Below are 70554 nucleotides of genomic sequence, written 5' to 3'. Positions count from 1 at the left end.
GGACCGATGATCCAGGACCACAGCCACGACTCAAGATCCAGCGCTCGCGATCCAGGACACAGGACCGCAGGATCATCCATGACTCCGGATCCCAGCGTATATAGACACCAAGAAAGAAAGACATTTAGGGAAGCTGGGTTAATCGGAACATGAGAGTACACAGGTATGGACAGAGAGAAGGAAGAAGTAAGATGTCCCCCGACAAACTAAGCCTATATCAGCAAAACTAGGGGCTGAATCTAATCAGCCCTAACTATAAGCTTTATCAAAAAGGAAGGTCTTAAGCGCACTCTTAAAAACGGATAGGGTGTCTGCCGCCCGAACACAAACTGGAAGCTGATTCCACAAATGTGGAGCTTGATAAGAAAAGGCTCTGGCTCCCATTGTACTTTTAGAGATTCTAGGAACAACCAACAACCCTGCATTCTTGGAACGCAATGCCCTAGTAGGACAGTAGGGTATAATGAGTTCTTTAAGGTAAGATGGCGCCTGCCCATTAAGGGCTTTGTAGGCGAGAAGAAACATTTTAAATTATATCCTGTGTTCTGTAGGGAGCCAGTGTAAGGCAGCCAGAACAGGAGTAATGTGGTCCCTTTTCCTAACTCTGGTTAGTACACGAGCCGCAGCATTTTGAATCAGCTGAAGCGACTTGACTGACTTCTTGGTACTCCCTGATAATAAAGAGTTACAATAATCCAGCCTAGAAGTAACAAATGCATGGACTAGTTTCTCTGCATCGTTTTGAGGCAAGATATGCCTGATGTTTGCAATGTTACGTAGATGGAAGTAGGCGGTCCTTGAAATAGATTTTATGTGGGCGTTAAAGGATAAATTCTGATCAAATATAACACCAAGATTCCTTACAGTCTCACTGGAGGCCAAATTAATGCCATCCATAGTTAGTATATCTTTAGATCATTTGTTTCGTAGATTCTTCGGGCCAAGTACAATAACTTCAGTTTTGGTCGTGTTTAACATCAAAAAGTTTAAGGTCATCCACGTTTTTAAGTCCTTAAGGCAGTCTTGAATTTTATTTAGATGATTAATTTCATCAGGCTTGATTGATAAATATAGTTGAGTATCATCCGCATAACAATGAAAGTTTACAGAATGATTCCTTATAATATTGCCTAACGGAAGCATATATAATGTGAACAAAATAGGTCCGAGCACTGATCCCTGTGGCACTCCATGGCTAACTTTGGTTTGCGTGGAAGATTCATTGTTAACACGTACAAACTGAGAGCGTTCAGATAGATAGGACCTAAACCAGCCTAAAGCAGTTCCCTGTATGCCAACTAAGTGCTCTAGTCTTTGCAATAGGATATCATGGTCGATAGTATCAAATGCAACACTGAGATCGAGCAAAACAAGAATAGAGACAAATCCCTTGTCTGAGGCTATTAGAATGTCATTTGTGACTTTAACCAGAGCTGTCTCTGTGCTATGATGTGTTTTAAAGCCAGACTGAAAATCTTCAAATAAATCATTGTTTTTTAAGTAATCACACAACTGTTTTACGACCGCTTTCTCAAGAATTTTTGAGAGGAACGGAAGATTAGAAATAGGTCTATAGTTGGCTAAAACCTCTGGATCGAGGTTGTGCTTTTTAAGAAGCGGTTTTATCACTGCTACTTTGAATGATTGTGGAACATAGCCTGATAATAAAGACATATTCATAATATTTAATAAAGAAGTGCTAATTAATGGAAAAACTTCCTTCAACAGCTTAGTTGGAATTGGGTCTAACATGCACGTTGATGGTTTAGAAGAGAGAATCATTGAATGTAATTGTTCAAGGTTTATGGCTGAAAAGCATTCTAGTTTACTATCTAGTGTAATATTAGAACTTACGTTTCCGGGAGCTGTTGATAACACTATACTGGTCAAAGGCAAGAGGTCATTAATTTTGTTTCTAAGAGTAACAATTGTATCGTTAAAAAAGCACATCAAATCATTACTACTGAGTGCTATGGGAATAGAAGGCTCAATCGAGCTGTGGCTCTCTGTCAGCCTGGCTACGGTGCTGAAAAGAAATCTTGCATTATTCTTATTCTCCTCTATTAATGAAGAGTAGTAGGCTGTTCTCGCTTTACGCAGTGCTTTCTTATATTCATTGAGAGTAATATGCCAAATTAACGGGACCCGTGGACCCGCGGTGGACCCGTTCAAATCCAGTTTTGGACAGTCTGCCGTGGTTCCATCCCATTTCAAGTGCTGTTCGAGAATCGGCGTAACCCTCGGAGCACACTCTCCAATCACAGAGCTTGAGGACCATCACGGGGGTTTGTCAAACAGAGCACATGGTGTAGTCCAAACGATAGCTGGGGATTCTGGGGTAGTGTAGTGTCTTCTGCCATCCTTTACTCAGAAAAAATATTTGTTTCTCCGAATCGAAGGGGAAAAATACAAAAGCATTCCACACAATTTAAGCCAATCAATGTTGTGTAATTAACAAGGATAGTCTGGTGTTTTTTAGTCGATGAGTAGTGCAGATATCACTGTAAAATCAATCGACAGTAAGAGGAATACTTACTTCCGGGTGTACAATTCTCCGTTATCCAATGGGAATGGACACTCACATTGCCTTTAAGGGCAGCCGACACAAACGAATGCCGTGCTTCCATGAGCGTCAAATCCCGCCGCAGATAGGAATACATTGCAATCAGTTGAAAGCTATTTGCGTCCCTTTATGACACTGAAGGAGCCTAGGAGCGTCACAACTGGACGCCACGGACACTGACCAAACGTCGCTCCTGGACGCTTAGGGAGTGAGAGTGTGTTGCTCATTCATAACATTATGTCTATGGTGCACTATTGAAATAACCGTAGATTGCTCAATTTTCAACCAATTTTCAAACGGTTTGGTTTGTTATAAACATCAAAGATGTAGTTATGATACTGCATACTTATAATTATAATCATGAACTTTTTTTTTCAACATGTCTTGTTGCCTCCTGTATCATAGCTATGCTAATAACGTTTATAAACCAAACCGTATTTAAATCAGTCAAGATTTCAGCGAGTTAAGAGTATTTTTGTGCAGATCACTCACCTTACAACAGCTGTAGCAGTAGTTGTTGACTGTGGCAAGATGGCCACCGGTGAGCTACGCTGGCGACTCCCTATTATACATCCATGGCGACTCCCCCTTGAGCCATCTAGTGTTTATATATATATCTATGTGTACTGCAGCCAAATTCACTTCCTGTTTGTTTAAGGGGTCTTTCTGCCCTCAGTCTGGTCGTCAGCAGTGAAACACATATCAGTCAGTTTATTGTTTGCCAAGTGTTTAAATTAAGGGACTGTGTAACAAAATGTTACATCTATCTGTTTATCAAATATTAAGATAATTATTACCCAACAGTCATTGTTTGATTAAACTCAGGAAATATAGCAATTGCAATACAAAGACAAAACTATACAAATCTCATCTGAATTTACATGACTATCTAATATACTAGCTTCCTGGAATCCTGGAAAAAAAGTGTAAACTCAAACAACAGTTGGTTTATTTATGTGATGCCACTGCAAACTTTCACACTTGGTAAACGTGTTTGCAGTGTGTCAGTTATTTGAAGATTGAGCACAGACTGTATAATTGACATGCCAGTTGCCATGACCTATATAAAACTGAATGAATGTTATTGCTATGCAGCCTGTATGGAGCTCATGTTGGATGTTGGCAAGTCCTTAAATAATCCTCTGTAGCCTGGGACTCCCGCTGACAGCTCGTCTTAGACTGATTTATGTAAATAAAAAAAAACAGAGCAAAAATCTCCTATTTGAATAGTAGCTTCAGTAACTTGCAGTCATTACAGTTATGTTACACAGTAACTTTCAGTCTTATTTCACTGAGGAGCACATCCTACCTGTCCGTGAAAAGATGGAGGAAGAAGCTGATCAATAAATATTTCACGAGTTTCATTACTGCATATTTATAGTGTGTCTGCTACTCAGTAAATCTGTCTGAGTCCGTGCTGTGAAACAATCTTTAACCCAAAAGCCACAAAGTTGAGCCATGCAGCGCAGGCGAGGCCGTCTCATCTAATTCAACCATCCTGCCAAATGAAGCCCACAGAGCCGTTACTGCCAGCCAAATGACAACAAGGGCAGAATCTTGTTTGCTCATCCACTGCTGTGTGAAGTTTGTCTTTGAAAGCATCAGGACACATATGTGCGACGGAAAAATACTCACTGCAGTGATGGAAATTAACTTGTAAATTCCAATGAATTTGAGATTGTATTTGTGATCTTGCTTTATACAGTCAGTTAGTTTTCTCCTCAGTAGTGATAAAAGTGTAGATTGAGAACTTTGTAAGCATTGAAAAGGTGAGAAAACAGTATTTAATGGGAAAAAGAAATCAAAAACTCCCACTATATATTAATAATAAAAAGGTTGTCTGAATTTAAGTATTTATACTAAATAAAAGACATTCAATACAAACGTACATATTGAAAACGCTGGTTTTAAAATGAAACAATATGGGGCAGATATTGCTCAGTTAATAGTGAAGGTCATTCAATAAATGAAACTTTGGTAGTTTGATACCAAGTTCCTAGTGCGAATAGGCCTTTAGCTTTAGGGGAAAGAAAAGTGAGTTGTTAAATCGATGTAATGTAAATTAAAAGTACATTTTAAATGCACAGCGACAAAGCTATCACTATCTTCGTGTGTGTTTGTTAAACTAATCGATAGAAAAACTAATTAAAATAGACTTCATAACACTTTCTCCTAGACTTTCATCATTATACTTTAGTTCGAGTTTGCCCTAAAATCGAATTGGCTATGTTATGTTATGTTATCTACAAATAAAAATCCAAATGTCCAATAAAAGTAATTTCCTTACTAAATGGCAGTATACAGATCATGTTATCATAATGTTATTTGATGTTTAAAAGTAATGACCACATGTTACTTGCAAGCAACTATGTATTTGTGCAAATGATGACTGCTGTCTCCCTTACAGAACAAGCAGTGTCAGCGCACCGCAAAGCCTTTTACCCTGCAGACCTATTGAACACAGAACAAGTTATATACATAGTTGGATGTTGTAAATGTACTTATTTACTTTATCAGTGTTTGCTAATAAGCAAGCAACTTGCTAGCTGTCCAGCATTGGCACAGCCTCAGTAAAGAGTGAGACGTGGCAGAATCAATATTGTGTGATTATATCTTCCTTTGGTTCTTCACGGTGAGGGTGGGTGGTTGGATAAAAGAGTCATTTAGATTAGATTTGATGATTAGATTATTTGTCTTTGTCACACATAATTCTGTTCAAATCCTGGCTCTTACCAAGAATCAGTGTTGATTTTCATGAACACAATATTTTTCAAAAACGTAACCACAAAAGTTGGCAGTTGAGAAAACAATCAAATGGTCAGGCACCTGTTTTGGAGAACTCTGATAAATTGTTGTTCTGACGATTGGGCTGCGAGATCTGAAAACACGTTTTTTATACATTGACAGTGAAAAACATACCTTTTTCCTAGGTCAATGTACCCAAATAAAAATATAGCATAAAGCTTGTTTCTGAATATATCAGTTAATTATTTGTTTTATTTCCAAAAGATCAGATTTTGTAATCCAAGAGCTGATCCTGCATTATCAAACTTTTCTATTGGCTATGTTTAGACACTTGGTTGAAGTTAGGCACAGGAGACTGGAAGCTGCAGGTGAACAGGATGTGAAGTCTGTAGGTTGTAAATAAAATGGCATGAGCTGTTTGAATATTAAAAAAATTTACACAATGAAAGGTCAGACTGGATCAAGGCCAAAATCGAAAAATAGCCGCTTGATATATATAATGAACATTTTGAATTGCAGGCTTGAGCAGAGGACCTACACACAAATATACAGTATACATACACAATTGCCTTTTGTGTTTGATCTGAAGAAAGATAATGAAAATGAAGGACGTTTGCGGCAATTTCTACAGAACCCAGAGCCATAATTGAAGGCACTTAATCATGGTCTGACTCACATAACGCAACAAATTAAAAGCTGCAGCAGGCTTTCTTTGTTCATTTCTGACTCGGATTGCTCTCAGTGGAAAGAGCAAACCTGGACTCCAGAGTGGAGGCAATTTCCTGCTCAAGTTTAGATTTTCTTCTGACTTTCTGAAGTTGGAAGAAAAAGATTTGTTATTAATACCTTAAGCTTTTGATTCAGACAAACAAACAAACAAACAAACACAATGGGCTCAGAAAATAAAGCTATCCCTGCCTTTTAGAGAGGGAAGTGAGTGACAGTGAGGGTTGGATCAAAATGAACTTCTATTATCCGCAATGTTTTAAGATTGATAATAACTTTTCTAAAATAGATCCACATCGTGAGTGTGTCTGTACAATAGGGTATTTTTATTCATGAAAAATGTTTTTTACCATTTTCAGAACACTAATGGTTTTTTAAATACATTTAGGGACTCTGGCACTTGATAAGTAACTCATTTCTAATTTATCCTTATTTGTTTTTTCATAATATAAGCCTGTGTTTTATTTTTAATCTGTTTGTATTTCAATAAAAAATAGGAAAGCACGTATTGTTTTGACATGCAACAGATGCAAGAGTGATGTTTGTTGTTAATATCCATTAAAAGTGGATTTGTTTTTCTGAATCTAATACTTCACCATAAAGCCAATTAGCTGTTTCATAGTCTTGAATTATTTCCACTGAATTCTGGAACACTTCAACAACGTATTTTAGTTTTAAGTTTTCTGACTTGTATTTATTCAAAATCAAGGTTGAGGAGGAACTCGGAGCTCAGGATCACAGTGGGTAATTAATATTCTGCCAATAACTTTAAATAGTTGATGTTAGAATATAGTGTGGTGACACAAAAAAAAGCCTTACACATAGGCCCTTGCAAGATAGTGTGTAAAAGACATTGTGCCATGGAGATATCTTTCTGTACATAGCAGTTGTACAGTTGACTACTCTTTAATTAAAGTAAGAAACACAATGTAGTCCTATCATTTAACATGCATGTTGGAAATGTTAATTTGAGCAAAATGAGAGAATAACTATAGGTCCATGTGTATGTAAGGTATGTTTGTCTGTGCACTCAAAAAGTGGCCACAATCCAAGATGAGAAGATGTGAATATTTGTATTTTATTTGTCTCTAGGTTTTGTAGTGTTCATGTGCTGAAAGGAAGGAATAATGGCTGGGAAATAACCACCCAGACCTAACCAGAAGCTTTCAATTTGCATAGTGATGATTATGTTTCCCAAACAATCTCAGGGTGCAGTGGTTCAACGTTTGACCTCCAACTTCCTTCAGGGCTTTAAAGACACACTGACTTCCTCGTAGTCAGAACCTTTCCATGCGACCTAATTTGGGCGACATCATTGGTCGCCACTCTCCCTCCTGATGTTTTCTGTCTGTGCGGTAAATATCTGTCTAATATCCAAGGAGCCATGAGAGCCCATGACCCCAATACCTCCACCAGGTCCCCAGCAGCCCAGCCTGCCACTGTGATGCTGCTTCAGCCATTATTTCCCATTAGTGCTTGACAGCAGGCCGTTTGTAGCTGTGAGACCCTGCAGAGAATCAGGTCAGCCACAGTGCCTCTGCCCTATTGTTGGCAGATGTGCTGCTCGACCTCGATGGACCCTTCGTGGGTCCACATAGTTGGCGGAGGTTATCTAAAAATAAGGACAAACAAGCTTGAAACCTACATTGGTCGTAAATAGGTTGCTCACTGAAAGCAAACACTTTGATTTCAGCTATTTCTATGTTAAACCAGAACATACTTGAGCATGTACACTTTATTTATTGAGCACTTTTCAAAATGTACTTTTGGGAGTGCTTTTTAACAGGGAAGTTGAGCTTTTGCCAAGGTGAAGACTTAGATTCTAAAGACTTAGATGGACCAATCTTGTGCAACGATAGTAAAGCAATTTATCTGTTGCTGTTACAGAGAAAATAAAACTTTGGAGTGTTTGTTTGTCCTTCAGTCAACAAGACAATCCAGCTCTAAGCTAAGAAAGGGAACATTGTGTTTGGGAACATGCCATAAAATAAAGTTATTCTACTCTGTATAATTGTTCTGTAGTTGTTGTAGCTAAAAGGGCACTTTTGAGAGAATTTAAATCTCAGATCTGTCCACGTGAAACTGTCACTGCGTCCAGTTTCTGTCTGGGCTGCATTTAAATACGCACCCCTCTGCGTTGATTGTGCGTGACGTGTAGAAACAGCTGGAGAAACCAGTTCTCAGCTGACAAAGCAGTTAAATAGCGGTCTCAAAAACTAGTTAATTCAGTGTACTCCTTTGACCTGGCTGCTACACCTCCTCGGACGCAGAAACCGCTGTAAGTAATAATCTTGTTTAATTAGACTTCTCTATTTCAGTTATTCTACTCTGTATAATTGTTCTGTAGTTGTTGTAGCTAAAAGGGCACTTTTGAGAGAATTTAAATCTCAGATCTGTCCACGTGAAACTGTCACTGCGTCCAGTTTCTGTCTGGGCTGCATTTAAATACGCACCCCTCTGCGTTGTCGCCCATCAGCTGTAGAGAGTTAACTAACTAGAGGGGCGTGGCACCTTAGCTGTGAGAACTCAGCAATCAGGCGTCCATTTAGGCAGCTGTTTCTTGAGCGTCAGACAGCCGAAGACTGCCAAAGACATTGGAGTCCTGCGGGAGTCACGAGGGTGGCAAAGAGGAGGCAAATCCTACTCTAATTTGAGCTAAGTATCACTGGTGTCTTATTCTTATTTTTCTTTTGTTTAGCTTTCTAGCCCCTCATGCTATAATCATGTGTATTTTCTCCATTCCTGTTCATGTGTCTTCTCGTAATTATCACTGGCCCCGTGTATCTCCTAATCGCTATAACCGGCCCGCTCTCGTCTATCCCACGTGCTCCACTGAGATCCAGCACCTAGTTTCAGGCGGCCTGTGGAACTGCCAGTCAGCTGTTCCTAAGGCTGACTTCATCTCTGGCTACGCCTCCCTGCAGTCTCTGGATTTCCTTGCTCTCACTGAGACGTGGATTACTCCATCCAACACATCCACCCCAGCAGCTCTCTCCACAGCATATTCCTTCTCCCATACACCCAGACCCACTGGCAGAGGAGGTGGCACTGGTCTCCTGCTCTCTCCCAAATGGAGCTTTTCCCTCTTCAAGCTACCTAACTTCACTCCTTCCACCTTTGAATTCCATGCCGTCACTGTGACCCATCCTATACAACTGACCATTGTTGTTCTCTACCGTCCACCAGGAGCCTTGGGGGACTTCTTGGATGAATTAGATCATCTCCTCTCACACATCCCTGAAACTGGCCCTCCCGCTGTACTTCTCGGAGACTTCAACCTCCAGACGGGGAAGATAGACGAACTAACATCTCTGTTAACCACCTTTGCTTTCTCACTGTCTCCGTCCCCACCGACTCATAAAGCTGGCAATGTCCTCGATCTCATATTCTCAAGGAACTGCACTACTTCTAACCTCTCTGTAAACCCGCTCCACACCTCCGATCACTTCTTCATTTCATTCTCTTTACCCCTTTCCAAACATAACAAACTAATCTCTTCTCATCCTGCACTTGTCCGCCGTAACCTTCGTTCCCTCTCCCCCTCTATCTTTGCCTCATCAGTGCTCTCAGCCCTCCCTTCCTCTGACTCGTTCCAACTCCTGCCTCCAAACTCTGCTGCAGAAACTCTCCTCTCTACTCTCTCATCCTCTCTGGACTCTCTCTGTCCTCTCACATCTCGGCAGGCTCGTCAGTCCCCTCCTGCTCCCTGGCTAAATGACGCACTGCGTGCTAATAGAACCGTCCTTAGGGCAGCAGAGCGGAAATGGTGGAAATCCAAACACCGTGACGACCTCCTAACCTATCAGGCTCTCCTCTCCTCTTTCTCTGCTTCCATCTCTCAGACAAAAAGCACTTTCTTTCAAGATAAGATCCAATCTTCCTATTCCAATCCTAAAAAACTATTTTCCATCTTCTCCTCCCTCCTGGACCCCCCCAAAGCCCCTTCCCCCTCCTCCCTTCTGTCAAGCGACTTTGTTAACCATTTTGAAAAAAAGGTTTACGACATTCGCTCTTCTTTTTCTGACTCACCCCTACTCACCGCCGGATCACCTGAGCCACCTTCAACCGGCACACTAACCTCCTTTTCCCCTCTCTCTCCAAGTGAGGTTCTTACCCTCATTACCTCTGCCCGCCCTACCACCTGTCCTCTGGACCCTATCCCTTCAAACCTCCTTCAGACATCGCTCCTGATATTCTACCGTTTCTCACCCATTTCATCAACACTTCTCTAACTTCTGGTCACTTTCCAAACAGTCTCAAGGAGGCGAGAGTAAACCCTCTCCTGAAGAAACCCACTCTCAACCCGTCTGATGTTATAAACTACAGGCCTGTCTCTCTCCTCCCGTTCCTGTCTAAAACACTTGAACGCGCTGTCTTTAAACAACTCTCCTGTTATCTCCATCAGAACAACCTTCTGGATCCGCACCAGTCTGGTTTCAAGGCAGGTCATTCCACAGAAACTGCTCTCATTGCTGTCACTGAGGAACTGCACACTGCTAAAGCAGCCTCCCTCTCCTCTGTCCTCATCCTGTTGGACCTGTCTGCTGCATTCGACACGGTGAATCATCAGATCCTCCTTCGGACTCTCCAAGAACTTGGAGTTTCAGGCTCTGCACTTTCCCTCCTCACCTCATACCTCAAAGACCGCACCTACAGGGTTACTTGGAGAGGGTCTGAGTCCGACCCTTGTCAATTAACTACAGGGGTCCCTCAGGGCTCTGTTCTTGGTCCTCTCCTCTTCTCCCTGTACACAAACTCGCTCGGATCTGTCATTAGCCCGCATGGTTTTTCATACCACTGCTACGCTGACGACACCCAATTAATTCTGTCCTTTCCCCGCTTAGAGACCCAGGTCGTCGCACGCATCTCTGCTTGTTTAGCTGACATCTCTCAGTGGATGTCCGCTCATCATCTCAAGCTCAACCTTGACAAAACTGAAGTGCTTTTCCTTCCGGGAAAAGATTGTCCCTCTCTTGACCTAACTATCAACATCGGCCCCTCTGTTGTTTCCCCGACTCAGACTGCAAGGAATCTGGGTGTTATCCTAGATAACAACCTGTCGTTTACTGCAAACATCGCTGCTACAACCCGCTGCTGCAGATACACGCTTTTCAACATCAGGAAGATACGCCCACAGCTGACCCAGAAATCGACGCAGGTTCTGGTCCAGGCTCTCGTCACCTCACGCCTAGACTACTGCAACTCCCTCCTGGCTGGTCTACCTGCATGTGCCATCCGACCTCTGCAGCTCATCCAGAATGCAGCGGCTCGTCTGGTCTTCAACCTTCCAACATTTTCCCACACCACGCCGCTCCTCCGCTCCCTCCACTGGCTTCCGGTAACTGCTAGAATCCACTTCAAGACACTGGTACTTGCGTACCATGCTGCGAATGGATCTGGCCCTTCCTACATCCAGGACATGGTTAAACCGTACACCCCAGCACGTGCACTACGCTCTGCATCAACCAAACGACTCGCTGCACCCTCGCTGCGAGGGGGACCCAAGTTCCCATCAGCAAAAACACGTGGGTTTGCTATCCTGGCTCCAAAATGGTGGAATGAGCTCCCCATTGAAATCAGGACCGCAGAAAGCTTACACACCTTCCGGCGCAGACTGAAAACTCATCTCTTTCGACTCCACTTCGAGCGATAGAATGACTAACAAAGAACTGCTAACAGAGCACTTATATACTAATAAAGGACTGGCTTAGCCAGTTGAGCAGCACTTGAAACGATTGGCTCTTTGAAACCTGATGTTCTTATATGATTCTGTTTTCCTCAAGGTTGTGTCTTCCTGGTCGAATGTACTTATTGTAAGTCGCTTTGGATAAAAGCGTCAGCTAAATGCAATGTAATGTAATGTAAATCACTAAAGTGAACGCACACTCATACGCACACACTGCCAGAACAGCCGAACTAATCACTATTGCAGGATCTACACTGTGTCCTCAGTATGAACAGTAATGACGAGCACTATTCTCATTGTGTCATTAATTTATCATCTCCTGTCCTTGGCTTTTCTCATTCCTTCAGGGTGATTGAAAATAAAATGTAATCAGCCACAGTTCTTTATGACCTAGGTTTATCAGCAATTTAAATTTAAATTCAAAATGTGAATGCACAGGTTGTATTCATTTATCTACAAGCCCCTGTCTTGCATTTAAACACACTCAAGTTGCAAATTAACAAACAAGTTGCTATAAATATGTCCTTCAAGCTACTTAATCTATTTTATATTATTCTTTATATTTACTCTAACACACACACACACACACACACACACACACACATCCATATGCACCTTCAGTCCTTTTTAGACTGGTACATTGGTTAACTTTGATGACAGAGACCACTAGAAATATCCTATCCCTAAAATCTTTCTCCCCCTTCTATTTGAATGTCTGCTTTGGCTCGGCATGATGAATGATCGCTCTGACAAATCAATTCTATTTAGATAAGCTTCCCTCCAGAGAGGACAGGAAAGGGAAGAAGGATGGATTTGTTGAGGTATTCAACACAGAGGCCCAAGGTTATTGTGGCTGCTCTCCAACCTGATGTTCAGGTAGGACAGACTGATAGCTGTTTTCTAAGAGATTAACCTCTGAGAAAGTATTGCGAGTACAGCAGCTGTGTACAGGATGAGCCAAATAAAGCATCAGTATATCATGTTCTAATAAGAGGGGTAGTGGTAGTGTGTTATTGCAGATACATGACACCTAAAGAAAAGTGATGTAAGTGTTGATTTCTTCCAGTGCACTTGCCCAAAAAAGCCATACACGTACATAAAGTGTTGGAGCAAGCAGTTGCCTAAGGGAAATATTTAGGGAAATAAATGTGTATTTTCAAGTTTGTGTGTATATAAATAAATAATGATGCTCTGGTATACATTGGACTGTGTATATTACAAATATTACACTGGCATTTTCTAGCTTTATCCCTTTTATGACATCTGTCAAACTAAGATGTACAACAGTTTAAGATTGTCTATCTATTTTCACTGTTTCAAACAAACAGGTCCCATAAATCTGGCCATTAAATCACTCTTCTGCTGTCTCTTTAACAAAGATATCGCACATTATGTGTAAAATGACCTTTCAGGAGCTTTTTGGGTGGTGAATGAGCCAATATTATTATAGCTGATGATTGTGAAAGTGAAGTTTTACCCAACATCCCCCCCCAGTGGGTTATTTGCAGTGTTACCTGAACGGGCATAAATAACCACCAGACTAACATTTGGATGTTTTTTATTGCATTTATTTAATGATTATTACTTATAGGAAACTGTTGCTTTGGATCCCTGCAAATGACCTTTTCAGCACCCATTTCACACATCTTTAAATGATTACACCTTCATATCAACAACAGTACATAAACAATTACAAGACACAACACACAAATTGTCCAAACTCTTGTTCCATCCACGTAACTGATATCCATGTGTTACTCCCGAGATACAGGAACACATCTGTGGAGCTGTGTCTCTAATTATGGCTAAAACATTGTTGTTTGTTATAAAACGTATCAACCACTTCTACAAGCACGTCATTTTTTTAAATGACTATTTTGTCTTTAACTTCCAAAGCATAAACAAGCTCATTATAAACATCTTCATAGTTTAATTTTACTGAAACAAATCTCAGTTTCTTGAGCCTTTGACCCCATGTAGAGGTACCGCTGTTATTGAAGACACATTTGTATGAGGAGACACCTTACCCAGTATATGAACAAACTGTGTTCTTATCATTACACATGGAAACTTCTTAAGAAAATGTCCAAAATGAGAAATGCAGAGGAAACGCTGCACCACCATCATCAAGAAAAAGAGTCCCTGACCATGCATTTATCAAAATATGATAGATTACACCTGCATGGTAATGTTTCAAACATTTTCCATTTCATTAGACATTGAAGCCGTGTAATCACTTGTAAATTCCAGTTCCTCTGCTGCCTTTGAAAGTGACTTGTTATTGAGGCATCATTTCTAAGTCTTCCACTTCTTACAGTGAGTGTCAGATGATTGACAGGAAGCAGTGACATGAAAACAATCAATACAATTAAATGACAATATTTTATTACAACTTTGTCCTGAAACATAAACAATGAAGCTATATATTGTCAAATTCTGAGCTATGTTGATGGAGTTTACAAGAATTAAGCATTTATTCTGAAACAGCTTTTTGGTTTCTGAAAGCAACATTTGACCTGTTGTACTCCCTTGACAATCACTGGTAAAGCATGTAGTATAATAATGTGGCAAATGACTAGTCACTAGTCAAATGTCATCCCTGCATGGAAATACTTTCATGCAGAAGGGAGGATGAACATGACTCAGCAGATATTTGGTTCGCCAAAGTTGTAGTCATATTGTACAAGATCCTTTGTAGTGAGGATGCCATCTCACAGAAAAGAAAGTGGAAAACCGACAGAAAAAAACGTTAGAGCTGTTCTTTTGCAAATCAACAAGCAGAACCAGACTCACTAAATCTTAATGATAACAAACCCCAATTTTCAACCCAATTTGCTCATGTTTCTTCTTTTTCAAATGTATTCTAAACCCTTGCATTTGGACAGCTAACACTTCCGAAGATGTGTTTTATTTCTGACCGATCTAAGATCTATGCCTATATGTTGCTCTCATAGGACACACTTGTTCGTGAGCCAGGCAAACTTAGGCCCATCTCAGCATCCTCATCAGAAACTGTGTGGATTGAAACTTTGACATCCAAGTCACCTTCAGTGTGGCCTCCACTTGACAGTAGTGCCTGGCAAACCTCCTCCTCTTCATGGCCTATATCTGGTCTGATCACAGACAACGATGTCTCACCCTGAGGCCCTTTGTTCCCCGTGTCCACGACCTCCTCTGAGAACGTGCGGCAGTTGAGGATGAGCGGCGGCAGAGGAACGCTTCGAGCCAGATCCTCCATGTGCCGAGCGAACTCCATGGTCTTGTACTGTGTAACCTTGGCGAGCTCAAGCGTCTTGGCGGAAGTGATGATGGGAATGTGCTTGGCGACCTCCAACGCCTTCTGCAGCTTCTCTGCGCCCTCGGTGCGGAAGAACTCGTTGATGGCTCTCTCGGTCTTCCTGAGGTGGCTGCTGACCATGCAAAGCCGTGCTATGTTGAGGGGCACGGTGATGGCGAAGGCCACCAGGCAGACGATGACGAAGTACAGGCCCAGGCCACTGCTGTTGTGGGCAACACGAATAGTTACGGTGTAGTTTTTAGTCTCGCCTGTCCAACTGGTGGTGACGCAGGTGTAGCGGCCACGATCATTGAAGGAGACCAGAGTGATGTTCAGAGCTCCATTCTCCTGAATCTGCCATTTTTCACCTGAAGGCGAAACACAAAAGAGTTTTTTTTTTGTACCAAAAACCTCTAAAACCGTGATTTGGAAAAAAATGTAAACTGATTTTAACAACCTTCACTGTAGTAACACAGCATCAAAAACATTTACATAGGTCAACAAACCCCATAAGGACTCATTTCTCAATATCATTTAAATAAGTACACCTGATTAAGAAAAAAGTGGTTCACAATACGATAATACATTATTGTCAGAGCAAGCTTTACATTGTTCTTGATTCAACATAACATTACAATGACAGAGCACAATATGTTCAAGAATCTTTAACATATATTTGACCGTGAATTGACTGCATTCAATTTAAGGATTGGCTGGTGCAAAGAAAAAGTGATTGAGTCTAACTTCATTAAATTGTGGGACCCTGTATCACCAATTTGATTTTAATCTGTATTGATTTGATTATAGATTTCAGAACATCAATGCTTCTCCAGTGTAGTGTCAAAGTGCACTAGCAAAGGATCTGATTATTTTTGTTTTACTTGCTTGTAAGCGCTTTGAACACCAGGAAAAGCGCTTTATAAATGTAATGTATTATTATTATCTAAGAGTGCTGTAAGTATGTTGTTGACATAGTAGGGTTTTTGACAAATCTCTGTTGTTTCAGAACAATGCACATGCACATTAAGGATGAGGCAGGCAGTAATGACAGATTTCAAGTCTTGATAAAAAACACAAGAAGATGGAGTGTATGTTTTTCTTTTTTTAAATATAAAAAACAACTATGGGTCTAAAGAACTCAATGTTCTTCATGAACTCTTTCTCAGCACAGCATTTCCTCCCCTCTCCTCAGTCCTTACCCAGCAGAGGTCCATTAGAGTTGAACCACTTGGTGTCATTGTAGCCTCCGGTCACATTACACTCTATCAGCGCGGTGGTTCCCTCATTTACCACAATGTCCCCGCTGGAGAGGATGACCAGACGCATGAGGGGCACCGGCACTAGCACCGGCACCGCCTCAGCTTCTGACCCATTCTGAGCTCCGTCTGCTGCCCAGCCACCGAAGAGCAGGACTGTGAGAAGCAGGTGAGACAGGTGGCGTCTCTGAGGTGGCAACATGTCGGAAAGAGTTAGAGCTTCAGCTCACATTTAGATGAGAAGAACCTGCAAAACAGGAAGACTCTACAGTTATGTTTCACGCAGCAACACAGGATTTTAAACACTTACTTTTTTGTGTCTTCATAAGAGTCATGTCCATATTAGAACAATCTTTATAGAATCCATCATTGACATTTCGTCTTTCTACAATTCAGTATTTTAACAGACATATGGATTTTTTTTCACAACATCTTCTTTAATGTAGGCCTATTCCTTTTTAGTGACAAATGTAAACCAAATATTAACATCTAGACGTTCAAGGCCAAAACGTTATGATATAAAAAGACAGACATTTTTTTCTTCTTCAATAATTGCCACTCATTTGTTGCCTTTGCTTTTTCCATCACAATTTTTAACTACAATCATATTTAGATATCTAATTTTATTTTTATTTTAAACTAAAAATAATTTGATTAAGATGATGTCTAGGGAGCACAGTCGTGTATAGGGTAGTGTGTATAGGGTGATAACATAGGAGACTTATCACTATTATATCATAACTCAGCGTAGTATTGCAGTACATAGGCCTACGGTACATTTATGCTTTGGTGTTATGTGAAAGGAATAGTAGAGTAAACAATCAGTTTATAATACAGTTATCAAGTAACAACAACAGTATCTCAAGCTCAGCTGGAATAATATGTGTGTATTTAGTGCATTTAACTGAAGTAAAAACCTACAGATAAAACGGAATCACCAAATTCACCAGAACCTAAACTGACAACATTCACAATGTTTCCCACCTGCTGCTCGGACAGCGATCAAACCAACTAATCCTCGAGCGACATAGACATCCAAAAAAATAACTGGAATATATTCCTTTTAGTTTTAAAGTATGTAACTCAGTTTTAACACGCAATTGTTTGAACAAAGCAGACACGAGCTGCCTGTCCGGTCCGTCTACTTCCTGCTTCAAGTAAGAGGGAGTGGGTGTGGCTAAAGTGTTGGCAATTCTCCCAAGATGCAGCAGGAGAAGGTGGGTGTAGGACTATGGTGTAGGATTGTTCTTATTATACATCCATGATTGTACCGGCTAGTGGAAAGATGACATGCTGAAGTACAGCATGTGTTATGATAACTACTAATAATTAATAATGATAACATGTTCATATAAGACTGTCATCCATTTATATTTTGTATTTTCCATCAAGTTAAACGTTTTGAGGATAGTGCAAATTGTTAGCATTTTTTCGAGAATAAATGAATATACAACTAATACACATACATGCCTTGTGTTTTAAAAGCTTTTTTCCTTACTCTAATTTTGTTGTGAAAAAATACCGTTCCGGAAGTACTGTTTTGATTTGACTGTATTTTACAGTACTTCTTGCATCAAGCTAATTTATGCGATGACCGGCATTACGGTTTGACTTTCTTCAAAATAAAATCGTGACACCTCCAACGCTTGGAAAATAAAATAATATGTTGAAGGAAAGAGACATTTGAGTAAATATCTCATGAATATCTCATGAAATAAAATAAAAAGAGGACATATTTGACATATTTTGATAGGAAGATGTCTTTCAATCTGTTTCGTTGGATGGAATCGCTTACAAGAATACTTACACGGACTCTTTGACCTCTGTTTTTAACCATCAACTTTTGTTTTGAAAAGTCAGCCGGAAGCTATTCTTCTCATTTGGTCTAACTGTCAGTTACTTGCCAGTAAAAACAAAATGTGACGTGGCTAATCCTTGTGGACAAAAAGAACGAGAAACCCTGAAGCAATAGCTGTTTACGGGAAAACTAAAAGGCGTTACAGGTGCAAACTGAAATATAAGAGGCAGACCTATCGTGCTGTTGATTTGGGGAAGGAAACGGTTAGCAGGCTGGGGTTAACTGCTAGCATCAAAACACTGACAGCAACAAGGTGAGTTGGTAGCTAAAAGTGAATCAATGTGTGTTGTATATCAATGTGTGTAGCTAAAGTGTATCGGTGTGTTGTTTTTCCACTAAAGTATATGTTTTAAACGTGCGCTTCTTCTAGTCATTCTGTCAGATAGACATTAAATGGACTGTACTTATATACATTACTTAACATAACATATTAGCATCTCAATGTAATGCATTAATAACAATTTAACTAATACAACCATAATATTGCTAATTGTCAAAGGAATATGTCACTGAATGTAAGCTTCATATTATACACATTATAACCTCGATTCTTATTCCTGATGTGTATTAGCATGCACAGAGATACTGTACTTACCACTTTATGTGGACACCTTTTGTTGTAGTTTGACTGAAATGAATCCCAGAATGGACTTTAAACTGACACTCTGCAGCTGCACAGATAACTGACTGCGTAGTTGACTGCTGGGTGTTGAGGACATGCATTCTGGAAAATGTATGTTATCACTGATTGAAGGAAAGTGGTTTCACAAAAACAGTGAATTATACTTTCTGTAAAGTAACAACTGGAATTAAGTTGTTTGATATAACAATTGAGACTGATTGGATATTTCCTTAAACATCAAATATTATGTTATAATTGTTATATTTTCACTTTAAAGGCATGTACTAAGACATTGAGATGTCAGACAGCGAAGCTCCAGCCGCTCCAGAGGTGTCTACAGAGGATGGCTCTCCTGCAGAAACCCCTGACAGATCCTCACCGACCACTCCTGATAACTCCACTGACGTTGCCCCGACGAGGAAAGCCAGGAGGAGACCAGAAATCCAACCAGTAGCTGACGTCAAGGAGAAGCCGAAAGTAGAGGAGCAGCCTGCAGAGGCACCGGTGAGATAATTATTGTTTATACTAGAAATACATGCTAATTGTATGAGAGCATATGCCATTAAAAAGACAAACATTTGGTGACATTTTCTGAGCCTGACGATTATGGTGAGGCTAAGCCACGTAAAATAAAACGATGTCTGGGACAGATACTTTTGGGTACTTAAGTATTCTAAAAGGAGAGGCTGATTTAAAACCATCTCAAGTCATCTTCTGGCTCTACATTGAGTATTATAAATGTGTTTTAAACAAGATGCTGTAGTGTTCTTTCACTAAAGCAAAACCACCAAAGATCACTTTTGCACTGAAGTAATTGATTTCTTACTCATTTGCAACTTTTCTCTCTGTCTTTTCTTTTTTACCTCCTCCTTTTGTTTTGCCCTTTCTTTCCCGTCTTCCTCTCTCTCAGACACCCAGTCAGTCCACGGTGTCTCAGGGTGGCTGGGGATACTGGGGCAGCTGGGGGAAAACCATATTAACTACAGCAACAGCTACTGTGGCCACTGTGGGTGAGTATAGACCACCATATACTGTACACAATGCTCATGGTGGTCCTTTCAGTTATCTACTCTGAGAACTACAGCCAGTAGTCTAATTATCACATGTTTAGGGTTTAAACTCACCACATTTCTGTTTTTAACCATTACATCTCTTCTGTCCATCCAGGCCAAGGCCTCACTCAGGTGATAGAGAAGGCTGAGACATCGCTGGGAATCCCCAGTCCCACCGAACTCTCAGCGCGAGTAGAGGAAGAGCAGAAGGAGCAAGGTGGGACTTTACTGTATGACAACACATCCCACCTTTTCTCCATATTGTCTTAGCCTTGTATAATGTGTGTTTTTTTTGCTCTTCCTGAAGCTGAATGCCGGGAAGTGCCGGGCGATGGCTCTGCGGTGGTGGAAAGTGCGTTTGGGATGCTATCTTCGCTCACTAGCGTCGTCCAGAGCACAGTAAGCAGGAATATCCACTGTTCTTGGACTCAGGAAGGAGACGTTTATATTTTTGCATCTGAAATGTCCAGTTTCATATGGTAGAGTTGAAATAGTAGTAACAGTTGTATACAGTACAAATAGAAGTAGGAATGGGGAAGGTAACAGTGTTTATGTGTCTTTATTTAATACCTAGTGTAACCATTGGAACACATGCATGCACATTATCTTGCATCAGTACATGCTTTGTCCCAAAACATACATTTTTGTTGTGGACTTTTGATATTGGACTCACAATACTCAACCATGGCATTCTTGTTTTATGTATGCACCACGACACCAAGTCAAATTCCTCGTACGTGTAAACCTACCTGGTAATAAACCTGCTTCTGATTCTGATTCTTCTGATAAGGATTGACCATGGCATCAGTGAAAATTGTAAGGGAAACTTCTGTGTAGCAATGCAGTGGGAGTCACCGACTCAGGAAAGAGACACGGGAAGAGCAGGAGCTTTGATGTCAAACACTGATGGTTTATTTGGAGCTTCGGCCGGAGAATTCACATCACAAGTCCAAGAGCCAGAGGTTCTGACTTCACGGTAGAGTTGCCACGTCAAATCTGAAGAACTCTACCCCAGACCCATGTATTTAGCTAGTTCAGAGAGCATCATCAACATGCTGCATAACAAGATAGAATCATACCTCTATCAGCTGACGCCAACAGGCAGGAACAGGGAGACAGAACACTGAGAGCACAGCAGCCAAGGTTACGGGTAACTGGGTCAAAGTTATGGGCCTTGGAAAATATTTCCCCAACAAAAATGATCTTAGATGGTGAATGGATGCTAAGAACATACAGCTTTTGGGAAATGATGATTTTTCTTTCATTTGTATTTCCTTCTCCTCTCAGGGGAAAACGATGATAACTGGCGGTCTGGATGCTCTGGAGTTCATCGGGAAGAAGACGATGGATGTGATAGCAGAAGGCGATCCTGGCTTCAAGAAGACCAAAGGGCTGATGAATAGGAACTCCACTCTGTCTCAGGTGGGCATACTGGGGTCAAACATGTACATTAGGAGGACAAACGCCTATAAAGACAGATAATATATCATGACATACCTCTTCATATCAGTTTATAATCAAAAGTGAGCTGAACCAAGATGTATCTAGCAAGAAGAAACTTGATTGACTGCTGGTTTGAAGAGAAAAGCACATTTTCATCCCATTTGTTAAAGTACTGTAACAATAAGGTAAAACTACTGTAAGACAAATATCCCAATGGATATAAATCCAATAAGAAGACATAAGATGTAAATAAAAACAAACTTAAAGTGGACCTATCATGCTATATTTGAATAATATATTGTAGGGCCATACCTATATAAAACATGTCTGTGAAGTTTTTTTTTCAAAATACCAAACAGATAGTGCATTTTAGCCATGCCTCATTTTGCTCTATTTGCTCTATTCCAGCCCTGTCTTCACAAGGGCTGATTCTGTGGCAAATGAGCTGCAGCTGACCACGCCCCCTTGCAAAGGAGGGTGGCGAGGCACGAGCGTCATCTTACCATGCTGTTACCATGCCACGGCAAACCCCCATTCCCCTGATAGGTGGAGAGTTGCCCATATAGGCGGAGCTCCTCGTTTCTGACGTCAGAACAATTTCAAATCTGCATCAGTCTGTATCAGATCCGTTGCAGCCCCGTTTTTAGAGATTTGGGTATGGAGGAAAAGAGAGGGTTGTGTTTTCTGACACTTGGTGAGTTCCCTGACACACCGGGGACACATACTCATGTATAAAAGACGTACAAAAGTGCATTTTGCATGATAGGTCCCCTTTAACTTAGGTATCTTTACAAAATAATCAGAATTCCAGAAATCAGTTTTATCAGCATTAATGTGAACCAAACTGAAATAAAGTTGCTGACTAACTCTAGTTGAACTCCTGATTGTATAGCGTGTAACATTTGTCCACTCTCTCTCAACTTCTCATCTCTCTCTGCATCGTAGGTGTTGAGGGAGGCGAAGGAGCGTGAGGAGCAGCAGACGGCAGAAACAGAGTCTTCAGATTCCGAGAAGAAGATGGTCGCTCACTACGGGATGCTGTTTGACGAATTTCAGGGTCTGTCACACCTCGAGGCACTGGAGATTCTGTCTCGAGAGAGCGAGTCTAAGGTACAATGAAACCTGCTGTGGCTGAAATTAATTCCTCCTGATAATACCCTCAAATGTGACTTTGTTTTTGTGTTTTTTTATGTGTGTGTCCTGTAGGTGAAGTCAGTGCTGACCACTCTCTCAGGAGATGAGCGTGTTCAGCTCAGAGCGGATCTGGAGCTCATCAAGGAGTCTTTCTCCCTGGTAGAGTTTGATGATGAGGAGGTGGACGAGAAGAAAGGTAAAATCCCTGTGAAATGCTAGCACTGCGACATTAATACAGCCCCAAACTTACCCGAATTTATGATACACTTGTATTGATTAATTGTAAATTTCTGATTCCAGATGAAGACGGCTCAGAGTTTGAGAGGGAGTTAACAGAGTCCTTGGAGGGTCTCAGTGTCACTGCCACAAAAGAGAAACTCAGCAAGGTACCAACCCACACTTTTCTGTGTTTTAGATTGTTCAGTTTGAGTTGAGAACATTATTTGTGAGGCTGATATTTTAGTCGTTTTGATGCAGCCCTATAAAAAAAACAGGCATATGTATCGGTATAGAAAATAATCATACATTACAGGTTCAAAAGTTATGTAGAGTTGGCAGTACAGGTGTTATTTTAGATTCTATTAGATTTTGCAGTTCTTGTTTTTATTAATAATAATATATTTTATTTATAAGCGCACTTTTCATTTGCGTAAACAAAACTCAAAGTGCTACAAAATTAAAAATTAAAAAGGGTGAAACAAAACAACAATACAAAAACAATTAAAACAACATAATAAAAGCTGTGACATTCATGCCCGCATGGCATAATGTGGGGGATTTAAAAATCTATTATTGTGGTAAACAATAAAGCAATCTGGGTTGGGGAAGTTACTCACATGGTCTCTTACCTCCAACAGGCCTGTAGGAGCACCTGCAGCCAGATCACCGACATGACCAAACCAGAGCAGGAAGAAGAGGGGAGCGAGGAGGGTGTGAAGAAAACACTTTCTGTGGAGGTATGCTCATATCATCAATATTTAATATTAAAAAGAAGGGAACCATTTGAAGTCGCTATCAGATGAATTTGCTTTTTTAACAGTCGGATGGTGGATGCAGTAAATGTAGGGCAATTTTACTTAATTGTTTGATTGATCAATTATCTCATTGCACCACCCTTTACTCACATGCTAAGATGCTCCTAGCAAACGTTGCTATTGGACCTTTGATTTGTGTGGGTGTCAGAGTAAAGGCAGGACATTTGGAGAAGTGAAACAGTTTTAATATAAACCCTTTATTAACCCTTTCGTGACCATGTCAAAACTTATAAGGAAGCTCTCTCCCACGCCTCATCGGTGCCCAGCAAAGCAACCCCAGAACACTGTTCTCCACCATCAACCACCTACTCCACCCCCCTGACGCCCCCCAGCCCTCAGGGGCTCCGGATCTGTGCTCCAAATTCCTCGACTTCTTCCAGGCGAAAGTCGAGGCCATCCATCAGCGGCGCCTGGCCCTCCCCCCTTACCTGCACCTCAGCCACCTGGTAACGCACCCCCACTCCAACCTCTCCTCCTTCTCCCTTGTGGATGCTCTCCAAGTGGCCAAACGGGTCAGCTCGACCAAGACCTCCACTTGCTCCCTGGACCCCATGCCCACAGCCCTGGTCAAGGACTGCCTACCCACCCTCTGTCCCTACATGGTGGTCATCATCACCATTTACATGCTCCCCCTCGGCCAGATCATCTGACATCATGTACTCAATTTCCACTGTTCACTCCACTGTACACTCATCCGGGTGATGATACCCAACTGTATCTCAGCACTACTCCATCCTCCCAGCTCCCCCCTCAGTCTCTCATCAACTGCCTGCATGACATCAAAGCATGGATGTCGTCCAACTATCTCAAACTAAACAGCAGGAAAACAGCTCATGGTTGTGGCATCCAAGGCGCTGCTACGGAAGGTTGGTGACTTCATCCTCGAAGGTTGACGGCTGCTCCATCTCCCCATCTCCCCATCTCCTGAAGCCCGCAACCTGGGTGTCATCCTCGACTCCACCCTTTCCTTCCACTCCCACGTCAAGTCTGTGACCAAATCGGCCTTTTTCCATCTAAGGAACATTACCAGACTCCGACCGTCACTCTCGGAGTCGGTTGCCGAAACCCTAGTCCATGCGTTTGTCACCTCCCGCTTGGACTACTGCAATGGTCTCCTGTTTGGGGTTCCCAACAAAACCCTGGTCAGGCTCCAGTATGTTCAAAACTGTGCTGCTAGGGTACTCTCACATACAAAGCCGTGGCAGCACATCACTCCCACCCTCATCCACCTCCACTGGTTGCCGGTCAAGTCCCGCATAACATACAAAATCCTCCTCCTTACCTACAAGTCCCTCATGCCCATGGCAGTGTGGCAGCCCCCACCCTCTGGAACGCTCTCCCTGCGGAGATCCGCAACACCCCCACGCTTGACTCCTTCAAAAGGGCCCTCAAGACCCATCTGTTTACTAAGGCCTTTGGCCCCTAATCTATTTGTTGTTTTGTCTGTCTGACTGGTTGTCTGACTGCCTTTTTGTTTTTGTTATGTTTGTTTTGCCCCTGTTCTTCTTTGTAAAGCGTCCTTGGGTGTCATGAAAGGCGCTATATAAATCCAAGCTATTATTATTATTATGTGCTGCTGGATGTATTTGTAGAAAGCTGAATATTTCCATCTACACAGTTTCTCTTCTCATGTTGATTCTTGTCCATTTAGTGTGTGTGATTGTATGTGTGTTGTATTTGTAAGGATGTCCACGCTGCAGCCATCAGGAGTCTGGCAGAGTTGACGGCTCGCTCCATCGAGCTGTTCCACAAACTGGCTGAGATGATCCTGTTCTCCAACAGCAGCACAGAGGCCAGCGCCCTGTCACAGTGAGATGCCTTTCTGCTTGGGGACACTGCAGGACTGTAGAAAGTCACATCTGGACTGTTATTAAACATCTGTATTTTTATGTTTCCTTCCTCAGGTTAACTGTTGTCTTGTGTAAAGAAATCTCACTGCTTTCCAAGAAGTTCACCTCCTGCTTAACAACGGCAGGGGTGAGTGTGATGTTTCTAACTTCTCTCTCCTTTTTACACTGCTGCTGTTTATTCATCAGAAACCAACCAAATTTGATCTTTCTTTTTTACAGTCGAACGAAAAGGGAGATGTCCTCAACCCGCTGATAACAGGAGTCTTTTTAGAGGTTTGTGGCACTCTCTTCACATACAGTGACATTAAGTCACAATATTTCATTTTCAAACAGTCCAGAGGAAGTAAATCTGTGATCATCTGGATATCAAAACATAGAAACCTATATGAGGCATTAATGATACTGCATCAGCAAAAGATAAAACTTAATTTTACATGATTATTTAGGGAAATATTGAGTTGTAAAAACTCAATTTCTTAAGATTAGTAAAGAGTGGAAAATACATGGTGCATGTGTTCTCAGATCATTGTTAGACTTTTTGTTCTCCTTGAAGGACAAAATCAATTATTCTAAAGCCGAAGTAACAGGATAGGAAGATTGATTGTCTGTATTCGTGCCAAAGGGCTTTTACAGGCACTGTCAAGACCATTTCGGAATGATTTTGAATTGGTGTTTACATGTTTGAATCATCCCTCCTCTCAGGCATCCAACAGTGCGTCTTACATCCAGGATGCTTTCCAGCTGCTGAGGCCCATAGTGGAGATCTCCCACATCCAGAGGAGCGCTGAGTCCACAGAGCAGTGAGACGCTGACGTCCTCTCTCTCTCACCCCCACCCCCCCAGCACAGAACTGACACATCATATTCAGGACAGAATCAACAGCACATCTGGGAGGAAAAGTGTGTTTTTGTTAAACAGTGTTAACTTTGCAGGCATTTTGCTAATCCCAGTAGATGTACTCGCTGAAGTAAAGTGTTGAGAAGGTCTTGGTCTACCAGCTAAGAGAAACCTTACCCTATTATTCTTTCTTGTATTCCAACATGTACACTCTTTTTTACTGACAGCACTTGTCGATTTAAAGCAGAAGTGGAGGACTTTTACATATAAATCAATGACAGTTATATTTAAGCCATTTCCAATACAGTTCACACAATGCTGAACACATCTATACCCGCCAGGAACCGCTCTTAAGAAAGATACATACAGCATAAAAACAAAAGTGGTTATTTGTTTTAAAAATGTGTCTCATAATAATTTGTAAGATAGATTGATAATGTATGTTCTCTTTACTGCACAATAGCTGGAACTTTGTATGCATATTTCTCTAACACTGTTCCCTTGCAGCAGTTTGGGGGAGGGTGTCTTTGGACGCAAGTATTGAACAACATGGAACACTCTGGGTTCTAGCTGACTCAGGAAGCCTTGGATTACTTTTTTAAATATACAACACATGTATTGTCATTTTATAGTTTGACAACCTTTTTTTCATTTTATTGTAGAGCAATATCAACTTTTAAGTATTTCCATTGCCCTGCAAATACAGTAGGCATCCTTACATATTTAGGTGACTCCATGTTCAAATATCTTCCGGCTGGTTTTATTCTCTTTTGCCACAGCTAACATGGAAGTCTAAAGACTTAACACTAATAACATTTGTATTGATGTGAGTCTTGTAGCTTAAACTAAAATAACTTAAAGCAAAGACATGCAAGTTTCAAGTTTGAGCTGCTGGAATCCAAACACAAAAAATGACAGACAGGACCTTTTTGGACTCAGCTTGTATTTTTAACAACTAGGCTCCATTTTTAGCTTTCTCCCAATTTCTGATGAACCTGACAACACTCACAGCTGTTTTATCTTTATTTCAAATTTCAGTGCTCCAACTTTGTTGTCATGCATTTCATTATGAACGTAAGCTTACCTCCAGGTGTTTCAGCTTCTACCTGCCATGAGAATTGAGGTTGTCTTTAAGCCAATAACTTCCAGTTGTATGATATTACACTGCCTCCAGTTATGTGATGTGGGCAAGTAAAGGGATATTTTTTCAAAAAACATACTGTAATGTATCAGATATTTTTGATGGTTTGCAAATAAATGTGCTTTCCTAGAGGCCACGTTTGTGTTTGTTTTTTATATGAGTGTGAAATATATGTCATTGAAGTAACACACTTTTTACAAAAAAGTGTTTCAAGTTAAAGTCTTTGATGTAATGAAAACAACTCTTGAAATGATAACAATGCATCATGTAGCATACTTATATGTTTTGTATGCTGGATGTTAATTTTAAAAGTAAAATAGGTAAATGTAGTGAAAACAAAAGTTCAATTGTTGCCTTTAAAATGAAGTAAGGTAGAGGTAATTACTAGTATAACAAGAAAGTACTCTTCAACTACAGTAGCAATAAGCAATTCAGTACGTTTTAGAGTTGTTTTGTAAGACAAAAACTGTTAAGTTTTTCAGATATTGTAGAGCTTACAAATCCATCTTTCCTCAACTTTTTGATTGGAAGCAGGATTCAAAATGTGGAAAAAAGGTGTTATTTACCCGTTTAGCCTGTAGAGATCTCAAATCACATCGTTACATGACAGTGCAGTAGGTGGCGGTATGCACATTTACCCTCTAATTGCCACCCGCCAACATACACAAAGAAGAAGACGTAGGGGACGGAGAAAACGAAGAAGAACAACAGGCGCTTTTAGCTAGCTTGGCGGGTAACGTCGAGGAAATTCTGAGGTAAACCTATTTTTTATATGTATATACTTTCAACAGCAATACATTTCCATGTCTCAAGTGTTCATAGCTGTGTGACATTGCAAAAAGTGGACAAGCAGAGCCGTTTTATTTATGTTTTCTTCCGGTGTTTCCTAATAACGCGAGGATTAGCTTGCGAACATTAGCCACTCATGCTAGCGCCGCAACATCGTTAGTTCGTATGAATGTTATTTTAAATTATGACTAAACACCCTTAACCCTTTCCAAATACTTCCAGTTCAGAGGAACGTTTGTGGTTCTTTTTGTTAGGTATATATGATGTGTTAGCTCGATGTTATAAACAACTGCTAGATAACTTGTATGAGGCTAATTCATCTTCTTGTCATGGTAACGCATAGATGGATACTTTATTGATCCCACGTTTGGAAGTTATTTTAATACAGCATCAGTGTGTTAAGGCATTACAATATTTAAAAGGTTGAATAAAGTATAAACATAATATAATAAAAAGTATAAACAGCAAATATCAACGTATCTACAGTCATCACTTGGGATGTTAATGGTTGTATTGCACATGTGTTGCAACATTTCACACTTTGGATTGATGACTAATTCACTAATTTTATATATAGATATTTCAAACTATAATAAAGATTGCGTTTTAAGTTTGTTATCTTTTAGAATACTTAGCATATGTTGACCTTGTTTACTGTGTGTGTGTTGATATGTGCTTTAAACATTAGTGTGTGCATTTTCCTTATTGACACAGCAGTCTTCTATCCTCATCCTTGCTTAAATATTGCTGTCTTAACTCCAGTGTTGCAGTTAGATTTATACTTATTCACGAACTCATGTTTGTTGTATCCTCTCCCAGAGTCGTCCCTCTTCATCTCATCGCCCCCTTCACACAAGCTGCAGGATTGTTGGGCTTTTAGCTCTCATCCAAACCTGCCAACATGCCAGCCGCAATAACCGATGCCAGTCAGATGATCTGTGAAGTCTGGGCGAGTAATGTGGAGGACGAAATGAGGAAGATCCGGCAAGTTATTCAAAGCTACAGTTTCATTGCCATGGTAAGAGATTACGTTGCTGTAAATGATTGCTTTATTTCTAAGTAAAGCTTTACATTGTATTTGTTGTTATCTTAAATAATGCATTGGAGACAAAAACATTACATTAAACAACTGCAGTGATTGAGTGACGATTTGCCATCACATTACGTTGAGCATTAACAGCGCAGGAATAATAATTTAAAAGGTGGAGTTTTTATCTCTGTCTTTATGTTTCATCAGGACACAGAATTCCCTGGAGTGGTTGTCCGGCCAATCGGTGAGTTTCGAAGCACAGTAGACTACCAGTACCAGCTGCTCCGGTGTAATGTCGACCTGCTGAAGATCATCCAGCTCGGCCTCAGTTTCATGAACGAGGCGGGAAAATATCCTCCTGGCACGTCGACGTGGCAGTTCAACTTCAAATTCAACCTCACGTAAGTGGACCGTCCTTTCGCACCGTCTAATCAAATCTATCCTGACCTAAAAGACGTATCGGCTGATGGTTGAACGTGATGGTAGCATTCCTTTAATGTCACTATGTTTTTGCTTTTTTTTTGCTCATCACAGAGAAGACATGTACTCGCAGGACTCCATAGACCTACTCCAGAACTCCGGCCTCCAGTTTAAAAAGCATGAAGAAGAGGGAATCGACACACTCTACTTTGCTGAGCTCCTCATGACATCCGGCCTGGTGCTGTGTGAAAACACAAAGTGGCTCTCCTTCCACAGGTCAGCCGTCTGTTCTGATTCAGCTCTTGCATTGTTAGTCCCATTTTACTGGGCGTTGATCCTACAGTTTCTTGAATGTTATATTATTTATTTAAAATAATTCATAAAAAATCACTTTATATCATTTTGGTTACATCTCTAAATGCAGGGTTCGTACGGGTGCTTGAAATCCTTGAAAATGCTTGAAATTTGACGTGGTGTTTTCAAGGTTGGGAAAGTGCTTGAATTTTGGGAATGGTGCTTGAAATTGAGATAAAGTTCTTGAAAATGTAAATGCTTTACTTTTACAATAAATTGCTGTCTGACTGAATAGTTCATTTTTTAGATTAAAAGAAAATAATTGCTTCGCTTCTACATAAAACAGCTCCGCTGCGGCCTTCCCGCGCTATGCGCGCGACCTGCAAGTGTTTGTGTTACGTGTGACCTGGGCATTCTGATGAGAGATAGATGACTGTGTGCCAGGAGGTTGCCGTTTCAACGAGCGTTGGCTAGCAGAAGACAAATACAAGCCATGGCTAAGACGAGGGTCAAGCCCACGAGTAGCCTCCTGCAAAGTTTGCAAAAATAACGATGCGAGAGTCTGCGCTGACGAGCCACATGAAAGGTACGCCGGAGTAGAGCATTTTAGATTAGGCTAACGTTGCATGTTATGTTTGATTAAGCTAACGTTAGCGAGCTGAATAGCGAACTCGATGAGGGATAGTAATAATTGCAGGAGGGGACAATCATTTCAGAGGAGCGTACCTATGTTATGTGCGTTACAGTCGCCATCCTGTGGTGTTCAGAGGATGAAGCACTCACGGCATTTCGTGTTATAGTCACAAAATATAATCTATTGATTCGACACAGTGCGATTTTGAAAGCAATGTATTTCTACTGGTAGGCCTAGTATGTTTCGTGCCTAAACCAAATGTGACTTGATCTATCGAAATCAGTCACATTGACCCGAAGACACATTTTCGTTTGCATTTCTGGTCTGGGGGAAGCTCGCGAGTGTGTTTGTGTATTTTTGTGTTTGTGTACCGGGGAAACACTTACAAGAAACACCGGCTGTTGTTTTGCTTGCTGTGATGTTACATTAGTCCGTTCTCCTCTTGTAATTATGCCGAAGCTTCAAAGTTGTATTTATCATCTGAATTTGCCGAAACAAGTTTAATATTCTGAAAGCCAATACTTTGTTTATTTGAAAACAGATGAAAACAAACTGTCTTGTATATACAATTGAAGTATTATACAAGTAAAACTACATTTTGCTTTAATCCCATGTAATTGTAGAATGAACAGTCTTCCTTTGAAGATGTATAAGTCAGGTGTCTTGAGTAGTCAGAATTACCTAAAATCATTGTACACATTTGTAAATATTATTTTCCACTTGTTACCATTATGAGTCTATTTTTATGCAGCTCTGCATGATTTTGTGGCTACAATTCAGACTAATACACTACCAGAGGTGGAATAAGTACTCAGATATTGTACTTGAGTAAAAGTACAAGTACTCAGATCTTATAGTGAAATGATAAGTACTCAGATCTTGTACTTGAGTAAAAGTAGAAGTACCAGAGTGTAGGAATACTCTGTCACAGTAAAAGTCCTGCATTCAAAATGTTCCTCAAGTAAAAGTAGAAAAGTATTCTCATCAAAATATAGTTAAAGACAGTAGTCATTGGGCAGATTGGTCCATTTCAGAATAATACATGATATATTTTATAAAGATTGATCATTAAAGTGTTCTCAAAGCTGGTAAAGGTGCAGCTAGTTTGAATGACTTTGTATACTGCAGGGTAGCTTGTGGATTTACTCCAGGTGGAACTAAAGTTTGATTTAACACTTGATTAGATTTCACATCATTCATCCAGATCTGTGAAGTAACTAAAGGTATTAAATACATGTAGTGGAGTAAAAGTACACCATGTACCTCTGACTTATGTTCACTGCCAACCTAAAAGTACCTCAAAAATAGTAATCAATAATGTATTGAAAAGTTATTTGGCTGATTGTTTTATATTGGCTCAGACAGGTTATATGGGAGGCCCAGTCTACGTACAGATCACTAATTTTGAAATATTAAACTTAGTTTTCTTTTCTTCAATTTTTCATCCTCGTGTAGAAGGCTATCACGAAACACACATGTGGTTGTTTATAGCATAAAGAACATCTGATTTAATGTGAGGTAGGGAAATAATCATTTGAGTATGTGTCTATAAATATGTAATTTACAACAGCTGTAAGATGCCTGAAAAGTGCTTGAATTTGACTTTGGAAAAGGTGTAAGAAGCTTTCTGTTTGATACAGTATTCTGGAGTCCATCCTAAACCCAACCTCTGTTCTGTTTCTCTTAGCGGCTACGACTTCGGCTACCTGGTGAAGCTCCTAACAGACGCACGGCTCCCTGAGGAAGAACACGACTTCTTCCAGATCCTCAACCTGTTCTTCCCCGCCATCTACGACGTCAAGTACTTGATGAAGAGCTGCAAGAACTTGAAGGTATTCAAGAGTCCTTTATTGTGGAGTCCTAACTCCACTTAAGAACAATAGAGGGCTTATGAACATTGTAGCGAAGATGGCAATTGAAACACAATGAAATGAGACTGGCGTGCTACTATTTAATAAAAAAATATCCACAGATATACAGTGGGGCAAACAAGTATTTAGTCAGCCACCAGTTGTGTAAGTTCTCCCACTTAAAAAGATGAGAGAGGCCTGTCATTTTCATCCTAGGTACACTTCAACTATGAGAGACAGAATGGGGGGAAAGAATCCAGGAAATCACATTGTAGGATTTTTAATGAATTAATTGGTAAATTCCTCGGTAAAATAAGTATTTGGTCACCTACAAACAAACAAGATTTCTGGCTCTCACAGACCTGTAACTTCTTCTTTAAGAGCCTCCTCTGTCCTCCACTTGTTAACTGTATTAATGGCACCTGTTTGAACTTGTTATCAGTATAAAAGACACCTGTCCACAACCTCAAACAGTCACACTCCAAACTCCACTATGGCCAAGACCAAAGAGCTGTCAAAGGACACCAGAAACAAAATTGTAGACCTGCACCAGGCTGGGAAGACTGAATCTGCAATAGGTAAGCAGCTTGGTGTGAAGAAATCAACTGTGGGAGCAATTATTAGAAAATGGAAGACATACAAGACCACTGGTAATCTCCCTCGATCTGGGGCTCCACGCAAGATCTCACCCCGTGGGGTCAAAATGATCACAAGAACGGTGAGCAAAGATCCCAGAACCACACGGGGGGACCTAGTCAATGACCTGCAGAGAGCTGGGACCAAAGTAACAAAGGCTACCATCAGTAACACACTACGCCGCCAGGGACTCAAATCCTGCAGTGCCAGACGTGTCCCCCTGCTTAAGCCAGTACATGTCCAGGCCAGGGTTTCCGTTAGCCGGTAATTACTGGTTTTTAGCTGGTAAAATTTATAAAAAACCGGTAAATTCAAAACCTGACGGTCAAAATGTCTGGTAATAATTAGGGAGGCTCCGAACGATCGGCCGCCGGTCATTATCGGCCGATATTCACTCTTAATAGTTTGATCGGTGCTCTCTATAAAGGCCGATCAGGAGAGCTGGATCTGATCGATATGGACATAAACGCGAGTGAAGTGTAACCGGAGAGAGAGATCAGATCAGCTGCTGAGTCTGACCGAGACACGCAGCTCTGCAGGATCACCTGAAGCCCCGCCCTCTGTTTAGCGAGCTGCATGAGAAACTGACGTGCTGTCAGGAGAGAGAGAGGGAGGGAGAGGATCCGTTTCTCCTGTGTTATTATTCAAAGTTGATGTAAACTTCTGAATAATGTACGTTATCTACTAAAAGTAGTTTGTTTGAATGTAATAATGATGTTTTTTGTTGTTTGTGGAATCATTTATTGAAAAATGAATCTGAATTTTTCGATCTGTTACGATTATAAACTGAAGCAATATAAAGATGAGCCCGTGAACTGAGTTTTAAACTGAAGCATATCTGCTCATAGTCCGGTAATTACTTGCTAACGGAAACTCTGCTACACAACTATTACTATTATTGAAATATGACCGGAAACCCTGGTCCAGGCCCGTCTGAAGTCTGCTAGAGAGCATTTAGATGATCCAGAAGAGGATTGGGAGAATGTCATATGGTCAGATGAAACCAAAATAGAACTTTTTGGTAAAAACTCAACTAGACGTGTTTGGAGGAGAAAGAATGCTGAGTTGCATCCAAAGAACACCATGCCTACTGTGAAACATGGGGGTGGAAACATCATGCTTTGGGGCTGTTTTTCTGCGAAGGGACCAGGACGACTGATCCATGTAAAGGAAAGAATGAATGGGACCATGTATCGTGACAACCTCCTTCCATCAGCAAGGGCATTGAAGATGAAACGTGGCTGGGTCTTTCAGCATGACAATGATCCCAAACACACCGCCCGGTAGGGCTGTGCAATTAATCGTATTTTAATCATATTTTAATCGCGATTACGATTATGGCTTGCGACGATTATGAAAACAGCATAATTGACAAAATACAATTATTTTGCTGGGTGCGCGTTCGCCCCTCCCTAAAAGCCCACTCGGCCACGTGGGAGTGACATGTGTTGTGAGTGTTCAGCGCGAGCGAAGATGTCAGAACAAGAGCAGCAACTCGTTAAAAAGAAGGGTAAAACTATTTCCACTATTTGCAAGTACTTTGCCGTTACATTTCACATCGCTAAAGATATGTGCCCAGTTAGCACTGTTAGCAACCAGGGCTTTAAGCAACTTGTCAACATGTTGGACAAGCGTTACGCGATGCCGTCTCGGTATTATTTCAGCAGGTCTGCTCTGCCTGCACTATATGACAAATGCCGTGGGGAAGTTGAGAGAGATGTGGCTTCAGCTGACTACTTTGCTACCACAACAGACCTATGGTCTAGCCGAGGGGTGCCCAACCAGTCGATCGCGAGATGTGTCTAAAAATAGAACAACAATATTCTGTTTTATCGTTAATGTCCTGAAACATAATCTTCCTGTGCCAGAATAATGCACTTGAACGCATCAAAGCTTTGTGATTGGCCGGCGTCACCCCATGTGTCGGGGTGTGGCTGAGGGTCTTCAGTCCAGGTGGCAATATTGTCACCTGCTTGCGCTCAACAGGCTGGTGTTTCTTGCAAAACATCTTTAAGAGATGACATGAGCAGCCCTACCAGCATTTGCCATGGTGGCCTAAACATTTTTATTTGGTCTTAAATTGTAGTTCAACATTTATTTCCTGTTACTTCTGGACCATGACGGTTGCCAGCCTTCAACGTTTAACTGAGTGGAATATGTTGAATATGTTTTACCAAAATGTTGGCTATATGTTAAGGAGTTTTCAGTAGGTTGTGACCGCATCATATTTGATTTAATTTATTTTGGTCTAATTTATTTTTATTTATCATATTAATATGTTTAGTATGGTTTTGGAAGTGTGCTCCAACATATTTGTTGATCTTGTTTATTGGTAAAATATTATTTGTTTTAAAGTTCAATAAATGGTCAATGAATAATCGTCAAAATAATCGTGATATCAATTATTGACCCAAATAATCGTGATAATGATTTTTGCCATAATCGCACAGCCCTACCGCCCGGGCAACGAAGGAGTGGCTTCGTAAGAAGCATTTCAAGGTCCTGGAGTGGCCTAGCCAGTCTCCAGATCTCAACCCCATAGAAAATCTTTGGAGGGAGTTGAAAGTCCGTGTTGCCCAGCGACAGCCCCAAAACATCACTGCTCTATAGGAGATCTGCATGGAGGAATGGGCCAAAATACCAGCAACAGTGTGTGAAAACCTTGTGAAGACTTACAGAAAACGTTTGACCTCTGTCATTGTCACTAAAGGGTATATAACAAAGTATTGAGAGGAACTTTTCTTATTGACCAAATACTTATTTTCCACCATAATTTGCAAATAAATTCTTTAAAAAATCAGACAATGTGATTTTCTGGATTTTATTTTATTTTTTTCTCATTTTGTCTCTCATAGTTGAGGTATACCTAGGAAGAAAATTACAGGCCTCATCTTTTTAAGTGGGAGAAATTGCACAATTGGTGGCTGACTAAATACTTTTTCATTTTGTCCAAACCTCATCAGAGGTGTTGATTTCAATCAACTTTAGTTGATTGGGCAAATGATCCTTCTTATAATAAATCAAATGATGTCAAAACAAGTCTTGAGCTATCTGACATGTGTTATTGCAGGGAGGGCTGCAGGAAGTAGCGGAGCAGCTGGAGCTAAAGAGGATCGGGCGGCAGCATCAGGCCGGGTCCGACTCGCTTCTCACCGGCATGGCTTTCTTCAGGATGAAAGAGGTACGGTTAAACAAATGTCTTGATGTTTTAAAATGCTTTAGTCTAGCTGAGCTGCAGTTTAAGCCGCCTTCAAATTTCTTATCCCTGATGAATTACAATATTTCTAGAATTAGTTTACTGTAAACTGTGCAGAAGGATGCACTCTGATTTATTTATTTTTTTGTCCAAAACACAATTGGGATCATCATGTGAAAAACCTGACTTTATTCTAAGACCTAAAATCGGCTTTTATGGCCCTAGGCCTAAGGTTACCATGCCTTGCTAGAGCTTCACTCACCTACTGTTATACTTCCCAATGTAACTTCCTGTTTTAAAAGGAAATGCAGTACACCAAGGAAATACTTTTTCACCCTGATAAGTTTGCATACCCGAATACAGCATGTTAGAGTGGAAGATGGGCTTTCATATCTACAGCAGAATGTAATGGAAATCTGTTTTTTCTGTCTCAGCTTTTCTTTGAGGACAATATCGATGATGCAAAGTATTGTGGGAGATTATACGGCCTGGGCTCGGGCTCCACCCAGCCACAGAACGGCATCTCCAGCTCGGGTCAGGAGGAGACCAACAACAAGCACTGACTGACCTTCAAGTGGAACATGCACTTGTTTTAAAAACCCAACCAGCAGATTCCCCCTGATCTCCCTCAACACGTGATCCCTGAACGAGACTAAACAAATATTTCTTTACATTTTCCTCCCGAGTGACTGTAAAATGGACATGGACTCACAGTGACATTGGATCCTTCACTGGCTCAGACGTTTCTTTTTAGTCGCTTTTACTGAGTATATGGCCACATATTCAGAACCATTTTTTTAAACCTGTTTTTGTTTCGCAGCATTATTGACCCCTCCCCCCCCCCCCCCCTTCTTTAACAGCATGGGACCAGCTCCTCCATCATACTGTGATTTCAGACCAAACCTTGCCAAAAACAGTCAGTTTGTTCAGTTCAGAATATCCTTCTCATCAGCGGGACTCGTCTCTTGTTGCAGGGGTTTCATTTTTTTAAGTTAATGTTGGAAGGGCCTGTAAATTAAAATGTATAATTTTGATGAAAATAAAAATGTTTTAGCTCTTTTCCACTTTCAGAAACTTTTAACAGTGGGCGTCGAAGTGTGTAACTGTGCTTGGTTATGCATGTGTCTCAATGGGCAAATACTGTGGTTCTGTACATTCACCCACCATGACAAACTGTCCACCACCAGGTTTACAGATGTTGTGGTTGCTGTTGTTTTTACATTCTACATTGTTTTAAACAGTTGTATATTAAATTGTTTTGTATTTTGAATGTAAACGTTAAGTATTCAATCTTTTTTACCAGCCACACTGACGAGCAGCTTATTTAACATTTGTTTCAATGGCTTTTCAAGTAAAGGAGACTTAATGCCAGATGTACCCAAACATGTCTGCAATCTCGCATTTAAAATAAAAACTAGGGCTGCAACAATTGGACTAATCAGTCAGAAGAAAGAACATGTATAAACTTTGTGCACAATTGCCAATTTATCAAGCATAAAAATGCCAAATAGTTTCCATCTTTTTACATATTTGTTTTGTCAGTAAAATCTCATGCCATAAATTGTAAAGCCACACTACTTCACTGCCCAAAGATATAACATTTATTGAAACACTAGAACAGGGGTCTGCAACCTTTTGGACCAAAAGAGCCATTTTGCCCCCTTATCCACCAATTTCTTTTGTCTGGTGCCGCAAAACATTTGATAGCTTATACAGTTGTATACCGTTTTTTTGCATTTATTATTTATTTCATTATAGTTTACTGTGTTGGAATAATAAAAAAAAAAGACTTTCTGGAAGTAGAATCAAATAAAGTTTATTTTTACTCATTAAAAAAAAAAAAGCTGTACAAAGGAAGTGCTTCTTTCAGTCTTTAAATGAAAGATTCAGGTAAGGAATTTCTGAGCAGTTTTGAGGACGGAGGGATCTTTTCCGTATTTTCGGAGCAGATCTTTGGCCTTTTGTTGGAGCGACTCTGAGAGAGACGAAGACTTGCTGATGTGCAGGAGAACCAGACAGCATTCAACAACATCAGGGTGAGGATACATCTGAGAGGGAACAGGAAAATGATTGAGTTATTAAAAATGAAACCCTTCTTAAATCACTTGATAAAGTCAGCTTGTTTGATATTGATAGTTGTGTCGTTATCAATATTTTAGTATTGCACCGCAGACCTCTTTCAGTCATAACATAACTTGGTTTTTAATTAACAATAATGAAATACCTTGATTGTGTTCGGCAGATCAGCCAGCTGTTTCTGGTGTTCTGACATCTTGGTAGACAGAGAGAGCAGGGTGTCCTGCTCTTCAGGCCTGAGGGAGAGCACATACAGAAGCTTAATGGGACAATCCATATAATCCAACAAGATCAGCTGAACACCTGAAATGTTCAAAATGTAAACTGCTGAATTTAATCACCTAGTATGTCATTACAAAGTCAACTAAATTAAGGCATAGTATTATGCCATAAAAAAAACGTCATGTCATTTTAAACAGATGTAGACATTAAGCATAATTTTGGATACTGCATGTGTTGGAATTAAATCAGTAAATCAATAAAAAGAGTACTGAATGGTATATTTTATAGTTTCACAGACAAACATGATATGAAGAGACCCACGAATGTGTCAGTAATCATCAGTAACGGAGCCCTCACCTTTGCTCAGCATCAGCAGAGCCCTCTCTGCTGGAGGAGAGCTGCAGGGGCCTGTCTGCGGCCTCCTTCTCCCCAGAGTCCAGCTGCCCTACCTGGGCCCGGCTGTGCCTCAGCACTAGGGCTGCGATCCGCTCCTGGATCTCCCTCACTGACCTCTGGGAGGCCTGACAGGCGGCGTGACGCTCAGACAGAAGCCCATACGCTGCGAGGTCCAGGTCATCACATGTCCTAGTCTCCGGACTGACACTCTCACCTGACTCAGAGACATCTTCTTCTCCATTCACCACTTTCTCCTCCACCTCCTCTCCACGACTGCAGTCAGCTAATGGGAGGGAACATCTGCTCTGGATCTGGGTGGGGTTGCTCCACCAGTGTTGGTACAGACGGTGGTAATGGACGAACGCCTCAAGACTGTCAGCAGCAGCTTTGGCTTCCTCCTCTGCGTACTGAAGTACTTTGGGGTGATTTAGTGAACAAACAGTGACCTTACCTGGTGAAATGGAAAATAAAATAAAGATTGGTGTGGCAGCTCTAGTTACAGATCAATCAAATGTATATATTTGGGCTACATATGATGATTATTTCCATGATCAATTCATCCATTGATGGATCAAATCATGTTACAGCAGAAACGATTTGACATTTGAAAATGTATATCTGGTATTTCAAATTGGTTTAGTTCATTTCATGTGTACCAATTGCTAAAATCTCTTTTAGGCACTTTCAACATGAGTACAGTGACTGTCTCTCATTTGATCAAGCAGCAAGGACACTCAGATCCTCCAATGTTTCACTTTTAAAAGTACCTAGAGTGCATTACAAGAACACTGGAGAGGCTGCTTTCTGTTTTTATATCGCCCCAAACTGTGGAACCATTTGATCTTAGAACGGCAACCTCAATTGGAATTAAAAAAAGTAAATTAAAGATCTTTTTAATTTGGCTTATATATTTGTAGTAGTATCACTGTTCATGTTTTATTGTTTTAACATATTTTAATTATGTTCCTCATTTGTTATCGTCATACTCTGTAAAGCACTTTGGGCTGCGTCAAGCATGAAAGGTGCTATATAAATAAAGTTTATTATTAAAGGGCATAACACTATCTAAATTATGATATCAAATCAAATCAAATCAAGTGTCAAATCAACCAAAAACAGAAATCTTCTAGACTGATGTCTTGAGGCTTGACTTAAAAAACGTAAACATATTACTCTAGCCAAAATCTCAAAGAATGAAATTATTAAAAAAGAAACCAAATTAAAACTTGATTGATGGATTACAGACATACCGTCAGGGAACAGCAGCCTGCAGAGCTCTGCAGAGACACAGAAGTGTCCGGCGTCTCTGAGCCAGGCCACCGCCTGCCACAGCTCCTTTATCAGCTGCCCGTCATCGTCTGATAACCAGCTCAACACAGCACGGGTCAGATGGAGGGAGGAATACAGCTGAACCTGAGGACAAGGACAACAACAAAGACACACAACAAGATAGAGACAGATCAGGGAAATGGTTGAAGTACTTATAACTGATAAGACATTTCAATCGCTATCATTTGGCCTCTTTAATTAGCACAAATTGTTTCGAATCATGCGAGTACTTTGAAGACTGTGCACCTGTCTGAGAGGAATGTTGGCGGTGGGTGTAGGACTCTCCAAAGACTTCAGCTCCTGCATAAGAGTTTTGACGCTGCGGTGTCCTGCAGACGCTTGTGAAACGCCAAACTGCTCCTCCCACACGGCTTTCACTCGGCCATGGATGCTGACGTGACGCTCGCCTGGAGACGCCCACAGGTTGGTGGAGACGCAGGGCGGAGACGCAGCCTGAGGGTCTGCCAACATCACGGCCAGCAGCTCAGCGACACACAGATGCAGCCTGTGGACCTGCACAGGGTGGAAACACTTTATTAAAGGTCACATGTCATGGCCATTTCCACTGATCATAATTCCATTGTTGAGGTCTACTAGAATAGATTTATACTGTGCAATTTTCCAAACTCACATTGGTTCCGCATACAGCATCTCTGTAAAGTATGTGTATTCACTCTCTCCACTAAACGGCTCGTTGCAGCTCTTGCCCCCCCCCCCCCTCCCTGTGAGCCCAGTGTGCTCCGATTGGTCGGGACGTTGTGAATCGCGCTAAGCTCCGTGGCGGTGTGATTTCCTTGTTTAGCGATACACATCGAAACACAGCCAAACTCACCCTGAGCACACACAAAGTCACAGCCGAAGTAAAAACAATAAGTGTGGCTTGATATTGAGTAGGAAAAAGGTTGATAAACGCTGTGAGAATGGGTCTGCAGAGAGAATTTCGCCGCGATCCCAACTGTCTATTATCAGCCTGCAGCCAGGGAGGAGAAATCAGCTGTGCTGCCTGCACTGAGTGTGTGAGGAAGTCCGTGGATTGGTCAATTTGGACCAATCAGCGGGGGCTTAACGTAACGGCTCCACGGATTGGTCCATTTCGTTCCGGAGAGGACATGACATCCCCGGAACAATCAAATGGACAGTGACGTATCTCCAACGAGGCGTTTTGGGGAGGTCTTCTCTGTGTTAGAGTTTTACTCCCTACATGGTGTACTTTGAGGGTTTTGACTTTGCAGATCGTTTACATGCAGAAAAACCTTCATAACACACAAGGGGACGGGCAATAACCGGAAAAGCATGACATGGGACCTTTAAGAGTTTATTTCAAAAAAATATCAACTCTCTTTTTGACCCTATTCTTTGTAAAAACCTGTCAAGTCATTTATTTGAGAAGATGAGCAGGTTTCTTTAAGATGCATATGGATTTAGGGATTAGGAATTTAAATATACAAAACAACATATTATGCTCAAAATGCAGATTTCTCTTCAAGACCTGCCCAAAGCAATATTTAATAGGAATACCCAAAACATTTGCAGTGGTTCCCAACCATTTTTGCATGTCTTGTTGTAATTCAAGACAAAGATCATCATCCGGTCTCAAACTGACAAAACACAATAAAAGTTTTATTTTCTGCGCTGCAGGAAAGTGTTTCTGTGTCATGTTGTTTCCACTGACCAGCAGGCTCTCCTGTGAGCTCAGGACCTCCTGGGCTGCGGTCCAGTCCTGAGCAGCTGCCAGGTCCTTAGCGCACCGCAGCGCCAGCGACTGAGCCAGGGCAACCTCTCCGGAGATTCTGGCCAGACTGGCCGCGGTGCTCAGCGAGGAGACGTCGTTCTTCCTGGCGATAACTTTAGCAGCGTCGAAACTGGCGCCAGCAGCCAGGTAACTGGAAGACGAGGTAAAACAAACGGGAAAGGACACGTTTAAATAAAGTCTGCAATAGAGTTTTACATTGACATTAACTGCCAGTTAAATCACACCAGGAGTACGAGAAGACACTTTCAGGAATCCTTCCAGTTCTTACCATTTAGCGGCTGCAGAGAAATGTCCGTCCCTCTCCAGCACGGCGGCCCAGCAGGTGTACAGCTCCTTCAGGACCGGCTCCTCTGCTGGCAGCCTGGCTTTCACAAGGGCTATGGCCTCTCTGACGAAAAACACACAGATCTGTTCTTTTAGCATATAAACATCTTTGCCGTGAAAACCAGAAAGATGGCTAGATCTGCTGCGAACAACTAGAAATGTTCAAGTTCTTTCATTTTACCCTCCATGCTGTAGCACAACAACATGTGCAGACCAAACAAACTGTGCACATTACTGTGTAGGTATTTGACCGAAGGCTAATAACAAAAATAAGTAAATAAATGCTCATTTGAACAAAAGGATGAAGAGAGGGAACCTGTAGAGCTTGTGAGAGCGCAGCAGGTCGATGGCTTCGTACAGCTTGTTGATTGACAGCAGGTGAGATGCTGCCTTCAGGTACTGCTCCTGCAGACACAGCTGCTTCACAAAGGCCTCCACTGTCCGGCTCCACACCTGGAACCCCGCTGGAGGAGGAAACACAGGAGTTGTTGTAATGCCTGGAAGCCTCCTAATGTTATGTTGTATAAGATTTAAACATTAATGAAGCACCACATTGATGCTGCTCATAGAGTGAGTGTGGAAGGGTCTGATTTACAGCTTAATGAGATGTAATCAGTGCAACTTATAGTCACTCTGTGGTGTGCCTTGATTTTATCTAAGAAAATGGACTTAATTAAAGCTTGAGTCTATTTGTTGTGCTCTACATCAAGAGAACGTGTCAGTGAGTGTTAGCTAAAGATACATGTATATCCAACATAGCACAGTTCCTAACCCATGGGAGCGAGGGAGAGCAGGTGGTCATTCAGCTCTCCTTTCTCTGTGGCGAGCTGCAGCGCCCCCTCCAGGTCTCCGCTCCACAGCCGCAGGTACACCACTGATTCAAAGTGACCCGCCTCCACATGACCCTCCTCTGAAGAACAAGAGACAACGGATACAATTAGTTCACTGCAGAACATCTGGAATCTCACTTCATTCAAGGGTCATTTCGATATTGCTGATATAGCTCAGTGATTTATATCAGGAGCACATGAATCTGGCAGTGACTGTGTGCATCATGCTCAGGGTATCTAAAGTGTTCAGGTCTAAGGAACAGCAAACTTGTGTTACTATAAACAGGCAGCTTCAAGTACAGACAATAACGGCCTGAAAGATATGCACATGCTTTATTAACGTATCTGTGTTAACGCAAGGAAATAATGACATACCCTCTGCCTCAAACATGCGGTGCAGAGCCTGTCTGTCAGAAAAGAGGCCCAGATGGATGTGCTCTCCCTGGCCTGGGACACACCCTGCAGGGGGAGCTGGAAAACACAGACACACACAGTACAGTAAATCGAACCGTCTTTCTATGTATTATAACAGTTGTGCGAATCAATCCTCTCCGTCTTACCACTGTTGTGTTTGACCGAGGCCAGAGTGATGCAGTCTTGCAGCAGATCCTCTTTGGGCCGATGATCCATGGCGGTGCTGACGGGCAGCATGGAGCGAGGCTTCTTCTTCTTCAGCAAGTCTGGAGAGAATTGCAGACACACCCATACAGTTACATATAAAACAGATGCATAATACATTCAGCTGAAGTTGTTTTATGAACTAGAGCACGTACCTGGTTTGTCTTTGCTCTTTACGGCAGTGAAGGCTTTTCTTTGCGTCTCAATTATGGCTGAAACAACATTTCAGAATTAAGTTGGCTTCACTTTAAAAAAGGTCCTACACATCTTACTTTTGTTGAATCTATAACTACAACTCTTTTACCTGATGGAGGTACGGAACTGCTTATTGAGCTGACTTCATCTTCCTCATCTTCACCAGACAGCTCCTGGGCTTTCACCGCCTTCACTCCTCCTGTAACTGAACCTCCGTTCATCTCTAGTGGTGCGGCCCCTCCGGCACCTCCGGCCCCTGACACCTTCTTGTTCTTCTTCTTCTTCTCCTTCAGGTTGACCATCTTTTTCCCTGAAAGGATAAGCATGTGAACATTACATTCAGTTCGTTTCACTAAAGTCCAGAAAGAGAGAGTTGGAGGTTGGGATTTATTGGTTTCCTAAGACAGATGTTCACCTTTAGGTGGCTTTGTAAACTCTTGTGTGGAGACCTTCCATTCATGCAGCGTGAAGTCCTTTCCTCCAGTCCAGATCACATCTGGATCCACAGGCGACCAGTCCACACACAGCAGGAAACCAACGTGACCGCGGTAGTTACAGATAGCTGCTTCCTCCAACACGTCCCACACCTGAACAGAAGAAAACAAATCAAAGAAGGTTTAAAATCTGAAAAGAAACAATTAAATGAAACAGGGACTTCAAATCGATAAGAATGTCTGATGCAACAGTTGACATTAAAGGTCACCTATTATGCTAAATCATTTATACAGAAATATGTGTCCCTTCTGAGATTCTGAACGTTTGAAGAAAAAATATTTGCTCTCTTTTTCTCCTGGTCATTTACATAAAAACCTGTCTGAAAATGAGCCGATGAGATTTTGGTCACTTTATGATGTCATAACGTTTTTTTGGCTTGTGTAACCATTAGCCAATAACCAACCAAGGTAACCCCCCCCCCCCACCTTATCACCTGAATCTCCTCCTAGAGCACCATTGTGGTCGTTCTAACCAAATCTCTCTCAGAGGGGCGTGGGGAGGGGCTCCTTATTTTCATCTAAAGTAACAGACAGAGAATCAGCACTTTTGAAACAGGGCTGAAACAGAGGGGATTATGGGTAATGCTGCAATGATCTGTTCAGAGACATGTTTTGTATATATCTGAGACCTATAATAAATTGATGAAAAATAGTATAGCAGGGGACCTTTAAGAAACGAAGTCTACGTCAGAGATGGGGACTCGGACTCGAGTCGCACTTAAGTCGCACACACAGAGACTTCAGACTTGACTTGGACTCGTGTGTTGGGACTCGTGAACAATCATAGTGTTTTCTATTTTTGGCGTATTAAAGGTGGGGTAGGTACATTTGAGAGAAACCGGCTCGAGATCGCTAGAATTTGAAAATACACAACCGGAGATAATCTGCTAGAGGCTGCTACTTCCTTATAGAGCCCGCCTCCTCCAACACACACGAACGCGCACATGACCAATGAGGGCACGAGATCAGTTTGTGCCCAGATGGAAGGCTGACAGGCAGGTAGGCCATCCAGTTATTTTAGCCGGGCTCATTACGCAGACGTGCGCGCCTCTGTTACTACCTCGTAGTAACACCATGGCGACCGGCGGCACACCTGCGGCTGTACCGCTTGTAATTAAGTTCAACTACAAACACTTCTAACAAAACGCCGGCAGCACCAACAAAAGGAGCGCACACTGCAAAGTCTGCAATATCAAAATCAAGGATGCTGGCGCAACAACGTCGAATTTCATCAGGCACTTGAAAACTCACCCGGAGAGGTCAGTCACATTAACGCATGGACGGTTAGCAAACATGTTTAGCTCAGCATCAGCTATGCAATGTTAACTTAGCTTGCTACTAGCTTTGTATTTGTGATACTGATTTCTGATTCTGAAGTGTTTTGCTTATAAGTTGTTTGCATTTAGCTAAAGTGTGATGTTTTTCCTCATATTGCATTGCAATAGCCTGTTTAAAGTGATCATCAACAACTAATCGGTACTGATACTGTATGCTAATAGATATAGGAGTGATAATAACACAGTAAATGCTTTGCATTTCTTAGATATAGCTGTGCAGTATTCTTAACAGACTGGATAGCAGCAGACAATAGAAGGCTTATTACAACCAGAAGAGACATGAGACTTTTATTTGTTAGAGACTTGACTTGGACTCGTGACCAAAGACTTGAGACTTGATCAAGTCTCACCCCACAAAGACTTGAGCCTTGACTTGGACTCGTGACCAAAGACTTGAGACTTGACTTGGACTTGCAAACAAAGACTTGTGAACATCTCTAGTCTACGTATTCAATCAAAGGTAAAGCGAAGTCCAAACCCTTAGAAAGGTGGCAGACAGATTCAAGAAATGTCCCTACAGTTTTTGGTTGATTCAGACTCTGGAGCAGCTGAGTTAACCATTATCATGGTTTTATGCACATGATACTGGCCTGATACTAACCTGAGCTGTTCCATCATATGAGACGGTGACCAGCCAGGCTTCGTGGTGTGGACTCCAGACCATACCGGTGATTTTAGCGGTGTGACCACACAGCCTGCGGTACGGCTCTGTCAACACTACAGGGCTTTCTGGAGGATTCTCTGTGCAGAAAGGGAAACAGCATGTAAATACCTACCCAGCTTAGAACATCTTAAAGTGATGTTGAATATTATTATTTCAATTCAGAAAAAAATACAAGCTCTTACAAATGATGTAGGACTGACTGAATAGTATAATTTGCTTGGCCAACCTATGATGGAGCGGAGATCGTGCACGTAGACGGTGGCGTTGCTGGAGCCTGACGCCAGGAGGCCGTGCAGCTCCGGCGGGGAGCTGTGGTCGTGATGCCAGCGCAACGTGTTGATGATCTTGTGGTGCTGCTGGATGCTGCACAGAAGCTTCAGACTGGGAGCCTCATACACATCAATACACCTGTGACAGAGAGCATGTGCTATCAAGCATTGGAAAACACACAGGAACAACAATAACAAATGTAAGAAATTGTAGTTCCAAGACCAAGTGAAAACTAGTAAGGCATGACAAAACGATAGAGACGGTTATAATATCAACACTGGATGACACTACACTTCTCGCCGAACAGCCAGATTCGGAAAGCAAACTAATTACATTTGTTGTCCTTTTACATACATAATGCATTACAAAACATCACAATAGACTAATTAGCAAGGTCCTAAATAGCCAGTATTTTTTTATGAAGACCACACAGAATAGAGAGGACCTGACAGGCTGCTGGTTCATTATGAGACGGTTGTCACTCACCCGTCCTCGTTGCCGATGGCAACCACTTTCCCATCTGGCTTCCAGTTGAAGTCTGTGTGTGGAGACAGCTTGTGCTGTTGGGAAGCAGAGCTCACCTTCATGACCTTTTAAAATCACCTCTCTTTCTATCAGCAGGAAAACATAGAATAAACAGTCGAGGCCAGGAGCGCCAACCTTGGTATTAACCTCGATTAAAGCTTTATCACGGATAGAATAAACAGTCTCTTATGTGAGTTTTTGATCGATTGTTTCTTTCTGCTGGTACATAGGGGTCGAAGTAGTGATCATCTTAGTTGGACGAACCACTAGTGCTCTCATACTATAAATCACTCCTTTCTTTGCCAAGAGGCTCTCTCCTGTGCCTTGTAAAATATTTTCCTCAAACTACTCGTGCACCCCCCTCGCTACTGACTTTACTGATAAACATATCTAATCAATTGTTTTTCCTTTTCTGTGTTTTCTATTATTTTCCTCCTGTTATCCGTCTTCAGCCTGTGTCACTATCTCTTGTAATGACTTTATAGCCAGATTGTGACGCTGGTTTAGTAAAGGCTTTCTGAAGTATGTGCATGGATATCAGAGGACACAGAGATAAGATAAAAGGGACTTATAAAATGATTACAGGAACACTGCACCAATCTGAATATTTAATAATGACTAAACTGCTCATCGCAGTGTCAGCAGCAAGAAAAGCAACTAGTACCCTGAACAGTTCAGTGCGTAAATCATGGTACCAACCCACATTTAAAAAAGCATTGACTCCTAAATTAACCACATTAGAACATGTTAAATGACCCAGAGAATTCCATCATCACCCCTCTCACCTTGATGTTGTTGGTGTCTCTGATCAGCTTGTCGATGTCCGCAGCCTCTCCACTCAGTTTAGACGGGTCGTGCTGCAGGATGGTGCCTTCCCCGGCGCAGCTGTACAGGCTGTAGGACGGCTTTCCTCCTGCGGCACCTGAACATCACAGACAAACACATTATTAACTTAGTGTCAGGGATATACGCTTTTTATTGACCTTTTGGTTGAACTGCTTTGACTAATTGTATTCTGCATTACAGAGGTTGATTAAAATACATGACACTTTTCAGAAATGATTGATCACAATGACTCAACGTGGTTTATTTAAAAAGAACAGTAACCTTTCAACTAAACCATATTCTGGCAACTACCTTAAAAATGTAGATACAAACTAACGTATAAATAAAGTATATCCAATCCAATCCAATCCAACGTGTGAACCATTCAGTGTGTTTCAGTCTGGTTACTGCTGAAGTTAAATACATTCTGGAAACCCAGCTAAAAAGGCACTCTACATATAGTTACTCTGCGTTCTCAGGTCTTCTTGTAAAGAACTATAAAAGTAGTGTGACAGTTGATAGTCTTCAGATATCCAGAGACGTAAGAAGCATTTGGCCCTGATTTTCCTCTGCACCACTATTTTAAATTTAGCTTGGGGATCTAAACCAATGGGATCCCAGAGCTCCACCAGGAACATGAAGAGAGCCGAGTTGGTGTCAAGGCATCAAATACGCTTTTTCTCTAGTGAGTTAAGGAGCAACCAGCTGATTTTTGGCCTGGTAAGAATCATATCTATGGATTCGAAGCCGAGCGATTGATACGCGCTCATCAAAATGTCAGCTGCCGACAACTGGTGAAATGAACTTCCTACGTCTAGATTTCCCCACGAGCATTAAGCATTAAGCACGAGCATTAAGTTGTTTTTTCCAGCTTTTTGAATTAAGGAGTTAATTACAAATAAGGCGCGCAGAGCCATTTGGGCTTTTTCGCTGACTTTCAGTGTCCTATCCCAGGAGTTTTTTCCTGAGTCAGAGCGTTCACAACAAGCAGCAGGAGGTTCTTCCAGTTCATTAGGAGCTTACCAAACGACATTGGGGGGACTGGGGGCCCCCAGGCCAGTGTGTACACCGTTTTTCTGTGATAGGAACTCGATATCTGAGGAGGCCTGGGGGAGATGAAGCAGAACAAATGGAGAGTCAGCCATACATGACATAGATAGCTGCAGGACAATGGGACTCTGGGGAGTTTGGGGATTATGGGACAAACCCACTAGAAAAACAATGGTTTAACCTACAGAAAAGTCTTCCCACAAAGTACAAGTCAGAGCAATTGTCTCTTTGAGCAGTTATAAAAATCATATACATCATCATTTTTGATAAAGGTCCCCTGTGGATTTTTATTGTAAACACTAAAGGTTTTTTGTTTTTGTATTTCCTTTGGACAATGAGGAACTGCAGGTAAAAATCTACAGTAGGCCGGGTGAGGTTGAACGTGTGGAGGTGTGTTAAAGTGTTGGAAACGTACATAACTTAAAACCAAAAGTCTGGAATCTTACCTGTTTGAGAACACTTCGTAGATGCCAACTTTTCCATCATCTGTTCCAAAAGACAAGGATCCTTCTTTTTTTGGGTGCCATGCCAGCTGCAGTGAATCAGAATCAGAAACAGGTTTATTGCCAGGTAGGTTCACACATACGAGGAATTTGACTTGATGTCATGGTGCATACATAAAATATAAAACAAGAAATCTAATATAAAACAAAAAGTCTTTAAGGACACCGTAATAAAATATAGTTAAATAGCAATAAAATAAAGCAGTAATTTACATGGAAATAGAATGCTATGTATGAATTCTAGGATATAAAATATGAAACAAGAAATATGTGCAGTAAGCAGTGTGAACATTGTGTGCATTAATGTAATGCATATAGAGACTACGTTGTGGCTGAGGTAAGTGTCAGTGGGGGGCCCGGGCCTTGTTTAAGAGGCCGGTAGCGGAGGGGAAGAAACTGTTCAGGTGGCGAGAGGTTTTGGTCCTGATGGAGCGCAGCCTCCGGCCAGAGGGGTGGGGGGTGAACAGTTTGTGTCCAGGGTGGGAGGGGTCGGCCACTAGCTTCCCTGCCCGCCTCAGGGTCCTGGAGGCCTGCAGGTCGTGGAGGGATGGCAGATTGCAGCCGATCACCTTCTCTGCAGAGCAGATGACCCGCTGCAGCCTGCCCTTATCCTTGGCTGAGGCTGCGACGTACCAGATGGTGATGGAGGAGCTGAGGATGGACTCGATGATGGAGGTGTAGAAGTTCACCATCATTGTCTTTGGCAGGTTGAATTTCTTCAGCTGCCTCAGGAAGAACATCCTCTGCTGGGCTTTTTTGAAAAGAGAGCAGATGATCTGCTCCCATTTGAGGTCCTGGGCGATGATGGTGCCCAGGAAGCGGAAAGACTTCACAGCAGTTACTGGGGAGTCACACAGAGTGATGGGGGTGGGTGGGGCTGCGTTCTTCCTAAAGTCCACAACCATCTCCACTGTCTTGAGGGCGTTGAGCTCCAGGTGGTTGTCCCCACACCAGGTCACCAGATGGTCCATCTCCCACCTGTAGGCAGACTCGTCCCCACCAGAGATGAGTCCGATGAGCGTGGTGTTGTCTGAACTTCAGGAGCTTGACAGACTGGTGACTGGAGGTGCAGCTGTTGGTGTACAGGGAGAAGAGCAGAGGGGAACGAACACAGCCTTGAGGGGAACCGGTGCTGATGGTCCGGTGGTCAGAGACGTGTTTCCCCGGACTCACGTGCTGCTTCCTGTCAGACAGGAAGTCTGTCATCCACCTGCAGGTGGAGACGGGCACGTGCAGCTGGGAGAGCTTGTCATGCAGCAGAGCCGGGATGATGGTATTGAAGGCGGAGCTGAAGTCCATAAACAGGATCCTGGCGTAGGTTCCTGCTGTGTCCAGGTGTTGGAGGAGGAAGTGAAGGGCCATGTTGACAGCGTCATCCACAGACCTGTTGGCTCTGTAGGCAAACTGCAGGGGGTCCAGGAGGGGGTCTGTGATGGATTTTAGGTGGGACAGGACAAGGCGCTCAAAGGACTTCATAACCACAGAGGTCAGGGCGACGGGTCTGTAGTCATTTAATCCTGTTATCCTTGTTTTCTTGGGAACCGGGATGATGGTGGAGGTTTTGAAGCATGCTGGGACGTGGCATGTCTCCAGTGAGGTGTTAAAGACAGCAGGAAGCCGCCCAGCTGCAGCGCCAAGTCCGGAATCGATCCACACAGCCAGGTCTCAGTGAAGCACAAAACACAAGATGAAGAAAAGTCTGTTTCTACTAACCAGTAGCTGAAGCTTATGGAACGCACATTGGAGAGAAATATTCCGGGTAGCGGCGTGCTAAAGTCCAGCTGCGGAGGCGCACGAGTGTCCCGGCCCGTTTCCCTCTCCTGTGGCGTTTCAGTGCTCGGATGAACGTGAGGGTAATTTTTACAAGAATGTCCAATAATTCCACGGAAGAACAGAGACAAGTGGGAAAGTAATCTGCTGAAGTTGTTTCTTTAATGTTTAGGAGCTCTTCCCTAGTGAAAGAGTTCGGTGTACTGTATGTAAACACTGAATTAACGCACAAAACAAGACAAAACAGAGCGCACCAAAACACCTTAGAAGCCATCTGCGGCGCCATCTTAGTATTGAAAGTTTCTCAATGCACTAAATCTTATATTTATGTCATGTAAGAGTTGTCACAGTTGTTTAAAATGGAGGATGCTTCATGGAAAACAAAAAAATGGAAGTTTAATGTTATCATTATAATCGTCTCCACAAACATCCTGATAGTCTCATCTTACCGCTGTGACCTTGGACTTGATGCCCTGCCAGAAGGACCGGGTGTCATACTGGTTCTGGGTGGTCAGTGTGTTCCACACCCGGATCATGTTGTCCCCGACACCCAGCGCCAGACACCCTGTTCCCACAGGGGAGAAGGTCAGGGCGTAGACGAACCCCCCCAGGGTGGGCAGAGTCCAACAGCAGTCCAGAGAGGCCAGGTCCCAGCATTTAATCTGGAGAATAAAAAGTGGGAAAAAGGTTAATACTTAAACATTGAACACTGAAAACATTTCTTGCAACAAGACTAGAATTTGTACCCTTTATTAAACAATCATTAAGTTGCAAATACGCTCCTGCACAGGCCTTTTGTTTACATAGAAAAAGTCTCAGGTCTTTGATTTCAGCTAATGAAAAATGGGAGCACAAACAAAAGTGTTGCCTTTATATTTTTGTTCAGTGTATTTTATACAAGGCTCAACAACCAGGTAAGGATGAGAGGTGCAATTTCTGTACATGAAACAAGCTGCTTGGGATTATACAAAAAGAAACACATTTCCGTTATGTGTAAGAGCAAAGACTCACCTCTCTGTCCATGGAGGTGCTGATGATCAGCTCTCTGTCGTCCTGCAGGTGAACTGAACTCACGTTGAAGACGATCCTGTTGTGGTTCTGCCCCTCTGATGATGTCCCCAACAGAGTCCACCTCTGCTTCCCTGTCCGCGTCAGGTCCCAGATCACCAACTCACCACTGATAAGACACACACACAGGAGTACATATTTTTGTCTCATGCATGGTCCCTTCCTACTACGCTGTGTGTATGTTCTTGTTCCACGATTATGGTTCATATGATCAATAATTATATACACTTATATTCCTGTGCCAATTACCGTAATTTTCGGACTATAAGGCGCACCTGAATATAAGCCGCAGCAGCTAAATTGAATGATGTGTACAATACATATATAAGCCGCACTGGACTATAAGTTTTAATGTTTAATTACCATATGTAAGGGTTCGTGCACAGAGGGGATTGTCGGGAAAGAGATGGCTGTTTGAGGAAGCTCTCAAAACCAACGAACTCCTCTTCGTCACTGTCGGAATCGAACAGCCTCTGAAGGGCCTCAGCTGTGGCGGCGTCCTCCTCTTCATCACGCAGCAGTCCAGCCTTTCGGAACCCGTTGGTGATCGTGGATGTTTTGACACTCCTCCACGCTGTCAGGATCCACTCGCAAACTTGAGCAAAAGTTGCTTTTCGCATGCGACCAGTTTTGGTGAATGATTTATCGCCGCTAGTCATCCACGCCTCCCACTGAATGCGTAGTGCCACTTTGAATGCACGATTGACACTGATGTCGAGTGGCTGCAGATGCTTCGTCTGTTTTCCATAATGAGGGTTTGTGCATGAAAACTTCCTTTGCACAAACTGTCTCGCTCTCGTAATGTCTGTCTGTCTGTCTCTCGTACCACTCTCGGTTCCACTTTTACTTTTGCGCGCTACCTGTCTCACTCTTTTCCGGCCTCCAGCTTTTCCTGTTGGAGCCCGCCGCTTAAAGGTGAGGGGTGCGGACCGGTCATAGAGCCCATAGAGTTAAAGGTGGTGGACTGTAACCTGTAAAATCCATAGATTTAGGAGGTCCCCTAGTGGCCGTTAGCTGTAAAAATCCATAGATTAGCCGCAGGGTCGAAAAATGGGAAAAAAGGCGCGGCTTATAGTCCGAAAATTACGGTAATGATAAAAGCCAATCAAACTAAATGTTTAATTAGTCTTTTTATTATTTATGTTCGCCAATATACTAAACAACGTGACACCCTGATCTGAGACTGAGTGGACTATAAATAAAAGGCAAAGCATCTGCATCACCGTAAGATAATAACACGTATCTGCAATGTGACATTGATTCCTTACTGGAAGTAAAAACACCAGATGCTGACAACTGGAAAGTTATTAATGAAGGGGTTCTAAATGCAAAATAACTGCTCCAAGACACAATTAAGTGACCACAAAACCTTGCTGTTGCCATGTTTTTTTTTTTAAAGCTTTCTCTGATGTTGTTACAGCCGCTGCTACCTTGTGTCTTTAAGTATGGTTGTGTATGTAAATGAGCTGTGCAGTTCCCCTGCTGTCATTGGCCGTCCGGACCGTTCAACATCCGCGGGGATTGGACAGACGTCACCCAACCCCTGCTTGCTTCTGCCACGTCATCCGGGGGAGGAGTATAAAGGCTGAGCACGGACAACACTCTGGAGGCTCTGTATTTTGTGTCAGATGCCTCAAACCCCTCCTTGTGATAAACCTTCCTTCTGTGACTTCTGAGACAAGTTAGCCGTGTGTATTTAGTATTAGCTCCACTGATTAGCAGTGTCTTTAGTAGGGTTCTGGGCGAGCACACTGAGTAGCAGTGTGTCGTTGGGTTCTGTGTTAGCGTAGGGTTTTGTGTGTGTATACTGCTTAGATCCAGGTTGATTAGCACTTGTAGACCAGCATTCCTGTGAGTGGATATTGCGTAGAGCCAGGCGATTAGCACCTGTAGACCCGCACCAGCTGTGTGTGTTTCCACAGTCCCATTTTGTTTATTGTTTGTTTCCACTTTAGAAGTGAGATTTCCTTTCCTTTTGTGCAGCGGGGCAACTCTCTTTTGGAGACCCCTTTTGTTGTGCGATAGTGACAGATTTACCCGTTGTTGGGCCAATCTGTGTGTGTGAACATAATTTTACTTAGTTTCAAAACAATAAAACCACCGGTAACAAATATACCAAATCCAATCTGGTCGTGTCGTTTCCCGTTTGCACCCTAGCCAAGTGGGAACGTAACAGATGTTCTAAAATGATAAGAACTGTGTGTACCCGAAGCAGCTGGACACCAGTTGTGTGGGTCGTCCCTTTGGCCAGTGGACGTGGAGCCAGAGTCTCTCCTTGACCCCGGGGTCGACTGCAGACCCTCTTTTCTTCAGATATGGCAGCTTCAGAGTCATCACACCTGCAGGCGAAAAACGATGAAAAAGAGGATTACACAAAGCAGAGCGATTTTTGATCCTCTCTGGATTTGAGTTGTTTTTTTTCAATTTTCTTAAATTCTTGTATAAATATATATTTTATTATTAAGTCCTTTTTTTATCTGAAGTTTTACCAGTGGTCAAACTTCGAGTTTGGGAAAAACACGTACAGTTGTTGTATGTTAATGCAATGAAATAGAAATGTATTTTTCTTTCTTTTCCTGAACACTGACAGGAGAAAAAATATATATTGTTTTTTAAATTAGAAAAGAAAAACTAAATTCCTGGCATAAGGTTTAAAATATATAACTTGTAAGAGTTTTTTTCACATAGACAACAATAATAGTCAGGCTGAATCTCTTACTTTTTCCCTTGGCTGAGCTCCAGATCCTCATTGTCTGGTCTTTGCTCCCAGATGCTAGATAGCAGCCCTTCTCATCTCCTGCAGTCGCTCCACTGGTTGCTATAGGAAGCAAAGAACATACATATGTGTTTACAAATATCTAAAACATATTTTCCATCTTAATGTATTTCTTTGTGGAGAAAAAGTGCACGAGGAAATAAAATATGGCTGCTACTGCATTGTGAAATGTTGCTTATTTTTTTTTTTTTAATGACTGCTACCTTCAGTGATGTAGAGAGTGTCCTCGCTGGCTACAGGCGACCACGCCAGAGAGTGAATCTCATCTTCGTGTCCACGCAGACGGTGCATCACCTCGCCTTTCTTACTCACATCGATCAGTACGATCATCCCATCTTTGTACCTTGAGACAGGACGAAGACAGAACAGTCACTGATATGTGTATTATACTTTGGTTTGGCAGCTTAAGATTGAATTTGAACAAACTTGACATGTTTCCTACTGTTATCCTTTCTGACGCAGGGTCACTTCTTAGATTTGAAGAAGACTTTTTTTGTAAACAAAACCTAAATAAATTAATGTTTAACAGATCCTAAGATTTTTCTTTTCCCGGAGCTTGAGAATAGATTTTGTTTTATTTTCACAGTTGAGTACAAGGGTTTCATAATCACAAATGTCTTCTAGTAATATTGTATTTATGATTATAAACAAATTAAGCCTAACTGAAACCTAATTTGTCATTCAGATTTGACATTCTGAATCATGTTCAAAGAAAACTACTTAAAGTTGTAAATCCAGCAGAGTGAACTGTGCTCTCTGATATCTTCTTACCCGACAGCCACAGTGCTCCAGGTGTGAGGGGAGCAGGTGAGGCAGAAGATGGTCCTGGGCTCTGGAAAGAAGCTGGTTGTGTCGCCGGTGTTGTACCAGTGACACACCACAACACCCTTCTCATCCCCCGACACCACCAGGTTTTTATCCACCGGAGACCAGTGCACCGCTGATACGGAGCTCTGTGTGTGGGAACAAAACGTTAGGGACATCCTAGTTATACTGTATAACAAAATATGTTTTAATCGTCAGGCTCTGGTGGAGAGTTTTTATGGTAGGCAAACAGCTGTTTGTCAGTCTGCAGAAGGCACCAGGATATTGTGAAAATGCATCATTCCTTTTGTCATGACACAGAACAGGAAATTCAACACTCACCTGATGAGCTGCTTCCTCCCTTATAAGAGCCTTGTTGTCGGAGTCCCAGAAGCGAATGCTCCCATCAGTGGAGGAGCTGACACAGATGTTACTCTGCCCTGCATGCTGACAGAATGAAAAGCCGGACACCAAGTCTTTGTGGCCAACGAGCTCACCTGAAAACATAGAGTGTCAGGAGATTTCATGTGTGTGAATCTAATGAAATAATGTATTGAGCACCATAATGGGGATCATATGATCTAGTGTTAACTTGACCCGACTTCAGTTAACTGCTTTGAATTTGACCTCTCCTCTTTTTTTTTCAACGTTTTAAGGAATTTTATTTCAATATGGCCATCATCGTAGAAATGGTAATAGAAAACACAAACTGACGCATGGTATCAATGGTATGACATTGAAAATATTTTCTCCACAAACATCCTGCCATTTGGAATGAATTCAGTCATCTACTGACAAACCACAGAAATAAACACAGCACAAGCACCAGCATTTAGAATAAACAGTTCTGTTTTGGGCTGAGATATGATTTTAAATACATAAAAAAAACTTACATCATAGGTCTCATTTTACTGCAGTAAGAAAAAAGCAGCATTTCAAAAACAACTAAACAGACATTGAAAATGTAAAAAGCTTAATAACTGTAAGATGACTAACACACGATTGACAATCACCACAATTGTACACATGTGTATTTGCACAAAAGTGCTTACCCTTATGAGGTGACCCATTAACCGTCAAATCAGCAACTTTAAAACCTGAACTTAGTTAAAAGTTGAATAACCTGGATTCTCTCCTCTTTTGTATCTGTCACTTACAGGTCTCAAAATATTATGGAAGTGCAGTTATAAAACACTGGAGTACCGAGGAACTATTTGAAGGGACTTCAAATTGCTTGTTGTGTCTAATCAACAGCCTAAACCCTTTCTTGAGTAAAAAGGGAAAGCGAATCGTGTTCTGCTAATAAATGACATGAAGTAATCTTTGTACAGCAACATTCTAATTATTATCTCAGTATTACGCATAGACAAAGGCGACAAGGCAAAAAGGGAAAAAAAGGTCTGTAACTTGAACTTGGGAAGATTTAAGACAAATATGTATTTGGCGTTTTTGGGATTGATCACCTGGCTCTTTATGTTCCCAATCCAGCCAGGTGATCAGATATCTGTTCCCTCTTTCAGTAGGTGAGTCCAGGAGCTGTAATCATCACACCTGAGGATATCTGATCACCTTGATTTGGACCCAAAAACACGCGTGCAACATAACTTTTACCAAAATAGAAGCCAGTGGAGTGCCAGACTGACCCTGTGTGTATGTGATGTCCAGCAGTGACAGTAGACTCACCTACAACTCTGCAGGAGGATGCAGACACATCAATCAAATAGATGATGTTTTTGGCTCCGACGCCCAACAAACCACTGCTGCCGACGTCACTGCTGCGGGAGCAGTACCAGTTGGGAGAGGCGGGGAGCGACCTTTCATGCATGACGCCTCAGAAAGTTTAAATTCAACTAATTTACGAATAAAGTATGATAAAGGAAACGCCAACTTCTCACATGCTGCCTGCACTGTCGTAGCAAATACACTACCGGCCGTGTGGCAAGCGTGGTGTCGTAAATTCAACCGGTGCCAAGTACGGAATCCTAGTTGGGTCAAACCATTTCGAGTTGGCTAGTTTATCATTGTACAAATCCTTTCTATATATTTTTTGCAACACGACCATTAACATTTGTTGTCAGTCATTCCTTTTTTAAACGTAAGAATGTATAAGAAAATAAAATGTGTGATACGCAGTGAATAAAGCAAAAACAAATATCTATGTTAACTCAGTAAACATCACTGCCGTCAAGTGAACACTGTAGTGTCGCAAAAAAGAAATATGGCGACTGCAATGACAGGACGTGGTAAGACAAATGCAGGCTTTTAACCTCAAATGTACAATGTTCTGACAAAAAAGTGTCCCCTTATGAAGTTTTAACGGAACATTGTTTGTGTTTTCAGGTATGGCTTTCATTAGAAGTATATCTGGGGTGTTGCAATCACGGTAAGCACATCGCCATCTCTGCAGAAGGACAAATGTCTGTAGACTGGTTTAATTAGCTACTCATAATAAACACATCTACGTGATAATGTAACGTTGTGAAATACAGAACTGCACTGTGTGTGAGCAATGTTATGGTATCTTGTTTTATCTCGGAGGAAAAGTATAGACATTTTATTTGTAGTCCACACATAATACCACATTAACAATAGAAATGTGTTTGGCCATTTCACCTTCAGGTTGTTGTAATTTCAATTAACTTTAATGACTAAATGAACAGAAGTTGTGTTTGGTATGGTGTGGTAACCAGGCTCCGTTCAGTGTAGACATGCACTTGATCATATTACCTTCCAAACATATGTTACATTATTCTGAGATGTTCCAAAACACATTTCATACTGTGAATGTAGAGCTATCTTCTGAAAATAAAGGGCAAACCTTTAGCACCTCCCAGATGGCAGCACTTATTTTGTGTGCCAAATAATGATTCGATCTAGTGAACGGTGATTAAATAAATATACGGATTGGAAGCCTATTATTTTGGATGAATACTTAATTGTGTTCCTCTTATTTTTATAAAGATAAGATGTACTTTATTGATCCCAATTTGGGAAATGTTTGGGTTGCAGCAGCATAAAAAGACAAGGAATTGTACATTAGAGTAATTAAATGAATATAAATAAGCAATTCAAATTGTAAACATCTCAAATATAAATAAAATGGCATTAAAAAAGTAGAAAATATACATGTTGATACAAATTTACAGTAAAATGTTCATGAATGTCTGAGCTTGTACACCACACAAATGCAATTACATGTATTTGTTCAACTTTCTTAAATGTGTCTCCAGGTTACAGGTTCTGGGTGCCGGTCCTCTGCAGCTCTCATGTCTGCACACAAGCACGTCACTGGAATCGAAGCACTGGGAGAGGAACAACCTGAAAATATTTCCACCTCAGAAACCAGATGAACCTCGCCGGCCAGCAGTAAGTATTTTTCTCTGCTTTTAATAATTATACATAATGAACTGTTTGGATGTTGTCTCTGTGATGTTCAAACACCTGGATACTGTGGTGTGTTTCTTTCTCCAGGAGGTTTACCACAGCAGAAGGCAGATTAAGTACAGCAAAGACAAGATGTGGTACCTGGCCCACATGGTGAGAATGGTGGAATTTCCTTGTCAATATCATATATTCAGATGACCAACAAAATCAAACGCCTGACCTAATCCTGGCTACAAACAAGCAAATGCAGAGATGCCAGTTGATGACAGTCAGGTCATTGAAAGTCAGGGCATTTTATCCTAGTAACAAGTGATTAATGTATCTTATCTCCATGGCTGCAAAACCATAGATAGATGGATGGATAGATAGATAGATAGATGGATAGATAGATGGATAGATAGGTACTTCATTGATCCCAATTTGGGAAATGTTTGCGTTGCAGCAGCATAAAAAACACAAGGCAATGTACATTAGAAAATTAAGACACAAGAAATAAACAGTCCTAAAATATTTCAGAAATATAAATAAAATAGCATTACAAATTAAAAAAGTTAAAGAATATAAAATAAAATTTGTGGAAATACAAATTTCCAGTAACAAATATAATGCAGGATATTATTGTACTTTTCCCCCCGAACTAGGCCGATGGGTCCTTTTACACAGTTCTCAGTAATTTGCAAACACAACGCTAGATGGCGCCAAATTACCCTTTAAGTACTAGTACTAGTATACTGCAGTGACAAAGGGACTTCCTTCGCCAGTGCTGAGCCTTGCTGACATAACAGTTGGGAAATGTGTAATTGTTTTTCTCATCTCACTGTTTGTTCTCCCTTACAGATCAGAGGGATGAGCATCGATCAGGCCATTGCACAGCTGCAGTTCAACGACAAGAAGGGAGCAAAGATCATGAAAGAGGTTTGAAGCTGCACATTCTCTGTTAATTACGGTTGGCCAAGATTTGGGTTGAATACAATTATACACCACATTCTTCAAAACATATTTAATCACATTCCTGTATTTTCATTTCATTTTTAAATGTTCACAGCTCATGTTTTTGTCATTAAGTTGTTGTGTATTCATACATTATTCTAAAATGACTCCCCATCACACCAGATGGAGTGATTTATGGCTGTCACTGCTTTGTTTGTTCAGGTTCTTGAGGAAGCCCAGGAGATGGCGGTCAAAAATCACAATGTAGAGTACAAATCCAACCTGTATGTAGGTAAGTGTCTGCAGCACTGATGGGTTTCACTGTGTAAACAGCATCACATTATTAACACAACATGACCTCCGGTGGTTGTATTGCCAAGTAAAAAGAACAAACACTTGAGTCTGCACAACAAATGTTGGTGCTGAGGTTTTTAATTAACATGGGGGCTAATAAGAAAGGAGAGATAAGAGGTTCCAGTGAAAAACTAAATAATGAAACATAAGGCGCAAACAAGAAGATACAAAAGCAGGTACTTAACAAGATACAAGACTAGGTACAAAAGACAATAATTGGAAAGTGTGTACAAGTAGCGGGAATATAAATAAATCAAACATTATAATAAATGTTCTTATGAATTGCTGTTCTTTGATTAAATGTATAGTTCAACAAGACATTTGGAGTAAAATGAAACAATCTTTTTATCCCATAGATTTACGTTCAACATACATTGTTTACACCATTACTTTTTTATCGAGTAGTCTTTGACATCCTGTTAACTCACAAGAAAGAAAAGACAGAAAGACAAAACAATTACAACATATTCAGTATGATTTGGTTTTCAAGCTGTTGTACTAAAGATGCAGGATATATTTAAATATGTAGAATTGAATTTGTAAAGACTTATCCATACAAATAGAGAACATTAGCTTTTCCCTAATTATTTACTTGAAACCTTATTAGTTGTCACAGACTTTCAACCTTTGTGACTGAAGCAAGAATTCAAAAATCAGAATTCAGAAAATGACCTTCAGTAAATACAGGTCTTCTTTTTTCAAAGCAGTACATTCTTTTGAGTCCAGATGTTGTGCTGTGTGAGTAATTTATGTGGAGTAGAGACATTATTACAGATAAGCCTAAACTGGGCACAATCTTTGTTATTTTCACCGGTTTTCATTCAAAGTCACCTCTACAAATTAAATGCGTATTCTCTACCATATCTCACACCCTCTTTTATCACACCCCCTCCCCTCCTGCAGCTGAGTCCAACTCTGGCAAAGGGAGGTACTTGAAGCGGATCCGTTACCACGGTCGCGGGAGGTTCGGCATCATGGACAAAGTGAACTGTCACTACTTTGTCAAGCTGGTGGAAGGCTCACCCCCCAAAGTGGAGGAGAGGACGAGCTTCGACCAGGCCAAAGAGTACGTCGAGTACCTCAAGAGCAGAACCATCGTCCACAGCCTGTAGACCTGCTGATAGGAGGATATTTCACATGATATTTTTCTCTGTATGTGTGTGTGTGTCATTTGACTTTTGTAAATAAAGCATAAAACTTTACTTATTTTTTGTATTTTGTATAAATATATAGAATAGAAATATTATTCCATCAGTAATGCACTTTAAAATTATCTGATGACTAGTTCAGTCAGAAATCATAAAGCCCATTTAAAATCTACGAAAATACATGAATTGTGTAAGGTTGTATTCGGGAGGTTGCTTGCCAGTTTCAAGTTTATTTATTTGACAAGCCTATTCCAGCTACCTTGATTTTCCTTTTCTTCAAATTTGTATCTTTTGGACAAAAGTCCTGAGATGCATTTAACAGAATCATGTCCAGTCAGGCGATTAATAGTTAGGCGATCTTTTTATTTAATGTTCATTTTGTTGTACAGTTTGCTTATAACTGCTGGCAATTAACACATTAAATGAACAATGATTACATTTATTTATAATTCTTAAATTAATAAAATGTTGGGAAATTGATTGAAAAATAACAAAATCAGCTCCTGGAAGCAAAGTATGCTGCTGGTAGATAGGTGCAGTGCATTACACAAAACAGATAATAAGATAAATAAAGTACCACACCACAAATCAATGCCATGCAGCTTTATTCATCACTGCCAGTGTGGGCTTCCAGATAAAGTGCACAGCAAAGCAGCAGCAGTGAATGTTAAGCTAAACTTACCTCGTTCTAATTTGTACATTATTTCCTCGGTAAATTGAGCCAGTGGGTAAGTTGAACCACCCCCTGTAATCAAGTGACCAGAAATTATGCAAGCTCCACCCATTTCTCATTGCCTGTGAAAGAGAGTTACTCATTGTGGTCTGGTAAGTAAACATTTTTCCAAAAAAACGTTTTTTGCTTGTCAAAATACATTTTCTAGATGTCAGCTATATCGGCTGTCATGTCAAAAAAAAGTATCCAGGTTTAAACATATATATTGTATACGTTGATGTGTTGGCAGCGTATTAAACCATGTGAATCATTAAGCTAAAGATGACTCTGAATTTTAATGATAGGCTATTTTTTCTAAAATGGTGGCTATGGGGTAAAATGAACCATGGGCCTTGGGGTAAGTTGAGCCAGTTTTTCAAAAGGAGAAATTAATGAAAGTAGGCCAAGTTGATAATAAGAGCTCATTGTAGGCTACATTTAAAGTTGAATTTACCCTGTGTTTGATTGGTAAGATGTATGAAATTGTATCACCATTTGTATGATTACTTTTCCTTTTAACATGTTAAAAAAAATCAATCAATTCAGTCCAAATTTATATTAAAAATATTTGAAAAACTATAAGCTTGTATTTGGTTTGTTATTTATAGTTTATAGTTACCTTTAAGATTTGTTGTAGGTATCCCCAGGTTTGAACAGGTATGCCCAGGTTTGAACTGTGGTTCAATTTACCCCCTGACCTGGATCAACTTACCCCTACACTGAGGCAAGTTGAGCCACAAGACTTTTTTTTTTTTAGAAGTAATATTTTCACTGCCCTTGATCAAATATTAATTATTATTATTGCCAATGATAGGAGACATCCTGAATTATAGGTGTGTGTTTTCATTTTTACTATGTGTCATTTCTCCTTGCTTAGAGGACAGCATAACTAAAATTGGCTCAACTTACCCCACTCTCCCCTATAATATAATGTCCATGTGGTTTTGTTCAGTCCTTCCAAATCATGGTGATCCTGACATAACGTCAATATAGGACGAGTTGGGAGTGAGAATGTAAACGCTAATAAACAAAACTAGATAACTTTGTGGGTAGGTAACTTTGTGGTTTGTATTCATAATTTTCAATTGTAGTCATTAAAAAAGTGGCTGGGTAAAATCTGATACCACAATTGATGTTTGCCACCCCCTCTCCAGCAAACCGCAAGTCACTAAAACACCAGGCAGACACAGGAAAAATGTCCTGAAATAACGTCTCTACTCCACTACTCCTGTGACACGTTAAGTGTGTGTCTGCGGAACTGTCACAACTTCACTGTGATTGGTCTGGCAGTCGTGTTAGGAGTACAGTAGACTCAGAGACAGACCATCCCCACACTTTAGATCTGTGCCGGCGCTGGACGCAGGGTGACAGCAGTCACCATGATTGCTCCAAGGAGTATACACCTGTCAGCTTCACTTCTTCATCTCTTCACTTCGCCCACTGCTCAGTGAGAAAGTGTCCTGCAGACATCTTCGGAGCTGCCGTAGCGCACAGAAAACGTTAAGTTGGGAGTGTCAAGCTTTGCTAGGAAGATTCAGTCTGGCGAAAACTGGAAGAGCTTCTTGTTTTTAAATTGTGATTTTAAAGGTTAAGTCACGCTTCTTATACAAATATGATTGTGTTAATATTAAACTGCACATCATACAACCCTTTAATGTTTGTTTGTATCAGAGGACTGATGTGAAAATTGCTTGTTTATTCAATCTGGTTTGCATATTTTTCTTAAGCTTCCGCAGGATGTAATTATGTTTGCCTATTGTGATGTCTTATCAATCTATTATTGTATTCTCTTTTGAATTTCTGATCATTATTGTCAGCTTTTCTCTAGAAAATTGCATTTAGAGGCAAAGAAAACATCCTGATATGAAAAAGTGTTTTCTTTGGGAATTAGTATTTTCTAAATCTCACAGTGTCTCAGTGTTGTCAAGGCCCAGTGCTTTGGTCTCTGCTGATCCTAATTGGCCCTTGTTTCCTGTTCCTGATGTGAGTGATCCAGCTCGTGTATCTGCCTGTCACCACGTCCCCCTAAAGCCCTTGTCAGCTCTCTGCAGCTTTCAGTGAATTTTCAAATAAAATGCCAACCGCTGGCCCCAATTTCAGCAGACACATGCCCTCAATCTCAGGTTAGAGGCAGGCTCGGTCCCACAACATAAAGTAGCATCGACTTCTGAAAAGAGCAAAAGGCTTCATCATCGTCCTCTCCAGCAGACTTTCACATACTCTGAGAACAAACACAAACATACACAAACATGCAGAAAGAAGGAGAAATGTTTTGTATTTCCCATTTCATTAAAGTGGCCCCATTATTATAATTTGGTTGGGGGTGGGGGTTCCCTTTCCTATAGTGTGTTATATAGGTGTTTCCCAAGGCTAACATATCACACACTCCCCCTGACTGAAACGCCTCCATTGGATTCCTTTGTTTAACTTCCGTAACATGATGATATCACTACGTAACACTTGTGATTATATTGGCTATAGCACTCCAACACATTGTACGTGATAGGCTAAGGGGCGGGACATCGCTAAACAGACCAATCACAACAGAGCCGGCCAGCTAACCAATCAGAGCAGACATGGCTCTGAACCTTTTTTTGAACTTCATATAGCCTACAAATGTGAACCCGAAAATGAGCATAACAGGGTCCCTTTAAAACTGTAAAAGGCACACAGTTTCTTGTTCGCTCCTGACAACTGATGCCGAATTGTTGTCGCAGATACCAAAGATATTACTTTATTTTATACCATTGAAACACAACACACAACATTTTTGAAAAATATCCTTTAAATCAATATTTCAATTGAAACCACGATCAAGAGTCACTGTTTTCTTAAGGACAAACTATGAATCATCTCCAGCATTTCTTAAGCATTTCATTCCAAATGTCTTTTGTCTGGGGTCGCTGGTGTGGTGAAACATTTACTTTCCCTATTGTGGATTTCATGAGAAGTCACCTAAATAAATGATAATAAAACAAGAGACCAAGCTACTTTCCTCTCTGTTACCCCCCAGCATCCCAGCAAATGGATGTCATGGTGTCCAGTGTGTAGGCCTATGAAGTGAATTATGTATCGTCTCATTTCAAGCATGAGTTCGTCAAGCAAAAAGACAAGAAAACGTGCTGCTAGAGTTGGGAATTAACTGAAGGAAAAACTCAAGTCTGGGCTGTGTTATTCCCGATGGGTGAAATTGTGATTTAAATTGTGTACACAAGCACATGTGCTACACAATGCGGGCCACCACACACACATACACACACCTGGATGAAAGAATGGAATGGCATGATGCTTCCTTTCATTTGTTTTTAATGTCGGTTGTCGGTTATTGTGCCGGGGCAGTGCAGCGGAGGCCCAGATTGAGAAACAAATAGAAATCAGAAGCCAGTTGAGTGGCGAGTGCCTCGGGGTGTTATTCATTTCCTCTTAACTTTCCCATTTTTTCACTCCCCCTGTCTCTGTGGTGGCGGTGTGCAGAGAACGACAGCCACAAAATGGTGTTAGCTCCCAAATGAAATCTTGGGCACAAACACCACAGAGCTGGCCGCCGCTGGATGCTGTGCCCTTGAGAAACAAATCCAGACACAAAACATTTTGTTAGCTCTGGACAGCCTCCAATAAAGCTACACAGAAAAAAAGCTCACAGTCTTTATCTATCTGGCAGGAACACATCTGTTTTCAAAAGAAGACAAAAACGAAGAAAGTAAAAGAAACAAAAGTACTTAAGCACTTGTCTGTTCTTGTTGCACTTCAATGCTTTAGTTGTTTTGTTTTTAGGAATAACAACTTAAAGGCTTTCTTAACAGACTTAGTTTTCTTATCACATGCTTCAACATAATACTGCAGCTTTATGTAGAACCCGTAGGCTGGAAAGGCGGCTCTAAATTGTTTATTGTTCCCTTCTTATTAATACCAAATGATTGTCACTCATCTGGGCGAAAGTAAGAAAACGTTTTCGTATGCTTCATAAACTAGCGTTCATGCCTGTTCCGATTGAACACATTTGAAGACGTGGCGAAAAGCCAGCCGTCATATAGATTGTGAGAACGACACACATTCTGGACATTCTCTCATCAAAGGTCTCCATGGCACACAAACAGAGAAAAACATCCAAACCCTACTTTCTTTCACAGCTCAGCACACACGGTCCATCGCCACATTTCAGATTCAGTTTTTTCTGGTTTGTTGCAACTATGGCACCAGAACCCCAATTTCATTGTTGAAATGGTGTCTCAGATGCTGTTCTGTGATCCGACAAGCACTTTGTTTTAAGCTAACTGAGCCTTAAGTAACTCATCTCTCATCCTGGCCACATATTCAAGCTCCTCCTGGGTATCGTTCATCTGCTTTCTGTCAGACTTTAGGACTCCAGTGGCCAAATACAAATTCTTCAGCGTGTTCTGGGTCATCCCTGGGGTCTGATCCTGGTTTGTTCAGGGTTGTTAAATCACCTTCTTCTTATAATCACTTAAGAAAGACAACATTATATGCTGTTTCCTTTATGCGAGCTGGAGAGAAATTGTAGGTTAAACAGCAGAACTGCATTACTCTAACCTTCCTTTTCTGATTTTGTTAAGGATTTGTTGAAGAACACAACAATATGTGTGCTATTCTGCAGTGCCCCTGGTTGCTGATCAGCATTAAATGATGCTTAGCTGGAGTCAATTCAGGAAGAATTGTAACCCCCTCATTAATGTCAGATTTTGTCAATATATCAATGAGCCAGTCTTTGCTGCCAAACATTTTAAATGTTCTTTTCTAGAGGATGCTGCGGTCAATTCCCATTTCATGTCTTCTGTTCAGTTTCCATCAAGGGATATTCCTTCATCTCTAACCTCTTCACATTTCTAAACTTTACTTTTCCCAATGTTATTACATTTATTTCACTCCTAAATCAAGTCTTTCCTAGTTGAGCTGACTGCACAAACTGACATCCTTGCAGAGAGAAAGCAAGTGAACAGTTTGTCAATGATAACAGTTGAATAAGCAAGCATACACATGATAATTAAAGCTTTACTAATCACTGTTAAGAAATGTATTTCATAAAGCAAGTCAAATAATTAAGGAGTGGAAGCCAGGTGGTAAGTGTTGTTTTGAGAGAACATTTTGAATGAGGTGATCAAAATGCAATCCACCAGCCCTTTAGCCACAAATCCATGGTGATAGGAGTTAACTGTATTTAATTTGCACTGGGTGTCACTATTGCATCACATCTGAATCCTCCTGCTCCAAACTGCTCCTCAGAAGATCCAGCAGCAACACGTATCACAGGACTGAGTTTCCCTGAATATATCTGCAGACTCCTCCAACGGAACACATCCCACATGAAACCAGAGACACAGAAACCAATCTGCCACAACCCTGCTGGATATGTGCACTGCATGTCTTTCTATTCATCAAGATTCATTTCAATATTTCAATCTGTCACGCATGTTGCAGAGCCTTGCAGTGCAGGGACTATGTGTAGCCGGCAGAGAAAAAAAGAACTATTAGAATGTTACAGTAAAATTGACTTTGTGTAATTCTGACACTGTGCGTGTGCATTTCAATATTTCATTTCAGCTGTACAATGGTTAATCAAATGTCCAGGCACACAGCCATGAATGACAAGCCCCACTGCATTTGCATTGATGCCAAAGCCCCACAGTGAATCCTTTCCACACAAATCCATCTGGAGCGAAATCACTGTAAAGTGCATTTTGTAGAGTGACAAAGTAAAAAAACAAAACAAGAAAAGATTAACACGTTAGAAGCATGTGTCCTACCTTAACTCCACCAAGATGCATTCTGTTAGGGAGCAGTGGAGTGAATCAACACACAATAAAAGACACTGTTTCATACAATGTAATGTATTCATTAGCAACTTTAGGCGGAAAGACTGAAGCTGTGAAATCCACTACTCACTCCAAAGGGAATTCTACGAAGAGGACTTCATCATGTGGCAGACACAAAGTACTGGCACACTGCTTATCTTTGTATTGACCTGTTTTTGTTCTGCCTGTGCATGCATTATAGTAGTTGGCTCTGGGTAAGTGACCAACAGTTGTACCCAATTGTGCTTTTTACAGTTCACTATGGGATAATAACAGTCAACTAAATGAGACCTGCGTAATGAACCTCACAGTAATGTATTGTGAATTACTTAAGAGACAGACCTCCTCTCCTGCTGCTGACATCTAATTGGTGATCATGAACAGAAATAACTTGAAGCAGAAGTATCATTTTATATCCAATCTTTTGTGAGGTAAACCTAAGCATTATTAGCTGCAGGGGACAATTAAGGCCACGCATTTAATGAACATAAAGTATGTATTATTTCCATGTCTGTTTTCAATTATTGAATTAATTAATTCAAACTTTATTTTGACTTTCTTAAGGAAGGGACCTCATTTAAAATAATTCGATAGTAGAGAGCTACAGACAAGAACGAGGTGTGACAAAAGCAGTAAGTTCTTTAGGATAGATGTTTTGGGTACATATTAACATGGAGAATTTAACGTACATTATTACTTGTTCTTAACCTTTCTCCATTATACAGTTGACAAGGCTTTGGGAGCAGTTTAGGTTTACAGTTTTTCTCAATTGCTAACACACTGAAATTATACATAAAGCACAATTGTTTTAACTGACACTCAAAGAGCAAAACATCGGCTAAAATGTCCAAAACTCTAAACACGTTTTCAGCTTTTCACACAATTTGCAAATCAACATGGCACTTTTTGCAAACCACTGCACACGTTTCTCCACGTAAGACACAGGAATCTGACATAAAGTCACGTGTTAGCAGGTTTAAAACACTGATATTCAAAATGCCTCACACTTGGACCAATGATCAAGAAACACATTCCACCTGACCAAACACCTGATAGCATAATTGTTGGCTCATCAATCAGGATGTTAGCACTATGAAAAGACCACAGGTGAGTACTTTCTTACAGCAACAATGGAAGCCAACATGCAAGAGGAAGAGGAAGAGCTGGGCTGACAGTGAGAGGAGGAAGAGTACTCTCTAATGAAATGAAATGTTATCAGCCATGGTGTGACGATGAGAGAGGCTGGACAGAGGGTTCAGCCTAATCTAAGCCGATTTACTGTTGCCTCTGTAATCCGGACACATAGACTTGAAAACAGGTTAGTTACCAGCTTTCAGCTCTGCCTAATTCATGATATATCAGTGCTTATATCTGTTGTGTGAAACGTATTTACTTCATTACTGTAATTGAATTGTTGCATGTTGCATACTATTACTGTGCAAAAATCCTGCACAATGTACTGTGGTAAACTTACTTGTATGCAACACAGACACTGACCGACCACTATATATCTTTGTTGTTTATCTGAAGGACTGAGAAAAGAAGAGGTGGAAGGCTAAGGATTTTCAATGAGGCACAGGAAGCAGCAGTTACAAACTGGGTTTTGGCAAACAATGCCATCACACTTAGAGAGATCCGAAGCATAGTAGCTATGTGCTGAGATGCATCAGTGTTATTTTTGAATAAAATGTGATTTTTTTTCAACAACTCATTTGTATTTCTTCATTTACTGTATTTCTGTGAACTCATTCAATCTTTCTCTGCAGAAACCTCACCAAATGCTCAGCAGTGTGTAGTTGGGTGGTCAAACAATCTAGTATTATGAATGAAGTGTGTTATATTTGGTGCTAAAGTTTGCATTTGGAAAGTGTTTACGTAGTGCTGAGGGCAGTTCTTAATTTAGCAGGAGAAATGAGGTGTTTTGCACTTTGGGTGTGTGGTTTTGTGAATTGTGTTTAGTGTTCTGAGAAACTGAGTAATTTAAAAAAAAAGTGTGTTAGCAATCAAGGAAAACTGAGTTGAATACTCTTTCGTGGTCGTGAATCGGTCTTAATCTTTCTGAATACAAACAAGCTCTTTGAAGATGATCTATAAGGTCTGTAAATGATCTAATTCTGACCTGAATCTCACTGTATTACAGTTTTTCTCGATTGCTAACACACATTTTTTTTTAAATTGCTCAGTTTCTCAGAACACTAAACACAATTCACAAAACCACACACCCAAAGTGCAAAACACCTCATTTCTCCTGCTAAATGAAGAACTGCACTCAAAACTACATAAACACTTACCAAATGCAAACTTTTGCACCAAA

The 70554-nt window shown here is 41.2% G+C and overlaps 5 protein-coding genes across 6 annotated transcripts; 3 read left to right on the top strand and 2 right to left on the bottom strand.

Annotated features, from left to right (window-relative positions):
• Positions 1-13261: 13261 nt before the first annotated feature.
• Positions 13262-18762, bottom strand: LOC117458095 (microfibrillar-associated protein 3-like). Of its 2 annotated transcripts, none has more exons than XM_034098347.2 (3): positions 18707-18762; positions 16197-16500; positions 13262-15365 (listed from the first exon to the last, which is right to left on the bottom strand). In XM_034098347.2, exons 2-3 carry the CDS (start codon positions 16453-16455, stop codon positions 14656-14658), a joined length of 969 nt encoding a protein of 322 aa, XP_033954238.1. In that variant the 5' UTR covers positions 16456-16500; positions 18707-18762; the 3' UTR covers positions 13262-14655. The 2 variants fall into 2 exon arrangements, with proteins under 2 accessions (XP_033954238.1, XP_033954237.1); XM_034098346.2 differs by lacking the exon at positions 18707-18762 and adding an exon at positions 17238-17434.
• fam114a2 (family with sequence similarity 114 member A2) lies at positions 18146-27356 on the top strand. The gene is made up of 14 exons (XM_034098345.2): positions 18146-18364; positions 19011-19237; positions 19644-19743; positions 19901-20002; positions 20093-20184; positions 21073-21207; positions 22174-22338; positions 22435-22558; positions 22663-22748; positions 23220-23318; positions 25081-25205; positions 25301-25373; positions 25466-25519; positions 25949-27356. Exons 2-14 carry the CDS (start codon positions 19031-19033, stop codon positions 26048-26050), a joined length of 1464 nt encoding a protein of 487 aa, XP_033954236.1. The 5' UTR covers positions 18146-18364; positions 19011-19030; the 3' UTR covers positions 26051-27356.
• A 512-nt stretch (positions 27357-27868) lies between these two features.
• On the top strand, positions 27869-37343 carry cnot8 (CCR4-NOT transcription complex, subunit 8). The gene is made up of 7 exons (XM_034098801.2): positions 27869-27979; positions 28833-29031; positions 29251-29444; positions 29578-29739; positions 32079-32223; positions 35948-36058; positions 36508-37343. The coding sequence occupies exons 2-7, from the start codon at positions 28915-28917 to the stop codon at positions 36634-36636; spliced, it is 858 nt and encodes a 285-aa protein (XP_033954692.1). The 5' UTR covers positions 27869-27979; positions 28833-28914; the 3' UTR covers positions 36637-37343.
• A 530-nt stretch (positions 37344-37873) lies between these two features.
• gemin5 (gem (nuclear organelle) associated protein 5) lies at positions 37874-57872 on the bottom strand. Its single transcript, XM_034098800.1, has 28 exons — positions 57586-57872; positions 56245-56399; positions 55870-56051; positions 55302-55441; positions 55042-55140; positions 54529-54661; positions 52266-52431; positions 51704-51916; positions 49428-49513; positions 48955-49037; positions 47892-48028; positions 47068-47141; positions 46538-46719; positions 46249-46388; positions 44232-44403; positions 43926-44126; positions 43777-43833; positions 43564-43683; positions 43379-43474; positions 42946-43083; positions 42490-42637; positions 42118-42237; positions 41769-41979; positions 40343-40609; positions 40018-40180; positions 38729-39218; positions 38298-38385; positions 37874-38121 (listed from the first exon to the last, which is right to left on the bottom strand). Exons 1-28 carry the CDS (start codon positions 57725-57727, stop codon positions 37960-37962), a joined length of 4365 nt encoding a protein of 1454 aa, XP_033954691.1. The 5' UTR covers positions 57728-57872; the 3' UTR covers positions 37874-37959.
• Positions 57873-58083: 211 nt separating this feature from the next.
• mrpl22 (mitochondrial ribosomal protein L22) lies at positions 58084-61772 on the top strand. The gene is made up of 7 exons (XM_034099340.1): positions 58084-58145; positions 58243-58285; positions 59133-59268; positions 59374-59439; positions 60124-60201; positions 60439-60508; positions 61474-61772. Exons 1-7 carry the CDS (start codon positions 58121-58123, stop codon positions 61680-61682), a joined length of 627 nt encoding a protein of 208 aa, XP_033955231.1. The 5' UTR covers positions 58084-58120; the 3' UTR covers positions 61683-61772.
• The last annotated feature ends 8782 nt before the right edge of the window (positions 61773-70554 follow it).

The sequence above is a fragment of the Pseudochaenichthys georgianus genome, chromosome 14 (genome assembly GCF_902827115.2).
Source record: "Pseudochaenichthys georgianus chromosome 14, fPseGeo1.2, whole genome shotgun sequence".
In the NCBI taxonomy this organism is placed as follows: domain Eukaryota; kingdom Metazoa; phylum Chordata; class Actinopteri; order Perciformes; family Channichthyidae; genus Pseudochaenichthys; species Pseudochaenichthys georgianus.
The sequence above is the reverse complement of the archived record's forward strand: the minus strand, read 5'-3'. Positions and strand labels throughout refer to the sequence as shown.

Excerpts from the sequence above, each read along its gene's own strand:
- LOC117458095 (XM_034098347.2), bottom strand. The coding sequence starts at position 16,455 with ATGTTGCCACCTCAGAGACGCCACCTGTCTCACCTGCTTCTCACAGTC. Across the intron at positions 15,366-16,196 it reads CTCTAATGGACCTCTGCTGG|GTGAAAAATGGCAGATTCAG; the intron begins GTAAGGACTGAG and ends TTTCGCCTTCAG.
- gemin5 (XM_034098800.1), bottom strand. The coding sequence starts at position 57,727 with ATGCATGAAAGGTCGCTCCCCGCCTCTCCCAACTGGTACTGCTCCCGC. Across the intron at positions 40,181-40,342 it reads CCAACATTCCTCTCAGACAG|GTTCAGCTGTATTCCTCCCT; the intron begins GTGCACAGTCTT and ends CCTTGTCCTCAG. Across the intron at positions 39,219-40,017 it reads CAGGCTGCTGTTCCCTGACG|GTAAGGTCACTGTTTGTTCA; the intron begins GTATGTCTGTAA and ends CCATTTCACCAG.
- mrpl22 (XM_034099340.1), top strand. The coding sequence starts at position 58,121 with ATGGCGACTGCAATGACAGGACGTG. Across the intron at positions 58,146-58,242 it reads GACTGCAATGACAGGACGTG|GTATGGCTTTCATTAGAAGT; the intron begins GTAAGACAAATG and ends TTGTGTTTTCAG. Across the intron at positions 59,440-60,123 it reads TGTGGTACCTGGCCCACATG|ATCAGAGGGATGAGCATCGA; the intron begins GTGAGAATGGTG and ends TCTCCCTTACAG.
- cnot8 (XM_034098801.2), top strand. The coding sequence starts at position 28,915 with ATGCCAGCCGCAATAACCGATGCCAGTCAGATGATCTGTGAAGTCTGG. Across the intron at positions 32,224-35,947 it reads AGAGCTGCAAGAACTTGAAG|GGAGGGCTGCAGGAAGTAGC; the intron begins GTATTCAAGAGT and ends GTGTTATTGCAG. Across the intron at positions 36,059-36,507 it reads CTTTCTTCAGGATGAAAGAG|CTTTTCTTTGAGGACAATAT; the intron begins GTACGGTTAAAC and ends TTTCTGTCTCAG.
- fam114a2 (XM_034098345.2), top strand. The coding sequence starts at position 19,031 with ATGTCAGACAGCGAAGCTCCAGCCGCTCCAGAGGTGTCTACAGAGGAT. Across the intron at positions 20,003-20,092 it reads GGAAGAGCAGAAGGAGCAAG|CTGAATGCCGGGAAGTGCCG; the intron begins GTGGGACTTTAC and ends CTCTTCCTGAAG. Across the intron at positions 25,206-25,300 it reads GAGGCCAGCGCCCTGTCACA|GTTAACTGTTGTCTTGTGTA; the intron begins GTGAGATGCCTT and ends TTCCTTCCTCAG.